General features: G+C 36.5%; 2 protein-coding genes across 6 annotated transcripts in view; both read right to left on the reverse strand.

Annotated features, from left to right (window-relative positions):
* Positions 1 to 40001: 40001 nt before the first annotated feature.
* EPGN (epithelial mitogen) lies at positions 40002 to 48769 on the reverse strand. 5 transcript variants are annotated; one of them, XM_044681351.1, is made up of 5 exons: positions 48733 to 48769; positions 47325 to 47387; positions 43280 to 43400; positions 41475 to 41501; positions 40002 to 40059 (listed from the first exon to the last, which is right to left on the reverse strand). In XM_044681351.1, the coding sequence occupies exons 1-5, from the start codon at positions 48767 to 48769 to the stop codon at positions 40002 to 40004; spliced, it is 306 nt and encodes a 101-aa protein (XP_044537286.1). The 5 variants fall into 5 exon arrangements, with proteins under 5 accessions (XP_044537286.1, XP_044537285.1, XP_044537284.1 ...); XM_044681350.1 differs by having other exon boundaries at positions 47298 to 47387; XM_044681349.1 differs by having other exon boundaries at positions 41349 to 41501; positions 47298 to 47387.
* A 17679-nt stretch (positions 48770 to 66448) lies between these two features.
* MTHFD2L (methylenetetrahydrofolate dehydrogenase (NADP+ dependent) 2 like) overlaps positions 66449 to 72089 on the reverse strand; it is a 119393-nt gene continuing 113752 nt past the window's right edge. The window contains exon 7 of the mRNA XM_044680601.1: positions 66449 to 66587. Within this exon, the coding sequence (XP_044536536.1) occupies positions 66475 to 66587 (113 nt within the window). The 3' untranslated portion in view covers positions 66449 to 66474. The remainder of the gene's footprint in view (positions 66588 to 72089) is intronic.

Below are 72089 nucleotides of genomic sequence, written 5' to 3' on the forward strand. Positions count from 1 at the left end.
TCATTTTCTTTTTCTTCTCCAATGGCTACTGCTTGTGTTTCTAGTACAATGTTAAATAATAAAGGTGATAATGGGCATCCTTGTTTCACTTCTGATCTTATTGGGAATGCTTCTAATTTATCCTCATTGAATATGATGCTTGTTGATGGTTTAAGATATATACTATTTATTATTTTTAGGAAAGGCCCTTCTATTTCTATAGTTTTTAGTGTTTTCAATAGGAATGGGTGTTGTATTTTGTCAAAGGCTTTTTCAGCATCTATTGAGATAATTGTGATGTTTGTTGGTTTGTTTGTTGATGTGGTCAATTATGTTAATGGTTTTTCTAATGTTCAACCACCCTTGCATTCCTGGTATAAATTCCACCTGATTATAATGAATAATCCTCATGATCACTTGCTGAAGTCTTTTTATCAGTATTCTATTTAAGATTTTTGTATCCAGGTTCATTAAGGAGAATGGTCTGTAGTTTTCTTTCTCTGTTTTTGATCTATCTGGCTTTGGGATCAGTACCATATTTGTGTCATTAAAGGAATTTGGTAGAACTCCTTCTTTGCTTGTTATGTCAAATAGTTTGTATAATATTGGAATTACTTGTTCTTTGAAGGTTTGATAGAATTCACTTGGGAATCCATCAGGCCCTGGTGATTTTTTCTTAGGGAGTTCTTTGATGGCTTGTTCAATTTCTTTTTCTGATATGGGATTATTCAAGTATTCTATTTCTTTTGCTGTTAAACTAGACAATTTACATTTTTGTAAATATTCATCCATATCACCTAGATTGCTATATTTACTGCCATATAATTGGGCAAAATATTTTTAAGGATTGCCTTAATTTTCTTTTCATTAGAGGTGAGGTCTCCCTTTTCATTCATTTTTGATAACTGCTAATTTGATTTTCTTCTTTCCTTTTTTTGTTAGATTAACCAGTACTTTCTCAATTTCTTTAAAAATTTGGATGATATACCATTTGGTACATACATGTTAAGTACTGATTGGTGTTCCTTGACATTTGAATTTTCTCTTTTTGGCTTGTTTTATTCTTCATTGCCTATTCTAATTCCTTTCATAACTTTTTCACCTCTTATTGCTATAATATTGACCATACTGGTGATAACAGGCATCCTTGCTTTACCCTTGTTCAGATTGGGAAGGCATCTAATTTATTTCCATTAGAGATAATGCTTGCTTATGGTTTTAGATAGATACTACTTATTATTTTAAGGAATGTTCCATTAATTCCCATGCTGTCTAGTGTTTTTAATAGAAATGGATGTTTTATTTTGTTAAAAGCTCTTTCTGCATCTATTGAAATAATCATATGATTTCTATTGGTTTTATTATTGTTAGTCAAATATTCTGATAGTTTTCTAAAATTGAGTGAGCCCTGCATTCCTGACATAAATCCCATCTTTTCAAAGTGTATGTATAATCCTTATGATATATTGCTATAATATTTATGCTAGCATTTTATTTTCAAATTTTGCATTAAAATGACCCAGGACAACTCTGATGGGACTTATGAGAAAGAAAGCTATCCACTTTCAGAGGAAGAACTACAGGAGTGGAATCACAGAATAAAAACAACTGCTTGAACACATGGGTTGACGCGAACATGATTTGGATGTAGACTCTTAATGACCACCCTAGAACAATTATCAATAATATAGAAATAGGTTTTGATCGATGACACATGAAGAAACCAGTGGAAATGCGCATCAGCTACTGGGGGTTGGGGGTTTGGGGGAGAGAGAGCAAGAACATGAATCATGGAACCATGGAAAATTTTTTTCTAAAAAAGAAAAAAAATTATTTCCAAAAAAAAAATTTCTTTGCATTAATATTCATTAGTGAAATTGGTCCATAGTTTTCTTTCTCTGTTTTTGTTTATCCTGAATTAGATAACAGTACCATATTTTTATTATAAAAGGAACTTGGCAGGATTAGTTCTTCAGCTATTTTTTTTCAAAAAAAGTTTATATAGTACTGGCAATAATTATTCTTTAAATTTTTGGTAGCATTCATTTGTGAATCCGTCTGACCCTGGGGATTTTTTCTTAGGGATTTCACTGATAGCTTGTTCAATTTCTTTTTCTGAGATGAGTTTGTTTAGGAATTCTATTTTCTCTCTTGTTAATCTTGTTATAAATAAGGCAATTTGTATTTTTGTAAATGTTCATTCATCTCACTTATGTTGTCAGATTTGTTGGCATATAGTTGGTATATAATTGGTATAAAAATTATTGAGCAGTTGAATAGTGTTGTAACAAAAATACAACTCCACAAAAAGCAAAAAAAAAGAAATAGGAATTAAAAATTAAAAATTGAAGATGGTAATAGGCCAAGATTCCCATTTATAACCTCCAGGTATCACAAAAACCATGAAAGTTACTCTTCATCTAGAGAAATGAATTATTTGGAATTCCATTTTAGTGTTCTGGTTTTGTCAGCTTACAATGTTATGAAGAAATATTGGATAAATGGCTCATGTTATATACCCCCAGGTAGAGAGAATTTATAACAGTGGTATTAGAATGCCAAGTCCAGAACCCTGAAGTCAAATTTCCTAATCAGTGTCTTTTTGTGTGACAAAAAGTATAAGTTCCATTGTGATTCATACTCAGATTGTAAACAGACACAGAAAATGCACATGTTTGGGTCCACTGATGTTTATTAGAAGGAAAATTGGTTAGTAAAAACCACAATTGATAGCAAGATAAACGAACTCAGAAATAGATGTTACTCCTCTCCAGTTTTAAACAGGGCAAGATCATCAGTTCCTCCACATACCTCACAATATATCTTCTACTACACTATTCATATATGCAAGTGGCCACAATGAAATGTGATTGTATACCTATCCACTTGCCTCATGCCTCTTCCATCAATGGCTTTTAAATTTATTTTTATTGACTTTTTGGTTACATTTTAGGTCCTCAGCTTTCTCCTTTCCTCCCTCCCCACTCCACACCAGAGAAGGGTGCCATTTAATAAAGATGTATATATGATTTTTATATGACTATATATAGTTTTGATTTCTTCATCCCCAAACTGCTTATTTGTATCATTTGACCATTTATCAATTGGGGAATGACTCGTTCTTATAAACTTGGTAAGATTCTCTCTATATATTTGAGATATGAGAACTTTATCCAAGAAATTATCTTTAATATTTTCCCCTAATGTTCTGCTTTCTTTCTAATTTGCCTAGATTAATTTTATTTGGACAGGTCCTTTTTAACATAATGTAATCAGAATTATCCATTTCATATCTCCTTATAGTCTCCATCTCCTTTTTTTATCATAAATTCTTCTACCAATAAATCTGATAGGTAATATATTCCATGGTTTTCTAATTTGCTTATGATATCTCTCTTTAGCTTTTAATTCCTCTCATGAAATTAGAAAGGGGAAATACATCTCTACTTCTAATCTTTACAGTGATTATATACCTTATTCTTCCTATGGCACATTCATGAAATTAGAAATTCAGCTAAGGTTGCAAGCTGCTGAAACCAAGAAAGTGAATCTCTCAAAAATTCAGCTCTTCAAATGGTTTTGTGTTTGTATATATATAAATACATACAGAATATATCCAAAATGAATATGTGATCATTTTAGGAGTAAGACACTAGGCACTGTGAGAAACTAGAAAGGCACAAATAAAGTCAGATCTAAACAGCTGGAGAAATATTGTTTAGGCTTATGGTTAGACAGAGCAAATATAATAAAAATGACAATTGTATTTAAATTATTTTACTTATTCAGTGCCATGCCAATCAAACTGAAAAGAATTATATTAAAGAGCTAGGAAATATAATAAAAAAATTAATCTAGAAAAATAATTGGTCAAAAATATCAAGTTATTCAATGAAAAAAATGTGAAGGAAGATGACTTAGTTGTACCAGATATCAACCTGTATTACAAGGTGGTAATCATCAGAGCAGTCTGGTACTAGCTAAGGGATAGAATGATGAATCCATGGGATAGATTAGATAGATAATATATAGTAGCAAATGGCCGTAGTCTTCTAGTATTTGATAAAACAAAATATCCAAGCTTTTGGGACAACAATTCACTGCTGGTAAAACTGGAAAGAAGTTTGACAGAAACTAATTATACATCAATATCTCACACCACATATCAAGATAAGGTCAAAATTGGCACATGATTTAGACATAGAGGGTAATATCATAAGTGAATTAGAGGGGCCATGGAATATTTTATCTGTCAGACCTATAGAGAAAGGAAAAATTTATGACCCAACAAGATATACTGTAGAGAGGACATAAAATGGGTAATTTTGATTACATTAAATTAAAAAAGATAGCACAAACAAAATTAATGTAGCCAAGATTAGAAGGAAAGCAGAACACTTAGATGATATTTTTACAGCAAGTTTCACTGGCAGAGACCTCATTTCTCAAATATATAGAGAATCAAGTCAAATGTATAAAAATGCAAGTCATGGGGGCAGCTGGGTAGCTCAGTGGAGTGAGAGTCAGGCCTAGAGACAGGAGGTCCTAGGTTCAAACCCGGCCTCAGCCACTTCCCAGCTGTGTGACCCTGGGCAAGTCACTTGACCCCCATTGCCCACCGTTACCAATCTTCCACCTATGAGACAATACACCGAAGTACAAGGGTTTAAAAAAAATACAAGTCATTCCCCAATTGATAGTCCAATGTGGTTTTCAGATGAAGAAATCAGCTAGAAGGGTGGAGCCAAGATGGCAGCTTAGTAACAGTGAAAGCCTAAACCTCTCTGACAGTCCTTCCAAACCAATTTTTAAAAACCACCTCAAAATAATAGGAGTAATAAACCAATAGCAAGAAGTTATGAGAGGGCTCTCCCATTGAACATAACTTGAAAGGTAAGCAAAGTGTTCATTTTCATGGGATAAGAGGGAATCAGAAGAAAAACTGCATATAGGAGGAGTGCTGACTGACCATCCCTGCCCATTTTTAGATTTAATCACCAGAAGTGTAAACACCCCACTTGTCCCCGAGTCAGAATCAACTGCCCCCTGAGCAGTCCTAAGCAAAGCTTTAGCTGTAATTGGTACACATAAAATGGAAAGAAGGCACAGGAAGTGATGAAAGGAATGGTCTTTAAAAGTGGCCACAAGTTCCTGGGACACTCTCTTTCACCTTGAACTGGACCCTGGAGGAGCTCTGGCTGAGGACCTTGAACTGCTTTCTTTTTGAACTACTACATAGGTGAGTGAAAAAAGACTGACTCCTTGGATTTTCTGAAGGCACTATCCTTAGGAGAGGCCTCACCTCTTGGGAGTGGCTTCATGCCTGAAGCCCTTGCTTTATTCATCACTGGGCCCTCTGCTCAAGGCTGAGGCCCCTCCAGCTCCAAATTAGCCAGGGGTTGGAGCAAAATACTTAGTGTATTAGTATTTTGCGCTATCCTCTCTCTTATTTTCTTACTTTCACTCTCTCTTCCTATTTGTAAATAGGCTACCATAAAATTCATTCTGACTTGAGTCTTTCATTTGGAATTAAGTACTTAATTCCCGGTTACACTACTCTCTGATAAATTTAGTCCAACCTTTTATTTTTACCCCTTACACATTTTTCTCGCTTACACTCCCACCCAACTCCCACCTACTGTGCCAGGTTCTGTGATTGGACATAAACTAACTTTGGGATCTAGAGAGAGAGGATACAACAGCTAAAGAGCACCTCAGCCCCCTACCCCATAAAGTACCAGGCCCTGGCACCAACCCACAATGAGACCCAAAAGTCCATAGTGCTGGCGGGGGTGGGGGGGAGGTGGGGAGGATGGAACTAGTCTTAAGTTCTGGAAGAACTTAAAAAGGAATTAAAAAAAATCAAATAAGACATGTTGAAGAAAAATGGGAAAAAGAAATGAAAGTAATACCAAAAGAAAATAATAGTTGATAGGGAGGAATTTGTGAAAAAGGTAAAGGACCAGAGTAGAGAAACAGAAGTTTGGTGGAATGCAAGAAAACAGGAAGTATAGGAGGAGATCTTGGAATCCTGGGGAAGGATTCTGAGGGGGTTAACGGTCAACTGGGAGAGAGTGGGGAACTGTGGAGAAGTAAACAGCCCCTGAACTAAGCTCTCTCTCCTGATCTTGTGGGAAACCTATTAAATCATCTACTTTGGTTCCAGTTATCCCTCTTTGATCCCAGGCATTAAAGTAACATCTAATGACCTCTCAAGAGGTCATCATTGACAGTGACCTGATCTTCTGAGTTACTTTGGTGGGCTTTACCAACACCTGGGTGACTAAGTCACTCCTGGCATCAGCTCTTGATTCAACGGCTATTTCTGGCTTTCACCAAAGACTATATTTATATGCTCTTAGCCTAGGGTAGCTAGATAGGACTGGGATTTAAGGCAGAGAGGGAGTCAGAGTAGCCCCAACTTTGTTGGGGACCAAAGCAACCTTTTGCAAGGTCAGTGGTCTGGGAAAGGTAGAACATTATTATTATTGATAGGGAATCTCCTACCCCTCAATCCTTACCTAATCCAAATTATCATCTAAAATAAACCTGTTACTGTTTAAAAACTAGAGTCAGATTGCATGTTCAGGATTCTCAGGACAGAGAGTAGACATCTTGCTCTCTGTTCCAGGGAGGATTTATTATCAACAGACTTGGGTTCAACCAACCTCATTCAAAAGTCCAATTACCATCTTACAATCCTACCTTACATAGCTTAAAAAGCAAAATTAGTCAATTGGAAAAAGAGGCACAAACATCCAATGAAGAAGAGTGTCATGAAAAGTAGAATGGATCAAATGGAAAAGAAGGATCAAAAGGCATGAAAAAAAATTCAGTCTTTAAAAATCAGATGAAGAAATCATAGCCATCTATAGTCATACACAAAAATACTCTATATTACTATTGGTTAGAAAAATGCAGATTAAAATGTCCCTGGGGTACCACCTCATACCTATCAGGCTAAAATGACAGAAAATAAAATAATAAATGTTGGGGTAATGTGGGAAAATTTGGAAACAAATAAACTATTGCTGGAGTTGTGGACTAATTTAACCATTCTGGAGAGCAATTTAGAACTATTACTCCAACGCTATAAAATCATGCATTTCCTTTCACCTAGCAATAGTACTACTAGATCTGTATCTGGAAAGGACTTGAAAAATAAAAATGAAGAAAAGGGCTTATGTTAAAAAAATATTTTTAACGGTTCTTTTTGTGGTGCCATAGAATTGAAATTGAAGGGATGCCCATCAATTGTGGAATGGCTAAACAAGTTGTGGTATATACTATTATACTTTAAAAATTGATGAACAAGATGGTTTCAAAAAATCTGGAAAGACTTATATGAATTGATGGAAAGTGAAGAGAGCAGAATCAAAAGAACATTGTACACAGTAATGGCAATATTATATAATGATCAAATATGAATGACTTAGTTATTCTCATCAATAAAACTGACAATTCCAAAAGACTCATGTTGAAAAATGTTTTCCTATTTCAGAGAAAGATCTGACTGAAAATCAAAGTATACTTTTCTAAACTTTATTTTTCTTGTTTTGTTTTTTATTTTTTTACAACATGACTAATATTGAAATGTTTTACATAACTGCACATGTATAACCTATATCAATTTTCTTTCTTTCACAATGAAGGGGGAAAAGAGGAGGGGGAAAAAAGAATTTGAAATGCAAAAATTGCTAAATTGATGTTAAAGAAAAAAAAATCCAAAAAAGTTTACATGTAAATGGGAGAAATATTTAGAATGCAAAAAAAGGGAAAAAGAAGAAAAGTTATACTATAAAATGTACATGAGATATTCAACATAAAGGAGGGTAAAACATTGTCTTTCATTAAAAAAGACAAATAGGGACACATACTCCTTAAATTAGAGATCATTTCCTTGATCTGGGAACTTTATGCTTACAATTATGTTAGGTGCCACCAGATGGCAGTGACATCTTGGGTAGCTATCACAGTAAGGTTGTTCCTTGGGGGGGGGGGGGGAATGTTATCGTGTTTTTCTTAATAAGGAATAGAGAAAGAGGAGAAAAAGTGTAAAAAATAAATTCATAGCAAATAAGCATAATCAAGCTTATATATTAAGTTAACAAATCTATACAGTGGCCATGTTAAAAACTATATTTCTTTTTCTATACATTGAATCCATTACCCTTTTATCATAGTTTCTTTGGAGAATTGATTGGTTTTTGTTTTGATCAAAATTCTTGTCTTTTTTCCCTTGAGTTGTTTTCTTTACAATGTTGTTGTCGTAGAATTCATTTTCTTAGTTCTGATTACTTCATTTTTGCATCACTTCATATTCCCAGGACTCTCTGAAATAGTTTCCGTATTTATTCATTAGAACAAAATAATATTCCATCACAATCATATACCACTATTTGTTTGGCTATGCTCTGTGTTATTTTTAACATTGTTGCCTTTTGTTTCTCTTCTACCAAATTTTCCTCTACTCAATCTCGACCCATATTTGATTAACAAGACACTTCTGTATTTTCTTCAGAAAAATTTTGTATTATGGATTCTGTTTTTCCTAAATTACTAATTATGTTTTAAATTCTGTGTTAAATGCATGAGTTTTTACACCAAGAGTTCTAATTTCTAATAGATTTTGATTGATAATATATTTATAACCCAGTAAAATTGCTTGTCAGCTCTGGGATGGAGGAGGGAAGGGGGAGGGAGACAACAAGAATCATGTAACCATGGAAAAAATTAAAAAAACTTAATTTAATTTAAAAATAAAGAACAAACAAAAAGAGTTCTTATTTCTAACTTCATTCCCAATTTCTCCTTTTATGAACTTCCTTCCTTCCTTCTTTCCTTTTTTCCTTCCTTTCTTTTGTTGAAGTCTTGAGTCCCCTATGATCTATGAAAGCCTCTATCTGATCTTCTTTTCAAATAGTACTTTATACTTTTCATTCATTTCACTTTTCTGTGTATTCTATTATTTGCTAATTAAGTACAATTGCTTCTCTTCTCAGTTTTACTTGCTTTCCTTTACAAGTTTTAGGATTCTCTCTGTTGGTTTATCTTTCTGTTCCCTAGTATTTTTTCCCTTGATATATCCCATGTTTCAGCCTTTTTATTTTATTTTCCCTTTAAAACCTTTACTTTCTGTCTTTGGTATCAGTTCTAAGACAGAAGAGCAGTAAGGGCTAGACAAATGGGTTTAAGTGACTTGCTCAGTCATACAGCTAGGGAGTATCTGAAGATAGATTTGAACTTGGGTTCTCCCAACTCCAGACCCGGTGCTCTATCCACTGTGCTACATAGCTGCCCATTGCCTCAGCCTTTTTCACTCACTCTCTGAACCTTTCCTCTTTACTGATGCCAACGACCTTAGGGATGGGGCAGAAAGAGATTTATCTCAGTCACCTGCAATGAGGTTTTCTGGCCTGGGTCCCTACCCTAAATAATTTCCAAGTATAAGATTGATTCTAATTGAGTTTCAGTTCCTTTTTCTTCCTCCCTTCCCAGTTCCTTCCTCTTTTTTCCTCTATTCCTTCATGTGACTGAGCAATGCCAACATTTCCCTCTTTTTGCACAATGGGGAAATGTTGCATATGTGAAGAGTTCCCGTAACTATGGGTGAATGCTTACCTTAGAGCTGGACCTCGTATGAGGTAGTAAGTTTATTGGTGCTCCTCATTGGGATAAGGCAAGCTGGGACTGGATAAGGGCTGAGTGTGAGCTTTCTAAATATTAAGAATTATAGTGTTCATTCTTAATGGATTCTTCCTTAGAGAGTCTCTGATCTTCTACAGTGGATTCAGTGGATCTCTTGAGAATGCATAATTCTTTTTAAGGGTTGAAGAGTTGTGAAGAAGTTTGGAGAAAATGATTTATCTGCCATCTTGTTGGTCATATTGACCCTGCCGTGTACTGTATTTATGCACCAATAATTCCACCATATTGGGATACTAACATCACAATGCTTAATGTGCTACATGTGGAAATGAACATGGCACCACAGGAGACAAAATTTGAAGAAAAGCAAGAGGAGAAAAAATATGAAGAAAGAGGTTCATTTTGGAGGTGACAGTTTTGAGGAAATGATTCTCAAAATATAGAAAACTTTAAAATGCTTATCATGGCAGGTAGGTGGTATAGTGGATAGCGCACTGGATTTTACTCATCAGGAAGATCTTAGTTCAAATCTCAAAACTCACTAGTTGTGTGACCCTAGACAAAACCTAAACTTCTGTGTGCCTCAATTTCCTCATCTATAAAATGAAGGTAATAATAGTACCTACTTCCCAAGCTTGTTGTAAAGATCAAATGGAATTACATTTGAAAATCACTTTGAAAACTTGAAAATACTATTTAAAATATAATTATCTTTAATATTATTACCCAAAAATGTAATTTGGAAAGATCTCAATAACAACTGTCCTTAAAGTCTACTTTCTCACTACCACAAAATCTTTATGAAAACAAATTTATATGCATATCAAGGATATATTTGTTGAAGTTATGAGATGAAAATTGCTGGCTTTCCCAAATGATATTCCACAGTAGAACACATCTTTACAAAAACACAATTTGTTGGCCAGTACAAATAAATACTAAAAATTCCCACTACACTAATGATTTGTTGACTATTTTTTAAAGTATTTGATTCAGTAAAGCAAAATTTAGTACAATTGAACAGTTATAAAATGCCTATCTCTGATTGGCATTAGAGAGTAAAAAGACAGAAATAAGAGTGACCATTCTCTGCTCTCAAAGAACTTACATATAATAGGTCAAATTGGGGAAGGCCTTACAGAAGAGGCAGCTCATGGGCTGAGCTTTGAAGAAAGCTAGCAATTCCATGACATGAGCAGTCACAAGAATATAGTCTATGTAAAGATAGAAGATGGAATGTCAAGTTCAGGCAAGTAGGGCCATTTTGGCTGGAATGTAGGCTGTGCAAAGGGTAGTTATGTGAAATGAGTCTGGAAGGATAGATTAGGACCACATTGTGTAAGGTCTTAAATGCTAGACTGTGGAATTTGTCTTGCATCTAAGAGGCCGTAGAGGACTTTGAAAAATATTTCAGAATTGTGGAGCAATGTATCTATGTATCTGTATTATTAATTTGGCAGCTATGTGAGAGATGGATTGAATTGTGGAGGGGAAACATAGGGAGATGATACAGGAGACTCTTAAGAAGGGAAAAGTGATGAGGTGAGAGAAGGGAACATATGTCATTAATATTCTGGAGCAAGTCTATAGATAGATTTCAGGGAAGTTGTGAACTTGGATGAGGAAAAAAATATCTTTATTTTCACTAACCTCTAATAGTGAAAGATAGCATTTCCTTTAGTTATAACTGTAGTATTTGATTCTATAGACTTCCTAAGACAGACTAGGGTCCATGACACAAAAAGGGTTCAGAAACCCTGTTCTTGAGAAATCCAATTGTCTTTGGGATGAGGGAGATAAAAGAGAATAAACAATCAAGGATGATGCTGAAGTCGAAACTTCGGTGACCTGAAAGACTGAGGTACCCTCAATAGAAATTAGGGGTAGGGCTGTAGGTTCAAATTCAAACTCAACTATTTACCACCAGCATGACCTTAGAAAACTATTTAAGCATACTGGATATTGGTTTCTTCATCTGTAAAATGACAAAGTTGGAATAGATGGAATGGCCTTCGAGTTCCCTTCTAAATATTAATTTATGGTCCTTTGAAATCCTGAATAAATATATTTATATACAAGAAGAATGGAATTATTCAGTTTAGTTCATCTCAGCTTTCCAAACCTAGAAAGGATCCTTAAGTGTCTGACTTATGTTCTAATAATTCTAAGCACTCCTGCCTTCCAGAGATGTAGCTATTCAAATTGCATGCATGGTGCCAGGGAAGGCATTAACTAGACTCTACAGGTCATGCCTTTCAAATCCAACCTGTTCAACTGATGACAAATATAAAGGGCTTTTGATTAAAATTCAAGCTACCTATAAATTATATAGTGTTCACTTACCTTAAGTAAGGAATAGAATGGGGTGTGGGGGTAGCATTTCCTACTTAGGAAATGGACCAATTAGTCTAAAAGAATGTAATGATGGAAAAAAACCCATTGGACTTAGAGCCTAGAGTTAAAATGTTTGATTCAGTCATTTATTACATCTATGACCTTGGAAAAGTTTCTCTTTATGAACCTTATTTTTCTCATCTAGATAATCAGAGATTTTGAAGAGATCATCTCTAGTCCCTTCAAATTCTAAATCTGTGATATTGTAATGATAGTAAATAATTTAATCTTCTCAGCCTCAGTTTCCTCCTTTATAAAATTAAAACTTGCCTGTCAATTCTAAATCTTATGATTGGATAAAGGCTACCTTTCCCACAAGAAATCATAATCACTAATATTTAAGTAAGTACTTAAGATTTAAAAAGAACTCTACATGTTATCACATATGATCCTGACCACAACAATTATTGCTATCATTATTACCATTTTACAGACAAGGTAACTGAGGCAAAAGGTTAAGTGATTTGTCCAGTGTCATCTGAGTAATAAGGGCCAGAGTAGAATTGAAATCCAAGTCTGACCATTTTCCTTTTCAGCACCATCTGGCTGAATCAAAGGGTGCAGATTACATTCCCAGATCTTGCATAAGCCTGTCTTGCAGGCTAGGGTGAGATCAGAACCCTGTGAAAGTATGGAGATGACAGATGAGGTCTGAGTCATATTTACATGCCAGCACCCATAGATTAGCTGTACCAGATTCTTTAGTCTACCCAGGATGTGAAAATGTTTCATGAGCATATTTGCTTATGACTCTGAAAGGGGAAAAAAAATGATTACTCCAAATTATTCTTGATTTTTACAGTATAATAGTGACTTCTATGGATGCTTTCTAATTAAAGTTAGAATTTTAGATCTGGAATAGAGACCTTGATTAGATTATAACACCATTTAGTGTAATTCCCCTAACTGAACAGAAGAGGAAATAGGGACCCAGAGAGTTCAGTGGTGTTGTTAAAAAGATAAAGTGGTTAGAGTGGGTAACTAGGAGTCAGAAGACCTGGGTTTGGATCTCAGCACTGATGTATTTACTAGGTTTCTGACCACAGTCAAGTCACTTAATCTTCTTTTCTTCATCTAGAAAATACTTCCTTAACATGAATATGGTGAGGGAAATGCTCCGTAAAACACCATAGCAATGTGAGTTCTTATTCTTGTTGTACCAGCAGTAGTTTAAGAGTTAGAATTCGATTGTAAGTCTTCTGTTCCCTGTCCCCTAGCTTGGTTCAATTTCCTGAGGACTACACTATCTCCCTACCATACCAATAATAACTAGATTAAATTCCTTTTGAATTCCACTGTTAATGAATTTTACATAGCTTAAACACAATAACCACTATTAAGAATTATAATTTCAAAGGAGTCACTAATGCTGCAGCCTTTCAGCTCTGGGAGCCACTATGCCACTGTAAACACAAAACATATAGAATATATCAAAATACATTTTTTCTCAGTTCCCATGAACTATCAATTCTTCCTCTCATTTTTATATTTTTGGGTATCAGTCAGTCAATATTAATTTATTAAGCACCTACTATGTTCCAGGCACTGTGCGATGATAGTGGGATACAAAGAAAAGGTAAAAGTTCCTGATCCTAAGGAGCTCACCAGTCCACCAGGAGAGACAACATGTAAATAACTATGTTCAACAAGCTATGTAATTAACATCTGAAACACTACTTAATTCTCCTGACTTTTAAGAAAAACACTGTTAAACTAGAATAACTGTTCTCGAGTGTTTTTGTCTCAATGTCTCTCTATATACTCTTAAAAATTATTAAGTCCCTTATCCCCAAGCTTTTTTTATATGGGTTATAGCTATTATGTGCATTAGACATTAAAATATCTTATTATGATGAAAATAGTTCTTACCTTGCAAATCTCCTGAAAGGATCCTGGGGACCACCAGGAGTTCCCAGATCTCATTTTGAAAACCTCAACTAGAAAACATACAAAGTATGGTGACCAGGCTGGTGAAAAGTCTCTTACTCAATGTATTAGGAGGTGATAAATGACTTCAAGTATTTATTTAAAGCATTGTTATATAAAGGAAATATTGGACCTACTCCGCCCCAATCAACCAGTCACCTACTGTGATGTGCTGAGGATGCAAAGACAAAAAAAAATGTCACCCTTCCTGCCTTCATTTTACCAAGGGAGATCAATAAGCACACTTAGAAGTGTAGTCTTCCCTTCTGAGCTCAGGTTTCCAAATCCTGCTCTCACTAGTAAAATGGGTCTACAGAGGGTAGTGGATCAGAACCGATAGTCCCTCACAGTTACCTTTCAAGATCCTAGAGCTAACTCTGAGGGATTGTCATTTCTGGTATGATCACTCATGAACTCACATCCAGGATGCTCCCCCTCAATTTCAATCAACAACTTGATATCAATTAGCTCTCACCAAAAAAAAAAAGTATTATGGGAAGTTATAAGAACAGTAATTTCCTACACAACATCTCTCAGAAGTAAGGATTCACTCTCTCTCCTGCTGACACACAAGGTCCCCTGAAAATGTATTAAACTTGAAATGTAAAGATATTGAGGTATACATGTAGGGAACATGAGGACCTGAGTGGTGTTATATGGCTTCTGGCTATCAGAATCCTTTTCTCCCTTCAAGGATCTCCCTGCCAACTTTGCTTCTGGGTGTGGCATCAGTGATGGATAAGTCACTATTTTACTCAGTTAGACTGGCTCTTCACTAAACTCATTTTCTGCTTCTACTGCCTCTGGTGGGTCCTTCTTTATGACTCCCAATGTGAAGCAGATTTCTGATTACTCTTCTCACAACTGAAAGCATACTTGCTTAATTCCATCTCTAGATATTTATTCACCTACCATTGTTGCTCAGTTGTTTCAGTCATGACCCCATTTTGGGTTTTTTTTTTTTGGCAAAGAGATACTGGAGTGGTTTGCCATTTCCTTCTCCAACTCATTTTAAAGATGAGGAAACTGAGACAAACAAGGTTAAGTAACTTGCCCAGGATCACACAGATAGTAAGTATCCAAGGTCAGATCTGAACTCATGAAGATGATTCCAAGTCCAGTGCTCTATCCTCTGTGCCACCTAGCCCCATCACCTAACATTAAGACAGAATAAACAGAAAGGAAGTCTCCAGGTACTCAAAAATGCAATGGAGGTGAGGGGGAAATCCCATCCCTAAGTGGCTTGAGTAGTCAGCCACCCTCTGAAAATCCAATCTACACTCTGTGTGTGTGTGTGTGTGTGTGTGTGTGTGTGTGTGTGTTGAGGGTAGGGTAGGAATATGATCACAGAATGTTGGTATATATGGGCGCTCACCTGAAGAAATTATTGGCCCTTCATATCTGTGGGAATTCCCATCAAGAATTCTCATTCTTGCATTCCCTCATTTGGGGAATCCACTGAAGGAAAAAGTGACTTTTTTTCTCTCTTGATTTTGATTGCATTTTTCTAGTCACTTTTTTCAGTGTGGTTATTTATAAATTGGACTTGTTTCTTTGTGATAACTTTTGTTTCTTTCAATGATGCCTTTTGTACTAATTTGTTCAAGTTCACCTCGGGTCTAGAATTTCACCAAGAGCACATAATGATAGCTCATAAACGTTCCTTTATTTCCTTCATTTTACTTTTAAGCAGAGATACATGGTTTGCTTTATTATCAGATTCTAATAGACTATAGACTTACAGAATAAGGTTCCCTATTGATTATCTTTCAGTCTATCCTGTACATACATTATTTGTATGTAGGTGTTTGCTTGTAGTTTCCCCTACTAGACTGTGAGTTCCTCAAGAGCAGAGACTATTTTTCACCTTTCTTTGTATTCCCAGGACTTTGCACAGTGCCTAGCACATAGTAGGCACTTAAATGCTTTTCAACTAACTATTGCCCCCAAGCCCTGAATAACTAGCCCTAAGTGTGTTCAAGATTTGCCTGTTTTCTTTCTTTTCAAACTAAGTAAACTAGTGTTATTGTTGAATGGGTTTGTAATGCTCGTAAAATCACCACAGGAGGGATCCTTTGGAGAGCTAGAAGTATAGTGCTATGGGAATGACTATAATATAAAAGAAACCCCACAAAAATGTTTAGTGTGCCCCATGTGAAAAGGAACAGGAAAGGGAAAAGGGAAAGAGTCTGTTTGGACCCCGGTTGGATGTCCCTAAGCATCAAAGGAATAATGGGAGAGCTTATATCCAGGACATTTCTCATCTGAGGATCAAGAATTCTTAATTCCCTATAAAACAAATGCCTTACATGTTCTGAGAAACTCTATATCTTCCTTTTTTCTTTACATTGGAGAAGGCCTTTGAAATCACAAGGACATGCTCTTATTAACTATGATTTTTAAGCCCTTGCCTTCCATCTTAGAATTAGTACAGTGTATTGGTTCCAAGGCAGAAGAGTAGTAATGAATAGGCAACAGGGGCTAAGTGACTTGCATGTTAAAATAGCTAAAAAGTGTCTGAGACCAGATTTGAACCCAAGACCTCCTGTCTCTAGGTCTGGTTCTCAAACCACTGAGTTGCCCCCCCCCCTAACTCTTGTTAACTATTAAGCAAGCAGTAACCTGTGATAAACTTTTTAAAACGTTCTCTGCTACATTTGGGGGCAATTGTGATTTCTGCCTACACATGTAGGACTATCTGTCTGTCTATGCCATGTTGACTCTTTTGATATTCATTCTTATATAGGGAAGAGAGTGAAAGGCAGAGCTTAAATCCCTGAGGATCCCATAAAACTGTTCAGGATTATGGACGTGGTCCATGAGTTCAGAATGCATCCCAGTCTATTTTCTGAGAACGGAAATGGGGGAGAGCGTAGTAAGGTGACCAGCCAATGATAATCTTGGAACATGCCCAAATTGGCCCTTACTAGTGGGTTATATGGAGTATGATTTACTTGCTGCCAATGAAAGCCTTTGGAAGTCATTTGTCTCCATTTTGACTGAAGGTTAAGTACTATGCCACAAGGAAAAGCCTTCTAATTGGCTTTTGTTATAGGATAGACCTGACTAAGGCCAGGCCTTTACTAGTCTAAGTTTGGTATTAGAATAAAATGAGATACTTATGGGTCATTCAACAGTTAATAAAAGGAAATTTATAGGGTCATACATAGCAGGTAAAACATATTCAACAAGGATGCTCACAGAAGATCCTATTGCTCCATCTGATTCAGCCAAACAAAGTTCCTCTGCCCCTAAATTGCCTATTGTGAATTTCTAGCCAAAACTCAGACTGAAGCCTTTTTGACTATTTTTGCTCAGACAACCTAGGAGCCAATCAATAAACAAATTAAATGCCTACTACATGCCAGGCATTTTTTTAAGTACTGGTGATTCAAAATAGAGAAAAAAGATAGTCCCTGTCCTCAAGAAGATCTAATGGAAATAAGCAAACATATATATATATATATACAAACAAGATATAAATACAGGATAAATAGGAACTTATTGAAAGGAGGGAAAGTGCTGGTATTAAGAAGGGTTAGAAAAAGGATTCCTGTAAAAGAAAGGTTTTAGTTGTGACTTAAAAAAAGATAATTTAAACTACCTGAGTCCTTCATTTCCTGAGATAATTCAGTCCCAAAGATAGGGGGTTAAATACCTTTTAGGAAAAAAAAGTAGCAAAATCTGCATGGGGAAAGGAGTTAAGATATTATTCACATCATTGCTTTGGAACTGGAAGAATTAATGACATAAGACATAGAATTAAAACTGAGTATGCTTACAAATTTTGAAGAGAAAATATTATTTTCTTCTCTGGAGGCTTTCAAGTGAAGAAGCATCCTAAAAACTATCAAGTTGGGGGAAAGAAGAAGCAGATGAGTTGTCTCCTCCAACTCTTTCCCAGCTACCGTCATGCAAGGGAGGCCAGTTATTCCTTGAAAGATGTTACAATTAAATAAAATTTTCCAAATTAAAAAAAAAAGAAAGATGTTGCAATCATTTTTGAGACTTGACTGACATAGAAGATCAAAGGCCCATGCTATCGATATAACTTCCTGGTCACTTAAGCACAAAATGACAACAACTTGTTCTAGAAAAACTGATATTTGGCTGGTAAAGGACAATGGACTGGTAGAGACAGTGGACTGGTAGAGGAGCAGTGGGAACTTCATTCAATTGAACCAACTTGGGATGTTCTCAAGATATATTCTTCCTTAATATCCTTGTATGACAAAATAAATATCTTCTTCTTAACTGTTAAATGTTATATGAGCATCTCATTTCATTAAGAGAGCAAACATAAACTAGAAGAGAATTGTTCTGAATCAAACACAAACGTCCCTGACCACATGATGCCTTTTCCTTTTGTGTTTATTCTTTCTTCATATGAAATGAGAGTATACAGAGTTAGAATTGACAAGATTATTAATTGCAGCCTTCAAAAGCTCAGAAGGAAGGGCCATCAGAATTCCCCTTGGTTACTAAGTTAAGAGCAAAGACCATCAAAGTCACCAGAAATAGAAACTGAGTCTGGTGAGGACTCAGCTCAACTAATCAAGGGAGTGACTAGTCATGTCACAACAAGAAGCAAAATTGATAGGGACTCCTTAAAGGGAGAAAAGTATTCCTAGGGGTCAGGGATTGGGAGGTAATTCTTGGCATCACATATTCCCCACATGAGTTCCTCATTTCCTTTGTACTTCAAGCCAATTATCCCCAGAGTCCTTGTGTGTACTCAGAAGAGAGTACACTTAAGATTTGAGAGAATGTTTTTCACTCACTACTTTAAACGTGATTTGACTCTCCTCAGGGACTTTGGGTAAGAAAGAGGACCGTGTTTTCCAATCTGTGGAGTGTGTTGTAACTTCTGTCCTTGTTTCATCTTCTTATTAAATATACATTCACTAATTGATGTCAAGTGGTTGATTGTTAGTGGGGAACCTAGTGAATGGGAGGTCACAAGTTAGAAACCACAATTCCTCTAGGTTGTTCCTATTATCATCAAGAGGAACCCTATTACCAGCAAGTTGAAATCAGAAGAGTAGACCCAAAGAGGATAATGTATAAGATCATATAAAAAAGATACAAAATAAGAAGCAGAAACAGAAAAAATGACTTCAAGTCATAGTTATTTTACATTAATGGAAGAATAATCTTCCTACTAATTAGAGCTATATATAAGTGAAATGGGTTAACTCTAGTAGAATTTTCTTCTCTAGAAGTTTTTAACAAAAACCTAAATGACATCGTGTTGGGTATGTTACACAGATGATTATTGAACAAAAATGAGTTAGATTAGAGGGTCACTGAGACCATCACTCTGCCATTCATCTTTAATTTTCTGGATTCCTTTTTGAAAACACTTTAAAAAGTATTTAATCAAATCTTAAGGGCAGGTGACATTTTCCCTCACTTTATGTTGATATAGAAGATGTAGACAGAACTAAAAAATCCAAATTTATTCTCTTCTCTCTCTCAGTCCTCAGAGATTAAGGGGTAAAACTTTGGGGAGAGATAAAATAGACCTCACAAGAAGAGTTCCCTAAAATTAGGGTGTGACAATTACACCCCAAAAGTCTTGCCCTTTAAGCTGTAATCACTTAAAACTGCACTTTGGGGACATCCTATATTTGATCTAAGAGGTAATTGGGAGGCACTGAGATTTATTAAATAGCAAGGGAGTTTGCTTTGTTGATTGTAAAGAGGATAGATTAGAATGGGGAGAGACTTGAGGCAAAAAAATGAATTAGGAAGCTAGATTAGGAATTTAGACTATACGTAATGAGGGTGGTGGCCAGGTAAGAAGAAAGAAGGGAATAGATGTGTGTTCTCTGACAACTGTTTAGACTTATAGATTGAGTAAGACTGAATAGTTAAGGATAACACAAAGATTTTGAACCTAGTTGATAAAGGATGGTGAAGTCCTTGAAAAGAAGAGAGATATTGGGGGGTGGGGGTAGGAGGGTATCCACTAACAAGGTACACAAATCTACCTGATTTCTAACAAATTACCCTCCAAACTATGATATTAGGCCTCAGAATGAATTCTGGAATAGCAAAACCCACAAAAAGATGGGGCAAAATAATTTTTTCAGTCCAAAACAAGTTAGAAGTCCAGCTTCAAAGATATTTTGCATTGAGGTAAAAATAGAAGTTAAATTAGCACTACATGACAGGTCCCCCCATGGCAATTGGTCTTGGGGGTGGGCAAATCTGCAGCAAAGGCTTCTTAAGCTCTCAGACATGGATGGTAAGGGGTGGGGTGGTCAGACAATGGCTCAGAAGAATATTTCAATTTTTGCAACATTGCCCAAAGGCAGATCCAGGTCACAGTCCTAGGGTACAATCTCAGGGTGAGGAAGAGCACTAAGCAAAGCTCAGGGCTTGTGACCACAGAGGCGCAGGGGATCCTGATCACACATCTATGGTAGAAAATAGTGCTTGTGTTTGCCCACAGACCAGAGCACAGGCTGGGAGAATATTAGACATACTTCTCCTTAGATTTTTAACACCTTGAAGAATTGAAAACTTGTAGCTCCCCAGGGAACTCCTAATGTAGCTGCACAAAGAAACTGATGCTTAGAACAGTGTACCCTTCATAACAGGAACAGAGCCCAACTTTAGCAGTTTTTTAAGTCAAAAGAAAAGAAGAAGATTAAGTTAAAGTTAAAAGAAGAAGGCTGGAAAATGAGCAAACAATAGAAAAAGAAACTCAACCTAGAAAATTATTTTGGTGATATGTGACAAAACACAAACTCAGAAGAAGACAACAAAGTCAATACTGCTGCAAATAAAGCAAAATATAAATTGGTCTCAAGTCCAAAAAGAAAGAATGGAAAGGCTAAAAAAGGACTTTAAAAATAAAATGATAGAACAGGAAAAATTGGAAAAATAAATGAGAGTAATACATAGGAAAATCAAGGAGGGAAAAAGAGTAAAGAGCTTGGCCTCTTGGAGGCTATGGTTTTTGTCAAGACTCAGCTCTAGCATTTCTTTCTTTGTGAGGCCTTTCCAAATGCCTCTGTTCCTCCCAAACCAGCATCCAATGCCTGCTACTCCCCAGAATTACCTTTTATTTACTTTGTATGTGATGCATATAGGCATGTGGGGGGTGGGTGGGCGGTTCAGGGCTAAAGCCAGTATAAATTGGCTCATTATTTTTAGTGTGAGTTTTTACACCTCAGAAATCAGCAAAAACTACAAATCAGAGCTGGATTTAATTTTTTGTTGATTATCACATAACAAAGTAATGGGAAAATGTTCATTTTAACATTTCCATGTTTAATTAACATGAAAAAAATAGAAACTAACATTATATGCACTTTTGAGTTCATTTATTTTTTTAAAACATTTATTAATATTCGTTTTTAACATGGTTACATGATTCATGATCCCACTTTCCCCTTCAGCCCCCGAACCCCCCCCCACCCATGGCTGATGCATATTTCCACTGGTTTTATCCTGTATCATTGATCAAGACCTATTTCCAAACTGTTGATAGTTGCACTGGTGTGGTAGTTTTGAGTCTACATCCCCAATCATGTCCACCCCAACCCATACGCTCAAGCAGTTGTTTTTCTTATATGTTTCCTCTCCTGCAGTTCTTCCTCTGAATGTGGGTAGCATCTTTACCATAAATCCCTCAGAGCTGTCCTGTGTCATTGCATTGCTGCTAGTACAGAAGTCCATTGCATTCGATTTTACCACAGTATATCAGTCTCTGTGGACAGTGTTCTTCTGGCTCTGCTCCTTTCGCTCTGCATCAATCCCTGGAGGTCTTTCCAGTTCACATGGAACTCCTCCAGTTTATTATTCCTTTGAGCACAATAGTATTCCATCACCAGCATATACCACAATTTGTTCAGCCATTCCTCAATTGAAGGACATACCCTCCTTTTCCAGTTTTTTGCCACCACAAAAAGCACAGCTATAAATATTTTCGTACAAGTCTGTTTATCTATGATCTCTTTGGGGTACAAACCCAACAATGGTATGGCTGGATCAAAGGGCATGCATTTTTTATAGCCCTTTGAGCATAGTTCCAAATTGCCAGCCAGAATGGTTGATCAGTTCACAACTCCACCAGCAATGCATTAATGTCCCAATTTTGCCACATCATCTCCAGCATTTATTACTCTCCCCTTCTTTCATTTTAGCCAATCTGCTAGGTGTGAGGTGATATCTCAGAGTAGTTTTGATTTGCATTTCTCTAATTATTAGAGATTTAGAACACTTTCTCATGTGCTTATTGATACTTTAGATTTCTTTACCTGAAAATTGCCTATTCATGTCTCTTGCCCATTTATCAATTGGGGAATGGCTTGATTTTTTTATGTAATTGATTTAACTCCTTGTATATTTGAGTAATTAGACCCCTGTCAGAGTTTTTTGTTATAAAGATTTTTTCCCAATTTGTTGTTTGCCTTCTGATTTTGACTACATTGTTTTTGTTTGTACAAAAGCTTTTTAGTTTAATATAATCAAAACCATTTAATTTACATTTTGTAATTTTCTCTAACTCTTGCTTGGTTTTAAAATCTTTCCTTTCCCAGACATCTGACAAGTATACTATTCTGTGTTGACTTAACTTATTTATAGTTTCCCTCTTTATATTCAAGTCATTCACCCATTCTGAATTTATCTTGGTGTAGGGTGTGAGATATTGATCTAAACCTAATCTCTCCCATATTGTTTTCCAAATTTCCCAGCAGTTTTTGTCAAATAGTGGATTCATTTCCCAAAGTTGGGCTCTTTGGGTTTATCATACACTGTCTTGCTGATGTCATTTACCCCAAGTCTATTCCACTGATCCTCCCTTCTGTCTCTTAGCCAGTACCATATTATTTTGATGACTGCTGCTTTATAGTATAGTTTAATATCTAGTACTCCTAGGGCCCCTTCCTTCACATTTTTTTCATTATTTCCCTTGATATTCTTGATCTTTTGTTATTCCAAATGAAATTTGTTATAGTTTTTTTCTAATTCAGTAAAGAAGTTTTTTGGTAATTTGATAGGTATGGAGCTAAATAGGTAAATTAATTTGGGTAGAATGGTCATTTTTATTATGTTAGCTCGACCTACCCATGAGCAATCAATAGCTTTCCAATTCTTTAGATCCAGTTTTATTTGTTTGGAAAGTGTTTTGTAGTTGTTTTCGTATAATTGCTGTGTTTGTTTTGGTAGATAGATTCCTAAGTATTTTATATTGTCTAGGGTGATTTTAAATGGTGTTTCTCTTTCTACCTCTTGCTGCTGTGATGTGTTGGAAATATATAGAAATGTTGATGATTTATGTGCATTTATTTTGTATCCTGCAACTTTGCTAAAGTTGTTGATTATTTCTACAAGCTTCTTAGTTGATTCTCTAGGATTTTTTAAGTAGACCATCATATCATCTGCAAAGAGTGAAAGCTTAGTCTCCTCACTGCCTATTTTGATACCTTCAATTTCTTTTTCTTCTCTAATTGCAACTGCTAGTGTTTCTAGTACTATGTTGAATAATAGAGGTGATAATGAGCATCCTTGTTTCACTCCTGATCTTATTGGGAAGGCTTCTAATTTATCCCCATTGCATATGACGTTTGTTGATGGTTTTAGGTACATACTGTTCATTATTTTTAGGAAAGGTCCTTCTATTCCTATACTTTTCAGTGTTTTCAATAGGAATGGATGCTGTATTTTGTCAAAGGCTTTTTCAGCATCTATTGAGATAATCATGTGATTTTTTGTTTTTTAGACTGTTAACATGGTCAATTATGTGGATGGTTTTCCTAATGTTGAACCATCCTTGCATTCTTGGTATAAATCCTGCCTGATCATGGTGGATGATCTTCTTAATTACTTGCTGGAGTCTCTTTGCTAGTATCTATTTAAGATTTTTGCATCTATGTTCATTAGGGAGATTGGTCTGTAGTTTTCTTTCTCTGTTTTTGATCTCCCTGGCTTTGGAATCAGTACCATATTTGTGTCATAAAAGGAATTTGGTAGGACTCCTTCTTTGCTTATCATATCAAATAATTTGTATAGTATTGGGATTAGTTGCTCTTTGAATGTCTGATAGAATTCACTTGTGAATCCATCAGGCCCTGGTGATTTTTTTCTTAGGGAGTTCTTTGATGGCTTGTTCAATTTCTTTTTCTGATATGGGATTATTTAGGTATTCTATTTCTTCTGCTGTTAATCTAGGCAGTTTATATTTTTGTAAATATTCATCCATATCTCCTAGATTGTTATATTTATTGCCATATAATTGGGCAAAATAGTTTTTAATGATTGCCTTAATTTCCCCTTCATTAGAGGTGAGGTCTCCCTTTTCATCTTTGATACTGTCAATTTGGTTTTCTTCTTTCCTTTTTTTCATTAGATTGACCAGTACTTTGTCTATTTTATCTGTTTTTTTTTCAAAATACCAGGTTCTAGACTTATTTATTAATTCAATAGTTCTTTTACTTTCGATTTTATTAATTTCCCCCTTGATTTTTAGTATTTCTAATTTAGTTTTCATCTGGGGATTTTTAATTTGCTCACTTTCTAATTTTTTGAGTTGCATGCCCAATTCATTAATCTCTGCCCTCCTTAATTTGTTAATATATGCACTCAAGGATATAAATTTCCCCCTGAGTACTGCCTTGGCTGCATCCCACAGAGTTTTGTAGGATGTCTCATCATTGTCATTCTCTTCAATGAAATTGTTGATTGTTTCTATGATTTCTTCTTTGACTAATTGGTTTTGGAGAATCATATTATTTAATTTCCAATTAGTTTTTGATTTGCCTGTCCAGGTGCCCTTACTAATTATTATTTTTATTGTATTATGATCTGAGAAGGTTACAATTGTTATTTCTGCTCTTTTGCATTTGTTTGCAATGTTTCTATGCCCTATTACATAGTCAGTCTTTATGAATGTACCATGTGCAGCTGAAAAGAAGATGTATTCCTTTTTGTCCCTATTTATTTTTCTCCACATATCAATTAAATCTAATTTTTCTAGGACTTCATTCACCTCTCTTATCTCTTTCTTATTTATTTATTTTTATTTATCTAGATCTGAAAGAGGACTATTTAGATCTCCCACTATTATGATTTTACTATCTATTTCCTTCTTGAGCTCTGCCAGTTTCTCTTTTATGAATTTGGATGCTATGCCACTTGGTGCATACATATTGAGCAGTATTATTTCCTCATTGTTTATACTGCCTTTAATCAGGATGTAATGACCTTCCCTGTCTTTTTTATTCATATCTATTTTTACTTTGGCTTTGTCAGAAATCATAATAGCCACTCCTGCCTTCTTTTTCTCATTTGATGCCCAAAAGATTTACTCAAGCCCTTAACCTTAAACTTGTGTATGTCCACCTGCCTCATATGTGTTTCTTGTAGACAGCATATGGTAGGATTTTGGGTTCTAATCCACTCTGCTATTTGCTTCCGTTTTATGAGTGAGTTCATCCCATTCACATTCAGAGTTATAATTATCAGTTGTGCATTCGCTGACATTTTTGTTTCCTCCCCTATTCCTACCCCTTCTACTTAAACTATTTCCTTTTAAACCAGTGGTTTGCTTTAAGCCAGTATCCCTTATCCCCTCCCTTGATTAACTTCCCTTTCTACCCCCTCCCTTATTATTCCTCCCTTTTTATTTTTAAAAGCCTAATGAATTCCCTCCCCCTTCTTCTCCCCTCCTTTTTTTGACCTCCCCACTCCCTTGCTCCCCTTGGTTTATCCCTTCTGACTTTCTCAGTAGGGTTAGATAGAGTTTTATATCCCAATGGATAATATAGCTAATCTTCCCTCTCCGGGTTGATAACACTGAGAGTAAGGTTTAAATATTACTTCTTTATGCTCTCTTCTTCTCCGTCTTATAATTGTATTTGTCCCCTCCTCTTCCCATGCCCTCTTTGTGTGTAATAGAATATTCTATTTTTCTTATTCTCTCAAGTTTCTCTTGGTGTCCCCTACTATTCACCCCACTCTTTCCACCCCCATATCCTCTTAGACCATTTAGTATTCCACCCTCTCCCTATGTGTTATTCTTCTGATTAATATAATAGTGAATACTATAATATTGAATAGAGTTCACTACAGAGAATTATACATAGCATTTCTCCACATAGGAATACAGATAATTAGATCTTACTGAGGCCCTTAAAAAGGCAAATTTAAAAATTATGAGTTTTCTTTCTTTCCCCTCTGTTTCTTATTTACCTTTTCATGTTTCTCTTGATTTTTGTGTTTGGATATCAAACTTTCCATTTAGTCCTGGTCTTTTCTGTGCAAATACTTGGAAATCTTCAATTTTGTTGAATGCCCATACTTTCCCCTGGAAGTATATAGTCAATTTTGATGGGTAGTTGATCCGTGGTTGAAGGCCCAGCTCTCTTGCCTTTCTGAATATCATATTCCAAGCATTGCAGTCTTTTAGTGTGGAGGCTGCCAGATCCTGTGTGATCCTGATTGGTGCTCCTTGATATTTGAATTGCCTCCTTCTGGCTTCTTGTAAGATTTTTTTTCTTTTACTTGGAAGCTCTTGAATTTGGCTATTATATTCCTGGGTGTTGTCCTTTCTGGGTCTAGTGTAGAGGGTGATCTATGGATCCTTTCAATGTTCTTGTTGTAGAACTTCAGGGCCATTTTGCTGAATAATTTCTTTTAGTATGGAATCCAAATTTCTATTAATTTCTGCTTTTTCAGGAAGACCAATGATTCTCAAATTGTCTCTTCTAGACCGGTTTTCTTGGTCTGTCACTTTCTCATTGAGATATTTCATGTTTCCTTCTATTTTTTCAGTCTTTTGACTTTGTTTTATTTGTTCTTGCTGTCTTGAGAGATCATTAGCTTCTAATTGCTCAATTCTAGCCTTTAAGGAGTGATTTTCCTTTTCAATCTGGTCATTTCTGGTATTCAATTTTCTTATCAGTTCATTTGATTTCTGAGCCTCACTTTCCAATTGCAAAATTTTGCCTTTTAAACTTTTCTTTCCTGATTTCCTTTTGAGCTATTTCCCCTTTCTCTAGCCAAATCTTTTCCAACTTTCTCACCATCTCAGATTTGAACTCTTCAAGAGCTTGTGACAAGTTTTCATTATTTTGGGAGGGTTTGGTGATTGTTTGTTTGTTCTCCTCTTCTGGTTGCTCGGTTGTCTGGATTTTCTCTGTGTAAAAGTTGTCGACTGTTAAAGATTTCTTCTTATTGTTAATCTTTCTCTTCTGGTCTTCCTGATTCTGGGTGGCCATTGCTGTTAGCCCAGCCCTTTCTCAGCTTTATCCTCATGCTCAAGGTCTGTCTGCGCTCTTTCAGGTCCTGAGGTCTCAGGTCTGGTTGTTCTCAAGGTCAAGCCCCCTGGTGGACCCCCTTGCTTGATCCTCTGCTGGAGGTTCCTTTACAGGTATCAGGGCGCTGCTTCCACAGTCGTATACCCGTCTGCACTGGTTCCCCACTCTGGGTTTCAGAGCCTTCGCTCGAGCCTGTGTCCGCCTCCACCCGCCCCTGCGCTCCGTGTCCGCGCTCAAAGTACGTGTGTGTTCTTTAGCCTATTGGGGTCCTAAGTCTTGCTTCTCTCAGGAACAGGCCCTGGAGCTGCCCATGACTCAATGGGTGCCCCAAACTTGCTCTATTTCTTTTGAGCTAGCTTTGGTGTTGTAGGTGGTGTGTGTGGGCGGGGGGGAGGGTGTTGCTCAGGCCGCGATTTAGTGAGAGCTGTTTCACCCCTTAATAGCATGAAAATGCCCAGATTCTACGTACCTTCCATTCTGCGCTCTGTTGTGGGGTCCCTCCATTCGTCTGGATTTGTTTTTATGTCCCTTTGAGGAGTCCTGTATGTTTTGGTTAGGAGAAGTTAAGCACTGCTTTTTACTCTGCCGCCATATTAACCCGGAAAAAGAGTTCATTTATTTTTTTGAAGAGCAAATTGTTAAAGTATTTTTACCAGCACATCCCTGCCTCTGTGTGTGTGTGTGTGTGTGTGTGTGTGTGTGTGTTCGCTGTCTTCTACAATTGAATATATGCCCCTTGTGTTGGTAGATTTTGTCTTGTATTAATTAGAACTTTGTACCCTGTACTTCATCCCCCAGAAGTCCTTCAGTATTTCCTAGAATTCCTTTTAATCTCTCCACCACATTGTGTGGTCATGTATTGTTTATAAGCTCTGTAAGTCCTCCCTCTCTCTCTCTTTTCTTATGACTGGGGGCTGGTTTAGATAGTTTTTTTACTTTGGTTGTTATTAATAAAACTTTATAAAATGTAATACTTAGTTATTGTATATTAATTTTAATCTTTACAGTCTTGATGTCCTTGGAGACTAGTACAATGATAGGAACTTAGAAGGCAATTTAAAAAATTGATAGTTGTTGATTAGTTTTATTGTGACATGTTTTGGTTTCTTCTGTTTATTCTCTATATTTTGGTACATTTTCATTCCATATAATTTGGAAATTATTTGCATTTAGTATAAGGGAATTTATTAAAACATCCTTAAATGATTATTCTTAATTATTATAATCATCTCATTCTCATCTTTTCAATAGAGTGAAGATATAAATAGCCTAAGAGTAAGTCATTTTCCTGTTATTCTTTTGAAATTAATGCTCTCAGATATAAAATGATTGCTTTTTATAACTAACTGAATGCTGGGTTGCAAGCTTATCTCCTTTAGACTCCCTGAAAAACCTCTTAGGGGCAATTCTAGTAGCAGGCAGAATAAGAGAAATCTTATATACCTTGTCATGTTTCCACATGATATTAATTTCTTCTGTTAGATTTCTGTATTTTGAAAACTCTTTGCTTCATCTTGTTTGGAGATGACGAATATTTTGCATGGTAACTTTTGTTGCTTTTTTTTTCCTAATTACCTTCTTAATGGTTTTGTGAGACCATGCTAGGTACAGGCAGTTCTATATATAATAAAGCTCTGGTTCCAGTATCAATTTATTTGTTGATTTCTCAAGGATATTTAAGGGTCTGTATTTGTAGTATGAGATTTGTCATCTATTACTTTCTAAAAGATAGTTAGAGCAATAATGCAAAGATCCCGTACAATCCTGACAGACTTATGAGAAAGAATGCTATCCACATCCAGAGAAAGAACTGTGGGAACAGAAATGCAGAAGAAAAATACATGATCAATCATGTGGTTTGATTGGTATATGATTGGGGCTTTGGCTTTAAAAGATTACTTTTTTGCAAATATGAATAATATGTAAATAGGTTTTGAATAATGCTACAAGTATAACCCAGTAGAATTGTTTGTCATCTCTGGGAGCAGGGAAGGAAGAAGGGTTGGAAAGATTATGAATCGTGTAATCATGGAAAAATATTCCAAATAAATAAACTTTTTTAAAAAATAAAAGATAGTGAGTTTTTGCTGTGTGATTCTAGTTACTTGATTGTGTCCTTCTGAGCAGTCACTTCCCATCATTTCAATCAATGAGCCAGTATCTTTGGGAGTCTTGAGGTTACAAGATGGCATCAGTATTCAGCAGTTGCCTATATTCCATCAAATAGCACAAAGGAGAAGAAGCAGTCAGAGACCTAGGCTCAAGCTCATTTAATTGGGTTTCTCAGGTCTAATCACCATGAGGGACAAGTTATCATGATGCTGAGGTGGAAAGGAAGGGCATCAGCCCCACTCCCACCCCTCTAGCAAGAAGATCTCTTACTCACTTGTTCTGCTTGGCAGAGAGGGGGGCTGAGGGTGGTTGGGTCACTCCCTTTTTAAAGGTCCATTGAATCATCAGCTCTTCCTGTTCAGTCTCCAATAAGGGGATTGCTTCATCACCCCCAAAGTGCCTGAGTCTTTAAACTCTGAATCACCTCAAACTATCAGGGACTTCATTATTTCTCAAACACTGAGTTAGCACCCGAGGTCAGTGGGAAGCAGGCATGACAGCTCTGTGCATGCTGTCACATTTACAATGGTACAATGGTTGATCAGTCATTTCAGTTATGTTTGACTTTTTGTGACCCCATTTGGGATTATCTTAGCAAAGATACTGGAGTGGTTTTCCATTTCCTTCTCCAGCTTATTTTGTAAAAGTGGAAACTGAAGCAATGGGGTTATATAGCAAGTAGGTGTTTGAGGCCAGATTTAAACTGAAGTCTTCCCGACTCCAGGATTGTCACTCAATCCCAGTTGTTTGGGTGTGCATTATTTTGGGATGTAGAGCTGTGAGAACTTTTGATTAAAAGCAGTATGTATGTAAAATAAATAATTTTGATTATATTAAAATAAAAAGGTTTTGTACAAACAAAAACAATGCAACCAAAATCAGAAGGGAAACAACAAACTGGGAAGAAATCTTTATAACAAAAAACTCTGACAAAGGTCTAATTTCTCAAATATACAAGGAACTATATCAATTATATTAAAAATCAAGCCATTCCCCAATTGATAAATGGGCAAGGGACATGAATAGACAATTTTCAGATAAAGAAATCAAAACTATCAATAAGCACATGAGAAAGTGTTCTAAATCTCTAATAATTAGAGAAATGCAAATCAAAACAACTCTGAGGTACCACCTCACACCTAGCAGATTGGTTAAAATGAGAGAAGGGGAGAATAATGAATGTTGAAGGAGATGTGGCAAAATTAGGACATTAATGTATTGCTGGTAGAGTTGTGAACTGATCCAACCATTCTGGATGGCAATCTGGAGCTATGCTCAAAGGAGCTCTAAAGGACCGCCTGCCCTTCAATCCAGCTATAGCATTGCTGGGTTTGTACCCCAAAGAGATCATAGATAAAAAGACTTGCACAAAAATATTTATAGCTGTGCTTTTTGTGGTGGCAAAAAACTGGAAAATGAGGGTATGCCCTTCAATTGGGGAATGGCTGAACAAATTGTGGTATATGCTGGTGATGGAATACTATCATGCTCAAAAGGAATAATAAACTGGAGGAATTCCATGTGAACTGGAAAGACCTCCAGGAATTAACTCAGAGTGAAAGGAGCAGAGCCAGAAGAACATTGTACACAGAGACTGATACACTGTGATAAAATCGAATGTAATGGACTTCTGTACTGGCAGCAAAGCAATGACCCAGGACAATTCTGAGGGACTTATGGTAAAGAACGCTACCCACATTCAGAGGAAGAACTGCAGGAATGGAAACACAGAAGAAAAGCAACTGCTTGAACACATAGGTTGATGCAGACATGGTTGGGGATGTAGACCTGAAACAACCACAACAAAGCAACTATCAATAATACATAAATAAGTAAAACCAGTAAATGGTAAAACCAGTGGAAATGTGCGTTGGATATGGGGGTGAGGGTGAAGGAGAAAGTAAAAACAAGAATCATGTAAACATGGGAAATTTTTCTAAAAAAATAAAATATTTAAATTTTTTTAAGAAAAGGAGTATGCAGCCCTTGCCAGCAAACATAAGATATATTTTGATTTTGTTATGATGTAGTACTGGTACATAAAAAAACATGAATTTAGTCCAGAGATAGCCAGAAACTCAGTGGATAGAGCATCAAACCTGGAATCAGGATGACTAGAGTTCAAATATGGCCTCAGACACTTAACTAGCTATGACTCTTGGGAAGTCTCTCAACTTTGGTCTGCCTCAGTTTCCTCAAATATAAAATATAGATAATAATACACCTACCTCCTAGGGTTGTTGTGAGGATCAAATGAAATGCCATCTCTAAAGGCACTTTTGTTGAACCTTCCAAGCTCTTGTCCCAAGCTACACAGAGTCCCTGCTCTGTGTCACACTGACTGGAATCCCCCTCTTTGCCTCCTGCCCTCCTCTCAATATGAGCAATACTTTGGGCTTCAAGGGGTTCATAATTATTATTAATAATATCAACATCATCAGTATTGTTAAATGAAATGTCAAAAGTAATAGCTAGTTAGTGACAACCCTAAAACTAAAACTAAGATTATCTGACATTAATTATTGGATTGAGAGCTATCCTGAAGCCAAGAAGACCCAGATTCAAATCCTACCTCAGGAACACAGACACTCAGCACTCCATGACTATACTTGCAGAAAAGGTGATAGTATCTGTGTTAGTAAAGAGAATTCCTTACATCAATTAAACCATAGGTCTAATCCATATCCTATAAGTAATTTCTCAGTGCTGTCTCCCCACTTTTCCCAGGTCCCCCTCCCTAGGATGCCTTGCTTCCAGAAGGACAAATCCTCAATCTCTCACTTTGATCCAAATCAATTCGATGTGCCTCCTTGAAGCAACTAATCAGTGCCAGCAATGTGCCGTGAATACAAAAGCAAAAACTGATAGTCTCTTCTTCAAAGAGTTTACTGTCTAATAAAATTGAGGAGAAAACGGAAGTTTGATGTTGAGAATTTTAGCTTTTTAGCCTATTTTCCATGAATATGAATATGCCCCTTTTCAATATATTGAGAACTACTCATATTTTCTATTTCTTTTAGTGCATCTGAAAGAGTCTTAATGAAAAACTAATATCCTAATTTTGCACTGAAGCCTGTGCATCTAAACTCTATGGTATCAGGAATTGGAGCTCATAAGAAACAAATGGAATAGATCCTAGAAGGAATTTTTTATTAAAGCATTTTATTAAGCAATACGCCAGGCACTGGGCTAATCTCTAGAAATATCTCACTTCCTCACAACAATCCTAGTAAATAGGCACTATTCGAATCCTCATTTTACAGAGGAGGAAACTGAGGCAGACAGACTTGCCCAGGGTCACCTAATTAATAAATATCCAAGGTCAAATTTGAATTCAGATCTTCCTTCCTCCTCTATCCTCTATCACTAGCTGCCACCTACTTGGGGCAAAATACAAAGTGGGATACGTGGATCAACTTTATTAGTAAGGTTGAGGAACATTTCCTGTCTCACTCCCATCAACTGTCCATCCCCATCCCTCATCCTCAGATGTAGCTACTCTCTTTTGGCTGTGCTATTCTTTGTGTCTGCCCAACCCATTCTCTTCCAGTCTTCCCTTGGGTCCTGGGTAGGGCTCCACCTTGAAACTGGAAGGTATCCCTATATACCTTAAAGACTAAAAGCCTTTATTTGCCTTTCCATTTCTAGGTTTATATTAAAAGAGAAAAGGAGAGAATCAAATGTCTTTGGGAGAGCTGCAAGGCACCATTTTGGTAAGATCCAATTGATCACATTTCTTTCACAGTTCCTCCACAAATCTGCCCTTGCCCAAGACTTCTCTTTATAGTTTCAAATTACTTTATTGTTCCCAATTTTTGGAGGCATTTTCCTTGTGGTTTAAAAGTTTAAACATTCCATGTGGTTTTAAGGAACCTAATATAACTGAAGGCACCTCTGATTACCTGAGATTTAAGACCTAGATTCTCATAAAGATATCCTACATCACTAGTCCAAAGTCTACCTTTACACTGGTCTTTACTGAATTCAGTCTGGCTGGTTTTGTTCCAAGGTAAATGGAAAAATCCAGTAACTTAGAGGTATGTAGAGAAGGCATGCTTAACCAGCTTCATTCTCTCTCCATACAACTACATTCCTCAGGTTTATGAGATGCACCTTTGGAAGGCAGTGGGTGTTGCCAAGAACAAGAAATATCCCATGTTTCTTGCAGAGGGAGTGAGGCTTTGGGTTGGACGTGTTGGGCTCATGGCAACTTAGCTTTTTGTTCCTTACGAAATCGGGGCAGGACTTAGGGATTCTGAGCTATATGTGGCTGGATCAGTTGATTAATTAGGTTTGGAATGAAATTGAGATGGTGTGGTCTGGAATGTACTATATAGGGCTACAGAAAAAAGGTATGGGGAGATATGTAGATTAGCCATGCTGGTTTGACCAACCAAATCCAAATTAAACCTCTTCCTGCCTGCCTTGGCATATTTATATTCTACTATCATGTATTCAGAGTTATTGTGTTGCAATGAATAGAATTCTGAAAGTCCACCCTATGAGTGCAGGACAATAAGGTAGCCATGAGACAGCTAGGTGGCACCACAATAGATACAGGGCTGGGCCTGAAGTCAGGAAGATCTGAATTCAAATTCACACCAGACACTTACCAGCTACCTTGAGCAAGACATTTAACCTATGTTTATCTCAATTTCCTCAACTGTGAAATGGGGATAATAATAGCACCTACCTTGCAGAGTTATTGTGAGAATCAAATGACTGATATTTGTAAAGTGCTTAGCATAATACTTGGCACTTAATAGGTGCTATATAAATGTTAACTGTTATTATTTTGTCATCATTATACATATATAAGTTTAGGTAATTTCTTCAAGGTCACTCTTCAGGAGAAAAAAATTAGTTTTTATGTTTAATGATTGAACCCAATTTGCTATCTCTGCACTATAGTTTCTCTGAATCAGTAATGATGAACCTTTTAAGAGACCAAGTCCCCAAACTCCAACCCTCATGCTGCACATGAGCCCCCTGCCTTATAAAGCAGGGGGTGGGGAGAGAAATGCTTCCATTTGGCTGCTGGGCAGAGAATTGGATGATGGGAGAAATGTCCTAATGTACCATGGAGAGGGGGAAAGGAGAAGCCCTCTCCAGCACGTTCGAGCACAATTGCCATAGGTCCACCAACACTGATCTAGATCATCCTTAAATAGGGATTTTGGATGGATTTCCTTCTAAGGTCACTTGAATGGGTACCTTCGGAGTTCTACTCTCAGTACAACAGAATAACAGTAATAGCTTTAGAACTTGAAGAGACAATAATACTTTCTTGTATAATCACAATTTTTATAAAAATAAATGATCTTTTTCTTTCTCTAAAAATGCTGGCCTGAGGATGACAGAGACTAGGTTTGCTCCAAGCACCCTGTAAGCAACTAAGGGATAAGGAGAGAAATACCACTGGATGCCAGACTAATTTAGCATGTGTAATCCTGACTAGGAATTAAAAGAACAGAAAGATGAAGGGAATTCAAAGAGTCAGTGGCCTCTCCATCAATTCCATTTTTAATCAATATGATTAAAATCTCATAGGCCTTCTTTTCCCTCCTTCCCAGAGTAAATCTAGATTTGTGGTGCTGGCAGTGTTTCAATCATGACAGATACACAAATATAGATAGTATCAATTGATGAATAAACAGTTAACAAATAAACCTAATCATCACTCAGCACTATTTTCTTTGTAAAGTAAATAAAAGAAAGATGATTAGAGAACATCAACTTAAGAATCATTGTCATGCTTGTTTGATTGAAAGTCTTTGTTGTTGTTATTAAAGATTTGCTTCTGAACCTCCGTAAAAAGTTGACATTTTGACTAACGTCGCCATTGCACACATTCTCTCAATTTGGATGTTTGTTTCGCCCAGGCAACCCTGGGGTCATTTACATGATGTCAGATTCTTGAGACAAGGAACTGCTTCTATCATCTAGCACATATGAAGTTCTGAATAAAGTGATTATAGATTAATTGACTGAGTACAAGAATATTATTACTCTAATACAGCACATTGAAATAAAAGATTCTTACCTGAAAATCAATTAACAGAACTTAATATGAATAAGGAATTAGCAGAGGGATACAGTCTGTCTGAGGTATAACTTCTCATAAACTACTGTCTAGAATTTGATACAATTTCAATGGGTGATCTGCATGGTATAATGCATCTACTTTCAAAGTTTAGTCCTGAGGATCCCTGAGACCTTTTCAGCAATCAATGGAGTTAAAACTTTGCATAATAATGCCAAGATTATTTAATTTGTAATTTGAAAAAATATCAAAAGATAAATAAATCAATGAATAAATAAATAAATAAATAAACAAACAAACAAATAAATAAATAAATAAATAAATGAATGAATGAATGAATGAATGAATGAATGAATGAATGAATAAATAAATAAATAAAAGCTTTTGCGGGGAGTGGGTAAAGGAGCCCCTTCAAAAAATTTTTGAGACTGTAAAGAGATCCAGAGACCAAAAAGTTTGATACCTAATGGTATAATGGAAAGAATATTTGAGGTAGAGTCAGTAGAACCTGTGTTTAAATCCTCCCTTTAACATTTGTGTGACCATGGGCAAGTCTTAACCTCTCTGAACCTCAGTTTACTCATTTGAAAATGAGCATCATAATTCTTAATGTACCTATCTCGTGAGTTTTTTGTAAAGATTAAAAGAGGAAATGTATATAAAGCATTTTTGTGATAATGACTGTAACTACAATAATCCCTGGAAAACTATTCCATGATCTAAAGTAATTTAAATTTCAAGTAGCAGTCATTAAGTGTGCTAGGTTTCATATTGGTTCTATTCTACTGCTTCCCCAGAAAATACACTTATACACACACCCCTAATTCTTTTTCTTAGTTTGAACCAATTTTAAATGTGTATTGTACCATGCCAAGCAAATTCATTTCTTACTAGTGCTTACATTTTGCAGATATTTAGAAGTCCTCCATCTCAGGACATCACTTCTTCACTTTTTGTTGTTCAGTTATGTCCAACTCTTCATGACCTCATAGACAAAACTGTCCATCAGGTTTTCTTGGCAAAGATGCTAGAATAATTTGCCATTTCCATTTCTAGTGGGCTAAGGCAAACAGATAAGTGGCTTACCCAGAGTCGCAAAACTATGTGAGAGGCAGGTTTTGAATTCAAGTCTTTCTGACCCCAGAGCTGGCTCTCTATTTACTGAGCTACCTAGTTCTTCACACTAGACTATTAATTCCTTTTCTCTTTCATCCTAAGTCTGGCCTTGTATTTCCTTGATCATGTTTTGTTATTCTTCCTGGATTCCCTCCAATTCATTTGGAGCTTTCAGAAATGGCTAGGAAGAGCACACATAGCATTCTAGGTGTGGCCTCCTAGAGTCACTGGAGAGGGAGGGACTGACCTTCATCTCCCCATTCCTTGTTGTGATGCAAGCACAGTATCCTGGACGAAGACACAAAAAGTGCCAGGGTACTATGAGTTGGCTTTACCCACAGAGTCTTCAAAAAAAGATCAACAATGGAAGTCAAGTATTTTCTATTCAAGGGAAAGCTGAATTGTGAGAAAGTCTGATTCGAATGTGAATAATGAGGAATTGCTTTATGGAAGTGAAGGCATAATTGCCAGTCCTAGGCAAGAATAGTAAGTTGTAATAAGCTTTTGATTAATCTTATGCACAGAATAGTTTTTAATAATTTAATAAATAAACATTTCCACTTTTGTCATATGGAGGAAATAAATTAGAGCAAAATCTGTTTGGTTTCAAGAATATAATCTATTTGAGCTATGCACATGATTTCTTGTTAGTGACCTAGCTCCCAAAGGTCAAAATGGAGGTTCAGCAGCTTAGCCTCTTACTTGAAACTCTCCGGTGAAACCTAGTGCAATGTCCACATATAACTGAATTCTCCTAAAATCTCTTCCATATGTTAAACTGAAATAACTCTCTTCCATCTTTTAAAAGTAATTAAGCTCTTAGATTTTTTTGCTGTGAAAACACACACACACACACATATGTGCATGCATACCACACACACACATGATGTTCCAAAGAGGAAAATAATTGTTCTGGAAAGAGAATTGTATAAAAATTTCTCTTCTCTCATTGGAGGCAGTGAGGTCCTTTCTTAGTGTCACTTCACCTATCTACAGTGTCAGATTTTATCATCCATCTACACCAAGTGGCATTGCTATGCCTTATTTCTAGCACAGATAGCCCTTTAATTGTATTTAAGATTTTAGAGGTGGAGAGGTGGTGTTTGGACTGGAATCAAAAAGACTTGAATTAAAATCCATCTTCAGACATTTATTGGCTGTGATTTTTAGCAAATCACTGAACCTCTACAGTAATAACACTTATCTCAAAGTGTTGTTGTGAGAATAAAATGAAATAATATTTTAGGTGCTTTTCAAACCTTAAGGTGCTATGCAAATGCTAATTCTTATTATAATTTAATGAAAACTTAGTATATTTGCTACACTGAACCTTGCTGACATTATTCTTTCTGAGTTTAGAAACTCATCTGTATTCATCCTTTGTATCCACTTCTTACTTCCATCTGCACATGCTCCTTTAGCATCTGAATAAGTTGATGAGGTAATTGTGCAATTGCACTAGGCTGGAAGAAATTACAGTCAGAAAAACCTGAGTTCAAATTCCATCAAAGCAAATTACTAGCTGGGCAAGTTCCTTAATCTTTCTCAGCCTCAGTTTCCTCATCTATAAAAAAAGAATCATAAGAGTATCTATATTACAGGGTTGTTTTTATAAGGATCAAATGTGATATTGAATGTACACTGCTTTGCCAACCTTAAAGTATTTATAATGTTATTATTGTTGATACAATTCTTATTATTTTTTGCTATTGTTGCTGTTCAGTCATTTCATTTTCTTTTCTTTTCTTTTTTTTTTTTTTTTACCCTTGTACTTCGGTGTATTGTCTCATAGGTGGAAGAGTGGTAAGGGTAGGCAATGGGGGTCAAGTGACTTGCCCAGGGTCACACAGCTGGGAAGTGGCTGAGGCCGGATTTGAACCTAAGACCTCCTGTCTCTAGGCCTGGCTCTCACTCCACTGAGCTACCCAGCTGCCCCTGTTCAGTCATTTCAATTGTGTCTGACTCTTTATCATCCCATTTGGGGTTTCCTTGGCAGAAACATTGGAGTGATTTTGCCATTTCATTTTCTAGCTCATTTTACAGATGAGGAAACTGAGGTAAACAGGGTCAAATGATTTGCCTGGGGTGACCTAGCAGTAAGTGTCTGAACCCTAATTTGAACTCAGGTCTTCCTGACTCCAGGCCAGACATTCTACCTACTGTGCCATTTAGCTGCCCCTATTCTTATTATTAGAGATCATCCTTCTAGTCCATATCATATAGTCTGTAGAGAAAACCATGGCTCAAAAATATAAAGTTATTTGCTTAATATTGCCCAGTTAGTTAATGGTTGTATCAAAACCAAAGCCCTGTTCTCTTAACTCCCAACTTAATGCTTTTTTCATTATACTTTCTCCAACCTTAACATCTTTCATGTTTCAATATAGTCAAGGAATGGGGAAGAAAAATGCCATATGTCATGAATTGGTGAAGAAATTACTTTGCTCATTTCGGACCAACTCTGGACCAAAGTTCACTTTGGACGAATTTCTTATTGCTGCTCGATGGCCATTCACTAGGTCAAACATGTGCTAACAGGAAAAGACTATGAATCAAGGGGACTAGGATGGTTGGGGCATGATATTTTATGATCCATTCAGAAGAAGAAAGCTTCTCTTAAGACACTGGTCACTGCCTTGACACTCTCTAGCTTCTTCTGTAGAGGATCCACCTCGCTTCATAAACACTGCAGAGATTGGCTAACTTGACCATCATGTGTCCTACAGGCCTTTTATTTCTAGAAAATATTTGCACCTTGAATTCATGCCTGGACCTCCACCGGAGCCTCCATAACACTGATTTTGTATGAATAATAGTTATCACATTCATTTCGGATGTCATAGAAGTAGCTTATTTAACGGGAGTAGGTCCACATTGTAGACAGACAAGAAGCCAACAGGGTCCATTCCTATTTGCCCATAGATAACATGCACCAGGAGAAAGTATAGTTCTTTTCAAACTGTGATCTAGCATAGGTCTTTTTCCACATGAGAGAATTCTGTGAAAATGTCTCTCTTCCTCTATCCATATGCCATGGGACTTTTGAATGACAAATTCATAGAGATAGAAGGGATTTCAGAGACCTTGTAGTCCAACCTATATTTTAAATAGGCATCTCCTCTAGAGCAAACAAGAGTTTCTCATATGGGATTGAGATTGGCTCTTGCAGGAATGACTGCAGTAATCTGCGTCTGGCATACCAGAGTGCAAACGCCAAATACTCTTGTACTGAGAACAAAACCATTAAAAAAGACCCAAGGTGGGTCAGTGTCTCTTGCATCCAAAACTCCCATTATAGACTTTGTTGACATTGTCAAGTCTTGCCAAAATGAAGTGTCCATTTTTTCATTCCATGGGAACTCAGAGTCTAGGTTAAGATGTCCAGCGTTTGATCTGTTCCTCTTCTTTTTTTATTATTCACCCAGACCATGATATTTTTCTGTATTCCTTTGGAAAATTTCAGGTCTGTTCTGGTCCTCATCTCTTTTGACCAATGGATTTTTGCTTACTTCTCACAGTGGCCTCCTCTCTCCAGAGCAGACTTCATAAGGAGGTTTCAATTTCATGCATCTAAAACAAAGCATTGAACTTAATATCAATCAACAATGTACATAACTGTAGAATAATCTAAGACTGATATGGTACTATTACAGTCTCACGGTCTCCTATTGGGTGTGCATTACATGGAACAGAGGAGATCTTTTATATAATTCTAAACTCATGCATATATGACATAAATATCAAACTTTATCCTTCTTTTCTTGTTCTCTCCCTGATAACTAACTTCACATTCACATTCATTCAAAAAGGTAAAATAAAACCAGTTCTGTCCTCTCTTCTTCTACTTCTAAATTTTCTGATGTTGTCATAGGACAGGACCTGTGAAGAGATGGAAGGAACTCTCTGGATGAAGAAACTCCCTCTAGCCATGAATGTCTGTGCCTCTTTCACAACTTACAGTCTTAGGATGTTGGTTAGAGCATTGAAAATTTAAGTGACTTTCCCAGGCTTACAGAACAATTATGTGTGAGAGGAAGGATTTTTACCCAAGTCTTCCTGGTTCTAAGCCCAGCACTCTACCTATTATACCAGTATTAAAAAGAAAAGAATAAAAGGAGTGTTAGAAATGTGTTTTTTTTAATGACAAATGGGCAATGTGGCTGTGTAATCTTAGTCAAGTCACTTAATTGCCTTGGGCCTCAGTTTCCTCATTCTCAAAATGAAGTTTATGTGGCCTTTGAAGTCCTTTCATCCTATGATCCCATGGACTGGGTGTAGAGGTCAGGAAGAGCTCTACCAATCATCTCACTCCACTCATCCAAAAATAGGCCCCAAAACACTAAAACAGGAACTTTTCCCAAGAGCTCCAGGGTAGGATTGAAAACTCTAGAGTTTGTGTGGATGAGGATGGGAAAAGGGTGTTATATGATCTTAGGTAGTGGCAAATAACTTAACACCGTCCAGGTGACAACATCCAACTCTTTGTGAGCTCTGACTTTTTGGAAAGTTGTTTCCAGAGTTTCGAAGCAGGTGTCCCACTGGCCTTTGTTATAGGTCTGTTCATTTCTACTTTTGATGGGGCTGAGAAAGCATGGTAAAAGAGGCTGGAATCTGGAGCTATAGACTGTCAATGAAAATTCAATTCAAGAAATATTCACTAAGTGTGAACTTTGTACGAGGCACTAAGGTAAATGTTGGTACACTTTTCCATCTTCTTATCTTAGGATTCATGTAGGGGAATAGGAGGTGGGAGAAATAAAAAGATACCAGAACTGCTGCTGTCCTGAATGATCCTGCCAGATTTGTGATCGGTATTTCAGTGTAATGTTGTCCATGCCACATTCCTTCTTGGTCCATACCTCTTTCTGACATAGCAGTAGATAATAGCAAGGAAGAGACTTAACAGCAATCCGACACCAATTCCAACTGCAATATATTTTTCATAAGAGTCCACAGCATAGGAATTTAATGTTAAGTGCTCACACCTTTCTCCAGTATAACCTGTAGTACATCTAAAAATATATTTTTTAAAAGTTTAATGTTAGTCCAAAGGAATTCAAAGTTTCATTGAATCAATAAATGCTTGAAACGCAGAGAAAATTACTTTAGAAAAGGAGAGATAATGCAAATTAGGAAGGCAGGAGCTCTAGAAAGGAAATAATAATCTGTTGACAGCATTGAGTTACTAAACAAGGTCATTGTTATTTTTCTCAGGCTCATTTTGTCAAGGTCTCAAGTGTATTTCTTTTTGTCAGAATGAAAACTCAGTGTCTAAATAAAAATTTAGTATCTGGGTCTGTAATCTTGCTATCACAGGGTACTCTCAGTTGAGAAAACTGTTTACATCAGAACAGATAGATCTGTAAGTCTTAGGGGGTACATTTTATAGGTCAAAGAATCATAAATTTGGAGCTGGGAAAGACCTCTGGAGTCATTGAGCCCAGCCTCCTTATTTGACAGATGAGAAAATTGAGGCCCAAAGAAGGGAGATGACTTGCCAAAAGCCACCCATGTAATAAGTGAAAGGAGCAGCTAGGTGGCCACAGTAGGTAGAGTGTTGGGCCTGGACTCTGGCAGATTCATTTTCTTGAGTTCAGCTGTCACTAGTCACTTAGGCAAGTCACTTCACCCTATTTCTCTCAGTTTTCTCATCTGTAAAATGAACTGGAAAAGGAAATGGCAAGTCACTCCAGGATCTCTGCCAAGAAAATCCCCAAAATGGGGCCATGGAGGGTCAGATACAACTGAAACAACTGAGCAACAACAACAACAACAACAACAACAACAAAGGGATGGATGCTCTCTTCTTGATGTCAGACTATTTTGGGGGCAGCTAAATAAGGCAGTGGATAAAGAATGGGGCTTGAAGTAAAAAAGACCTGAGTTCAAATGTAACTTCAAACACTTCCTAGCTGTGTGATCCTAAACAAGTCACTTAATCCCTGATTTTCTGACAAAAATATCCATTAGATCCAGTAGAAAAGTAAATGGCAAACCACTCCAGTATCCTAGTTAAGAAAATTACACGAATAAATCTGATCCATGGGATTATGAAGAGTCTAATACAGCCTAATGACTGAAGAGCAACAAGGATAGCCAGTTAGCTCTTTTAATTTCCACTTGTTGCTTGTTTTACTAATATCAAAGGAAGTTTAGGTCATGATATTTTCACTTGCACATTAATAATTACTCCCTGATTATCTTTTGAGAGCTATCATTGATGGTGTAGTGCCTAGAGAGTTGGTTTTAGCAGCCTGGAGATCTGGGTCCAGACCTACCTCTCATAGGCATTAACTTTGTGACTACTGTTGTATCCCCCTCTCTTTTGTCCCTATACTCTCCAAAGATAGCACAATGCCTGGCACATAGCAGGCATTTAATAAATGTTTATTGAATTGTTAAATTCATCCTTGGAGAATTGCTTAAGCTCTCACTGATCAATGCCAGGCTACTTTCTAAGACTGAAATTAGAGATGACTTGTTGATATTTCCACAGGAGGAAATCACAGATCTGGGCTCCCTCCTGCCCATCTCTGTTTCACAGAAGTAGTTGGAAAAAAAGCAGACTAGTAAATGTTCTTAGCCATTGGGAAAAGGTTCTGCAGAAATTCAATATGAATCAAATTCTTGATTTCTACAAGAAAAGGCCCTGCAACTTCCCTAAAGACTGTGTTTCCTTCAGTTGGTTTAAGTAGATTTGTTTGCTGCTGACATAAAAAACCACCAGCTAGGCAAGACGCTGTTGGTGGTGAGGGACAGTAGGGTTGAGGGTTGTATTCATTGCCTTTACCTGCAGATGGCTTTCTTGAGCTCATGGTGGAATGCACAGATCCCATTGATGCAGTAGCTATGATGATCTGCAAGGCAAGGGTGAGAGAACTTCAGGGCTATGGGGCCCTCTGTATATTCAACTAAGAGAAAGAAACATGAGAAATAAATTGGGATCAATTCTAGCCAAGAAAGCTTTTTTTATTTTAAAGATTTCTTTGGCTGCCTAGACATTTGAACAACTGATCTTGTGGTGGTAAGGGAGACCTGATTCTGTCCAGCCAAATCTTTTCTTTAATCCTTCCCTTCTCTCTTAGAGTTGATACTAAATAGCAATTCCAATTGAGATTAAGTGAGTTGCTCAGGGTCACACAGTTAGGAAGTGTCTGAGACCAGATTGTCTAGGGTCAAATTTGAGCCCAGGATCTGACTCCCTATCTACTAAGCAACTAGCTGTTGCCCCTTCCAAATAAATCGTGAAATAATTAAAGGTAAGAGGTGGATTGGGTTTGTTTTTTTACCCCCAAGTTCAGAATGAGGAACATTTGAAGTGTGTATGCACTAACTCACCAAAAGATGGCAGCATTGATACTATCCTCCTAGCATTGTACCAATGACCACTTTCCTAACATTTTCTATAGTGAAGGAATGAAAATAATCGTGACTATTGTTCTTTTTTCATTTCCATATAGCAAAATCCACCACTCAATATGACGTGAGATATTAAGTTGAATCCTCTATCTTTCTGAGAAAAGGACAAAGTGTTCTAAATCAGCACTGGGAATTTCTCTAGAAGTTGCCCCAGGTGGGGGATGAATATGCCTTCCTCCTCCTCTCTTTCCCTTTGTTTTTCTTTAATGTCCATCTCTCTCTCTCTTTCTCTCTCTCTCTCTCTCTCTCTCTCTCTCTCTCTCACACACACACACACACACACACACACACACACACACACACACACACAAACACTCCAAATGTGACAATAGTAAGTGGACAAATGTCTTCATTTTTGTCACTGGAACCATTATTATGACCTAAAGAACTAAAATTGTTGATTTATATGACTATGAAAGGAAGGCAAAAAGTTGTCTTCTACACAGAATAAATGAGCATATTGCAGGATATCATACACCAAGACTAATAATAATGGAATACCATTTTACTTTTGTGCCTGTAAGACTTTTCATTTTGCATCCCCTGAGAAGGAAAAGAAACAGAGAAGGAACTATTTAATTTCCTTTTGCACTATTTTCTAACTCCTTGGACGTGAGGGTAAGAGGCTTTTTTCTACTTCTGCATAACACTCCCAAGAGCAGCATTTTGTCACATCATTCAAGGTAAAACAGAGAGATATAAGAGGAGGATTTATCATTGACTTGGTGAGCCTACCCAGAAGAATTACTGTAGGAAAGAGTTCACCTATTAGTGATTCTGGAGTCTAAAAATCAGAGTTCAAATCCCACTCTCATCACTTTCAAGCTGTATGACTTTTTGGCACATCACTAAATTTCTCTGGGCCTCAGTTTCCCTCGTAGGAAAAATGATGGAGTTGGACTAGCTGTCCTCTCACATTCCTTCTAGCTCTGACTCTGTAATCCTATTTTGTGGACCACCAGAAACCATTGAGTTATTAGTAGTTCTTTGCTTTGATCAATGCCCCTTTGAGGGCACAACTCTTATTTAAGGAGGGGAATCTGAGAGTGTTTCCTCTAAGAAACTCCAGGATTTAAAGGCCCTGCAAGTCCTAAAAACTCACTCAATGAATATAACCTAAGGGTCCATTCTATGGGAATAGATGACACTATCTTATAAACAAAGTCTTTTTAGCAAACCAATAACTAAACTATCTTGGCACATAATTATGAAAGATCAATTCTTGCTATGTGACCCTGAGCAAGTCACTTTAATCCCAGTTGCCCAGCCCCTACCACTCTTCTGCCTTGGTATCAATACTTAAGATGGAAGGCAAGGGGTTTTTTTTAATGTACATCTCTTGGTTACTATATTTTAAAAAGTGCCAAACCAAGTTTTGTTTGTTTTTTTTTTTCCCTTGAAGTATTTGACATGTTCAATGTATTAGCAAAGTCTCAGTTATGGTCTCCTAGGGTGGGTGTTGGGATTAGAAAAACTGGGTCTCTAAAACACAGCATTCCCTGAAAAAGATGCTGACAGGGGTGTGCACTGAAAATTACTTTTAAAATACTCATCATTAACTTTATTCAATGAGCATTATCTGTGCTTCTAATCTAATCTTTTGATTTGATTCTGAAAGTTGAGGAAATGAGAACTTTTCTTATAGGAGACACAGTACTGAAAAGAACATTAGGTTTAGAGTTCTAATCCTGACTCACATTCTTGATAACTGTATAAAGAGTTCACTTCAGCACTGAACTGACTAGATGATTCTCCAGGGCCTTCCATTTCCATAATTTTTGTAGCAAAACAGACCAATGAGGATCAGCAGCTCAAAATTATACCTTGTTCTTGTCTAAGTGATTTGAAAATGGAAAGGAGAAAATTAAAGGAAGTGAGGCAATCACTCCTCTGGAGCAATGGGACCTCAATGCCATTTCAGGGGGTCTGTAATGCCAAAATTATTTTTTGTAATATTAGTAAGAAATTTTCATTTTGAAAATAGTAAATATTGATCAATATAATCCACATAAAGCTCTTTAGGAGGGTTCTCAATATTAAAGTTGCTGATCTAGAGAATGAGCATATACTAGGAAGATTTTTGAAGAGCAAGAAAACATAACCGCCACAAAGCTAGGCAAAATATTGCCAACTTTTTCTTCACAGATAGATACAAAGCACCAGTCTTAAAGAATAATCTTAGATAGAACTGCTATAAAAAAATAGGGCTGGCTATAACAAACTTGAACTGAAGCATATTGCTAGCAATTTGAGAATTTTAGGTGAAAACCAGCATCTGTTTGGACAGAATGGTTTTCATGGAAAAAGACAAAATGATAATGTCTACAAATATGTATTTCCTACAAAATTAGTTATTGAATATTGTTGTCAGGTTTGGATGTAGGGGGAAAACCCAACATGAAGAGTTAGATTAAAAATAAGATTTTATGGTCTAAAACTATTAGTGGAGTTAATAGGTGTGCATATTGGGTCATATATGGGTATATATTCATGTTTAACACACTTAAACACATACATGTATATATATGAACTCATCTTTGTTATGTGTCTTTATGAGCATGTATATATGTGTCCTGACATGAAGACATAATTTCGTAGGTAGAGGGAGCTCCCAGGAAGGAAGCTCCTACACATCAGGCTGGTAATTTTTTTGCTTCAATATTCTGAACACATATATTCTGAAACCGAATATTTGGAATGACCCTCCTCTTTTCCTCGGCTGCCAAGGGATGAGGTCAGGATATGGAGCTTCCTTTCTGCTTGATAACATCACTAACCTTCAAAGCAACATGGGGAATGTGGCTTGCATGAGAACCATAAAAACTTGTGCTCAGGTCTCGGCAGGTAACCAGCGTTCCAAGTTCACCTCCAAGAGTTCAAACAGGTTTGAAAAAATGCTGATGCTCAGAAGCTGCCAGTAGTTATTGCAATCATAATTAAAAGAAACGCGGGAGGTTGGGTACTTAGGGTGCTCAGCAGACGCTAAGGAAACTTTCTGAACAGGAGGAGAAAGTGGCTTCAGTTGCTGACTTTCTTCCATGGAGCCGAGCTCCCCTGACTGAAGCAAATGTCATTCCATACCAAGCTGTGATGTCAGTACCCAGAATGACAAAATGGTTAAATGTCTGAGAGGAGACTTGGATAGATCCAGATTTTAAGGGAACTCCGGGGCTCAGGTTCTCAGGAGGCAGCTGGGCAGCCTTTTACCTCCAGGTCAGTGATTTAAGGGAAAATGTTTCTTTCACAGGCTTTGCAAGCAAATTAGAACATTCCCACAAGACAATAAGTTATCGACTGAGAGTAATCACCCCGAATTGACTCAGGTGTCATCAGAATCCAGCTTTAACAGTAAACTATTACTTGAAATACAAATATATGGAAGAAAATACCTTCTGTTTTGTTAACTGTCCAGTTACTTTGCTGGCTCGTAATTGGTGTGGATACAGTAACTGCTGCCTCTTTACTCAGGGATGCCATGGCTGTATTTGGAAGGGGGAAAAGAAAACAATGAGACAGCGAGTTCATTTCACAGAACAACTTGTTTCATTCTTATTCTGAGTGCTTTGGGCCTACCAGGAATTCATTGCAATTGAAACATAAAGAATCAACAAAAGGAAATGACTATGCATTTCCCTTTTTTAAATTACGATTTTTAAAAATGTAAAACTCATTCTAGCAACTTTTTTATCATGGCTAAGGAAAAGAGAAAAGCAAATATAAATTATTAAGAATAAACAGAGAAAGAGGCCAGCTGGGTAGCTCAGTGGATTGAGAGCCAGGCCTATAGAACGGAGGTCCTGGGTTCAAATCCGGACTCAGACACTTCCCAGCTGTGTGACCCTGGGCAAGTCACTTGACCCCCATTGCCTACCCTTACCACTCTTCCACCTAGGAGTTAATGCACAGAAGTTAAGGGTTTAAAATAATTTAAAAAAAAAAGAATAAACAGAGAAAGTGGGGGACTCTACAGGGAAAGTGGAAATACTGCTTCATTTGGAGCTGGGTTCAATTGTGATTCTTGCATTTGTATATTACTTGTGTCTTTAAGCAAATTATTAAACCTCTTTTTCTTCAGTTTCCTCATATTTAAAATGAAAGTTTCAGAATTAATGAGTTCTATCTCAGGACCTTTCTTGTTGTCAATATAGGATAAAAATGTATGTAAGTACATATATATATACATATATATATATATATACATATATTAAACACACATAATACAAATGTGCAAGATGTATAATATACTTATTTCCATACACATGTGCAAAAACATACAAATATGTATATAATACATATATGTTAGTATAAATACATGTAGCTATTTGCAAGCATATCTAGTATATGTATATATATCGGTTTATAAAGATGTATGGGTATATCAAAATATCTCTATATAACTATATAAGTAGATATCTATATATAGGCATACATAGATATAGGCATAAATATATTATATATATTATATACACATACACACACAGAGAGAGAGAAAGACAGAGACAGAGAGAAAGACAGAGAGACAGAGGGACAGAAAGAGAGAACAATTCAGTTACCTGATTACTGCCATATTGAAATGAATCAAAAACATTAAATGTACTGCAATTGTTTAAAAATAAAATCTATTAGGTTCCAAGAGAAAGGGAGTCAAAACACCAGAAAGCAAAATTTATCCAATTAAAACTGAGTGCCAGTTGATTCCTAGAGTCCCTGCCCTAGCCTCTGTCACAAGCAAAAGTTATTGGAAGCTAATTTCTTTTCAACAAAGAGAAACTTAACACAGCGCCCATTTCAGACAGACACAATGACTAAAGGAAAAATGCCTACCACTGAGCAGAATGTACCATGGGATTCCAAGTGCCATCTCTTGCTGTTGATTAATAATATCTTTCCCTTTTCTCTCCCGACTGACAGGGCGCTCTGTTTATTGGGCTCCCTCTGTCTTTCTTGTTTATATATTTCATGAAACGTCACCTGGTAATTCTTACCAATCAAAAAAATGTATGTCTGGCAACAACATAAAGCCTTCAGGCACTCACGCATTATTGAGGAAACCAAGCATTATCTAGCTGTGGGATCAAGTTTTCTTTCGAAACATTAGTTTCCTGTTGCCTGTGGGCATAATTGTAAATGTAAAGCACTTTTTTAAAAATTCTTCATTTTCAGGTCAAACTGAGCATCATTGAACAAAATGATGTTCACTTGGAAGAAGACAAAATGATGTGGTGGCCTGAAAACATGGCTTTCCTGCAAAGATAAGCTAGTGAAGACCATTGCCAACTTCAGAAACTCTGTAAGTAGAACTAGAGTAGACTCTAAATGAAAAAATGCTAAATTACATTGGGACTCATCAACAACTAGGAACCCCATAGCTCTGGTTGAATTAAATTGTCAAATCAAAAATTGCCTGTTAGGACAGAACAAATCAAAATGACTTATTTTAATGACATTATAGCTAATTTATTTTGACAAGGGAATATTTTAAATTTTCTAATCTGGTACAAATATATTTCTGTACCAGCTAAGTACTTTAACACATAAAAGTTTCAGAAATACAAGTAATATCTGTCTTTATGCTATAACTTTTTCTCTTTTGTAATTATAATAATAACATATTTTATGATACATAAAACTCCTTTCTCATTAGATAATTACTTTTTTAAAAAAGTAGAACAGGATGCTAGATTCAGAAGACATAGTGACTAAGTATGCATCACAAATATTAGCATTGAGAGAAGCAATGAATCATTTTTTTTAAAAAAATCCCATTAAGACTTAATTAATAGTAACTTCCAGAAACTAATTTAGCTACTATAGGAGTTCTAAACTTGAGTCCATGACTTTAGAAAATTGATAACTGTAGTTCAATATAATTAGTTTCCTTTATAATCTCCTTATTTTTTAACTTAAAAAAAAACATTATTCTCAGAAGCTGCCCATAGATTTCCCAGATTTTTTATTTGTTTATAGAACTCTTAAAATTAACTATAACATTCAGGAATTCTTATCATGAGTGTCAATTCAGCCAGAATAACTAAAAACATCATTTTTAGCATCTGTAGTGTTGCCTGAAAACCAAATCTGCTATGAACTCTTACTGTTTTTAGAGCATTACATCAATTTCCTTTTAATTTGATCCAATGTCACAAATATTTATTTGTTAATATGTGCATATGTCTGAATAAACTACAGAAAATCCATCCTAAACCCAAAAAACAGATCAGCAGTTATACAGCTAAGATAATTGAAATAGTTTTATTTACCTTCTAAGGATACAGTTGCTAAACACAAGGCTTTGATAGGAACTGATAGATCTGGTTGTGGTGAGAGCCTGCCATCTCCCATTTCCACTACTCCGGGTGGTGGCTTTTGTTCCCTGTGTAGGGTGGTGTTCTTGCCAGGTCTGAGGAGGAGGGGAGAGCCCCCTCGCCACCCCACCCCAATATACTGGGTGCTTTTATATGAGTGTGATGGCTACTGCCAGGTGCTGTCACCAGCGAAAAGTCTTCCATTATTCCTGAAACAAAGAAACCTTTGTGCTCTGTATGTGCCTGAGTGTCAGGGCCGGTGGTGTAGTGGTATCCATTGGTTCCCAGGTGTCTTGAGTAGCTTACTGTTCCACATGTCTGTTCAAACCCAAGTAATGTATATGGGATTGACCATAGTCTACCTCAGTGATTCCCAAATGTTTTTAGCCTACCACCCCCTTTCCAGAAAAAATATTACTTAGCCCCCTGGAAATTAATTTTTAAAAATTTTAATAGCAATTAATAGGAAAAATAAATGCACCTGTCGCTATCACTACTTTCCTGGATTGCCGCAGCACCCACCAGGGGACAGTAGCTCCCACTTTGGGAATCACTGGTCTACCTCATTTCCACATTTTTATTGAAGTCATGGCATCTGATTATCTTTGGTAATGCAAGACCCAGACCTCCAATCTATGTTGAAAAACAGTGTAGAAAAATACACAAGTTCAAATTCAATCTCAGACACTTAGCTGGGTGACCCTGGGCAAGTCATTTAACCTCTCTCTTCCTTAGTTTCCTCAGCTCTAACTGGGGTAATAATAGTATCTAACTCTTAAGGTTGTTTCAATGAGATCAAATGAAATAATATTTGGAAAACACTTAGCACAATATCTGGCACATACTAGGGGCCTGATTAATGCTTATTTTCTCTCTTCCCACCTTTCTATCTCTTTCCTCTCCTCCCTCCTTTTCTCTCTCCTTCTCTCCCTTCCTTCCTTCCTTCCTCCCTCCTTCCCTCCATCTGTCCATTCTTCCTTCTTCCCTCCTTTTCTTCCTCCCTCCCTTCCAACCTCTCTCCCTTCCACTCTCCTTTCTCTCCTTCCCTTCCTCTCTTCCTTTCTTCTTCTCTTCCTTCCTTCTTTCCTCCCTCCTTTCCTTTTACTTTCCCTCCCTCCTTCCCTTCCTTCATTCCTTTCTTCCTTACTTACTTCTTTCCTTCCTCTCTCCCTTCCATCCTCCTTTCCCTTTCTTCCTCCCTCCCTCTTTTCCTCCCTCTCTCTCTTCCTCTTTCCTTCCTTCCTTCCTTCCTTCCTTCCTTCCTCTTTCCTGACAGAGATAGCATTCTAAAGAATATCTTAATAACTATGCTACAAAGCTTATTATAAAAGCTACTACCACTGCTACCTGCTATAATTAAATCCTGGACCAAAACCTATATAGTTCAATGAATTTTGGCCAACCAATCAATCCCAAGATTCCCATATGAAAATTCCCTCCCACCCCTTGCCACTGGTTATACAACAACACATTTATCTTTCTAGTGTAGTCAGGATTGAGGATGCCCCCTACCACAACCACTCCTTCCTGATCTGAACTTGATCTAGTTTTGGTATGACCAAATCATCCAACTGGCAAAGACATTTTGAAATTGGATGGTACCACCTGGATTACTGGGGGGATAAAGGAGTACAAGATATCACTTTTGCCTGAGGCACTGCCAGGTCCACTCCAGTGACTGTCAATGTGGCAAGTACTAGAATTTTTTTTAACTGGAAGGAAGAAAGAAATAGGCAAGGTGATTTGTTGGAATTCTTTCCCTGTGTATTCCTTCCTCTGGGCTCTCTTCATTTCAGGTGCCACCATTCAGTAACATTTGGGTTAGTTTTCCTCCTTCTCAAGATAGTTGTCAATGGTGTAGGACCAACTTCTTTACTATCCTTTCAACCCCAGAACTCTATCCAGTTGTAGTTGCTGTTCTGGGCCAGTCCTAGTTCAGGCTATCTATGACTCAGGCTCAGGACTGGAATACAAAGAAGTATTTGTGAAACATAAAATCCAAATAAAAATAAGTTTACTTCACAATAAAAGCTTTAAAAAGGATACTATCACAAATTCAAATGTAATTTCCTTACCCAGATACCCTAATTGACACTTCAAGAACCCACTGTGTATCCCAGGAGATTCCCTAGTGTTAACTCTCTTAACTGTCAGCTATACCCATCCTGTCTACCCCAGAGTTTTTTTTATTACTTCAATACCCAGGGAGACCATTTATTTACTTCAGTTAATATACCTATTCCAATATACCTATTTTACTAGTAAACTTGGAAGAGATTCTAGGCTTGAGAATTGCAATCTTAACATTTACATGAATATCTTACAGAAACTGAAAATCCTATCTCCAAAGATCTGCACATAGTTTGCCAATTCCTTATTCCCGCTATTTCTCAACAACACATGACTAGCACATGGAGCAAGTACACTTTGGATATGGAGTTTGGAATATACCATTTAGTTTCCAAATTGCCCTCTTAAGCGTTAACAGATTTTCTAATCATCAGTAATGTATGTAAGGGATAATAATGCTTGTGAACTGAATTGCTTTCAAGCCATACTTACAATGAACTGCTAAAGAATCATCATCTTCATTTCAGGGAGGTAGTAGGGACTAGTTTTCTATGGAGAGCAATTGTTCAGACAGGCTACTATCCAAATATGTAAATTTATGAAATCCATGTAACTCTTCAGGATACATGACAATCAGAAGCATCTTAAACATTCAAAAATCAGTATCTTACATACTATAGACTACTTTTCTTACATTACAAATCAATAAAGCCTTTGTTGTTTCATTACACATTCTTGTAGCTAATGCTAATTTTTTCTCTCCCAGAGAGTGTAAAGTTGTAAGTTTTCATAGATCTTTCCATAACAAGGTCTTTTGTGTTTTTCAAAAAAGTCAATTAAAACTTAAAACAATGGTACAGATTACAGTATCTGCAGACCCTGAAAGGCTCTCCAAATATTTTCCAGTGGTCTGGGGCTAGGGAGCTGTCCTGCCATACTAAAACAATAAATATTCTTTACTTTGAGGGGCAAGGGTGTATCTAGGTAAATTTGGCTGCTATTTCCATAATATTTCTATGTACATATTCTAGGAAACTCTTGAAGATGTTAAGCATATAAAGTAGTAAAGATCATCCCTTTAAAATTTGGAAATCCACAAAAAGATCATGTCTGATTTCTTAGAATCATGAATTCAGTCCCTTTTTCATGCCCAGTGCAATAAATATTTATAGAGGGAGAGGGGGTAAGAAGAAAGTGAACTTCTCCCTTATTTCCTCTCTTTTTGCTACAGACATGGCTACGTTAGAATGCAGAGGAAAGATTCTTATCCTGTTCATGTCTAGAAGCTTCCTACTCAGAATCCTTACTTCTTTTTCCCCCTGCTTCCCAGAAAAGAAATTGCTTTTCTTTTTTTTAAAACTCATGACTGATTAGACCAAGAGATAAAAAAGAATTCTGCCTAGATGAAGTGTTCTTAACCTCTTTTTGTGTTGTTGACCCCTTTGACAATTTGATGAAGTCTATGGACCCCTTCTTGGTATAATAGAGAGGGAGGAAGTTAACTGGGCATTCTTATGTAACAACCAAAAAATTTCAAATTAAAATTAAATAAAAAATTAAAAATGCATAAAATGAAACATGTCATATTACAGGGGAAAATTATATTAAGATACAATTATCAAATTTTTTAACGTCCTCTTAGACCCCAGCTTAAGAACCTCTAACTAGAAAATCAAATTCAGAATGCAAAAACAAACGTTTCTGATGGCACTCTTATTCTTTACAAAGCCAGGCAAAGCCAGTCATTGTGCTAAGCACTGGGAATACAAATTCTTAAAAAGAGAAGGTAGCAAGCATTTATTAAATTAAATTATTAAATTTTATTAATTAATATAATATATTTATATATTACATATAAATGTATATAGTTATTAATATAATATTGTGCATTGGGCTAAATGATTTATAAATATTATTTCATATGCATAACTGAGTGGAAATGCTTGTCAACTTTGGGAGGAGGGAGGAAAGGGGAGGGGAGAGATAACATAAATCATGTAACCTTGGAAGATGTGGGTAAATTTGTTAGTGGAATAAAATAAAGAAAAAAATGTTAAATAAATATTATCTCATTTGATCCTTTCAATAACCTTGTGAGGTAGGTGCTATTATTAAATCCATTTTACAATTGAGGAAACTGAGGCATATAGCAGTTTAGTGACTTGACAAGAATCACACAGATAGTAAGGTTCCAACTTCAGATTCAAACTTAGGGCTGTGTTACTGAGTTTTAAAGTTTTTTTTTCTCTTCTACAAAGTCTTTTAGCCTAAAGTCTCCCAATCCTGTTCCCACCCACATTCCCACCCCCACCCTTTTTCTTCTCTACCTATCATGCCACCTGCTCAGGTTTATTGGGCCACACAATCTTATCACACCAGTGGGACTTGTCTTACTCTGTTTACAGCTCTTGTGCTTACCAGATGCCATGGGGTAGTACTAGGCTACCCTTGATAAGGTAGGTAGGTGGGTATGTGGCACAGAGGTATATTCTGTCTTCCCTCATTTTTTAAACCAGAAATCATTTTTGCCACCCTACTTGATGCATCAAATGTGTTAGTGGGCTCAGTTAGCTGTCCTCAACCAAGGGCAGAAGTAACTTACCTTATAGAAGTAAGGGTACTTTTTCTTTTTTAACAAGTAAAAAATGTAGTTTAATTTCTCTTGCAAAAACAGAATTGACAGTTCTGGTAAGCATCCAACCTCTCCTGATTCCTCTTTTCATCCATGAAGACACTCTGGTTGGTGACTTTTCTTAACAGAGGGAGGAACCTAGCAGACTTGAGAGACATAGATATTCTCAAACAATTTCAGGATACTGGGGAATCCAAAATAAGACCCAAACTGGGCCCATCCTTGAATATACACACAAATAAGTAAAATGGAGTAGAATCAAAGTAAAGCAGGGAAGTTTCAAAGATGGGAGCAAGAGGAATTAGGAAAGACTTCTTGGAAGAGGTGGTAGTCTTGAAGAAAAGTGGGGATTGATTCTGCAGGTGAAAGTGAGAAGGGTGGATGTTCCAGAAATGATCACTTGAGAAAGTATGTGACAGGATGTCACAAAGGAGGAACAGTTAGCAGGCCAGTTTGATCAGAATAAAGAGTAGGTGAGTAATATGAAATAAGACTGAAAAGTTAGATAGTGACCAAATTGTGGTTCCCATTAGTCTCTCTCCTTTTTTTTGGTGATTTGTCCCATGAGTTTTAATGAAATGCAGTACCTTTCATCATAGGAATTTCAATTGCTCATATCTCCTTTCTTCCTCCAGAACCTGTTCAAGTACAGATAGGTTATCACTTGGCATCATGAATGAACTTGCTAAACCCACTTTCACTTGGGCAAGAACATGCTACAGGAAGTCAAAATGAATATAAAATGCTTGCTAATGTTAAACGTATATTTTTTTTCTGTTAACATTTCCATATTTGGTCTTTATGCCTTGTCAGTACATGAGGGTCATTTCTAGGATAGTTATTCCTGGCAAATACCATTTCAGACTATTAGGAAATTACTTTAATTCCTGGCATGTCCAGGAAGTAAATGGTAGGGCTAACATAAGTATCTTCATTTTAACCTGAGGGGTCTGAGGTAAAGAGAATCAATGAAAAATCTTGAAACAGAACCCATATATCCCAAAATTCTAAACAGAAAAAAATACTATTGGATGAAATTTCTTCTTCTTTTCTTAGAGATTATATCATCAGGGTAGGAATTTGTAGCAACAACACAAGTGAAAACCCCTTTCACACATTAATAGACAAATTTGCTGAGATGTCATGGTAAATGATGATGATGATAACAAAGAACTTCTTTGAATTTAGTGAAACTGGTCCTGGAATGATAGAACCAGAGTATACTCCTGGGTTAGCACTCAGAATCTTTCCTAGCTGACATCTAGGTAATGCAGTGGATAGACCACCAAACTTTTTTGTTCTTTAAAAAAGTAAAAATTAAAAAAATTAATAAAAAAAACCCTTTACAATCTGTCTTACTATCAATTCTAAGACAGAAGAGTGTCAAGGGCTAGGCAATAGGGTTTAAGTAACTTGCTCAGGGTCACATAGCTAAGAAGTATATGAGGTGAGATTTGAACCCAAGTCCTCCCAACTCCAAGTCTGGCACACTGTGCTACTTAGCTACCCCAAGAACATAGAACTTGAAGTTAGGAAGGCCTGAGTTAAAATTTTATCTAAGTTGATCTTTGTTGTTCAGTCATTTTTCAATCATGTCCAACTCTTCCTGACTCTGGTTGCATTTTCTTGGCCAAAATACTGGAGTGGTCTGCCAATTTCTTTCTCTAGCTCATTTGACAAATGAGGAAACTAAGGCAAATAGGGTTACATGACTTGCCCAGAGTCACACAGGTAGTTAAGTGTCTGAGGCCAGATTTTAATTCAGGAAGATGAGTCTTTGTAGGCTCCAGACCCAGCACTCTATCCACTATGCCATCTAGCTGCCCTACCTAACATGATTACTTGGCTACATGACTTTGGGCAAATAATTTAATTTCTCCCAACCTTACCCAGAAAATAAGGATAGTAATAGCAGCCACCTCACAGGGTTGTTGTGAGGATCAGGTGAGATCAAATATTAAAGAGTTTTGCTAACTTTAAAGTACTTTGTGAAATGCTAGTTATTTTTTGTCTATTATTGTTATTTTGTTATTTCTAGTTTGGCAGAGTCTAGCACAGTTGTTGAAAACCCAATCCATATCATATTCAGGAAGCATAAAAACTCAGGTACTCCAAAACTCTGGAATGTGTCCTGAACCAGATTAAAATTTAACTGGGAAAATGTTGAACAAAATAAATAAAAATACAATGTAACATAGATAATGTTAATTCATAGTTTTCTAAGTTAATATGCTACAGGCCAGGATCTGTTTCTTTTTTAATTTGACACCACTAAATGATGACTGGTTGAGGGAAAGAGGCATATTTATCCTGGAGAAGAAAAATGATAGCTGCCTTCATATATATTGGATTTGGTCTCTAAGAACATGCCCTAGAGCAACTCATAGAAATAGCAAAGAGGAAAATATAAGCCTGATATTGAGAAAAAAAATCCTAACAATTGGAGCTTTCCAAAGGAGAAAGGAGCTTAGAATCCTCAGCATTTCCTTCTGGGAATTAGGATGACACTTTTTTTTAACCCTTACCTTCCATCTGAGAATCAATACTAGGTATTGGTTCCAAAGTAGAAGAGTGGTAAGGGCTAGGCAAGGAGGTTAAGTGACTTGCCCAGGGTCACCACAGCTAGGAAATATCTGAGGCTAGATTTGAACTCAGGAACTCCCATCCCTAGACCTGGTTCTCAATTTACTGAGCCACCTAGTTGCCCCATAGGATGATACTTTTAATGAGATGAAAACACTCAAAAAAAAAAAAAAGAATTCAAACTCCTTCAAAATGTGGCCTTCCTGGATACACATTCTTGCACAGAGGCTAGATGATTGAATACAACAGAATTATGGGAGGAATTCCTTTCTGTATGAATTGGCCCTGCCAACTATAAAATTCTGTGATTTTATGAAAGTTGAAAGATTGTGAAGTCATAGTCAGAGAGAAGAGCAAACCTGGAATAAAGAGGGTGAGAGTTAAGATGGATGGAAAAGAGGGCATGAAAAGTGGTAATAGGAGAAAAGAGTTTTTATTTAAGGATCTGTGACTGAATCACAGGAATAAGAGGATATTTAGAAACCACAGAGTCAGAAAAACCTGAGTTCAAATCTAGCCTCAGACACTAATAGTTGTATATCTTTGAGCAAGTCACTTCACCTGTTTTTCTCAGTTGTCTTATTTATAAAATGGGGATAATAAAGGCACCTACCTCAAAAGGTTATTGTGAGGATTAAATGGGATATCTGTAAAGCACTTAGCACAGCGCCTGGCACTATAAAAATGCTAACTATTAAGTATCATATAATTGGGTCTATTAGCCACAAAAGTTCTGAAAAATGATGGAGGGTGTCATCCATGGATCCTCTCTTTTTAACATCAGGGGAAGAGGGAACTTGGTATGGCATCACCTTTTGTCACTTTTTCAACGGGTCTCCTGTCTTACATGGTGATGTGAGCCAACATAAAGCATAGCTTAAATAGAGAGGACTTGACTGAGACTCTCTCTTTGGTACTAGGCAGCCAGGTGGGAGAAGGTATGGCAGGCGATTTGAATTAGTTCTTAACATGCACGTGGTCTCTTCTTTATTTTACCAATATGGATAAAAATAAAATATTAACACTTCTATCTATATCCATCTATATCAATTTTAATCATTACAGTTTGTGAGAGGTCCTGGTGGGAAGAGTCTTCTATGATAGTTATAGAATGCTGACTAAAAAAGTGGATGATTTTGATATTTTTATCATAGAACAGGAAAAGTTGTGTGAATAGCCATGTATGATGAGTCTTTCTTTACTCCATCTTCTACATAGTTTTTCCAGTAGAACATTTCTTCCTTTAAAAACATATTTTAGCTGATAGAATTAGAGCTGGAAGAGACCTTAGAGGCCTTCTAGTCCAATATCTTCATTTCGTGGATGAGATTGAGTTCTAGAGAATTATATGACTTACCAAAAATTATACATCAGATTTGAAAGGATCTGAACCCTAGTTTTCTGACTCCAGCGTCACACTAACTACATAGGAGATTCCTTAAATAATCCTATCTTGAATGTAGGAGAATAAAAACAGATGCCATTCACTCATTCACTCTCAAACTCAATAAATATTTATTGGATTTCTCCAATGTACTCTTTGTTGCTCAAGGTGGTATGGAGGAAGCAAAAGAAACCTGAGACATGATACCCTACTCTCAAGTATCTTCAATAGATATTATTAAGTAGCCACTATACAAGAAGCATGATTAGGTGCTAGACAAGATACAAAGAGTAAATAAAGACAATCCCCAACCTCATGAAGCTTATCCTCTAGAAGAGTACATATATATGGTGGGTTTGGAGGCATTATTGGCACCCATCATTGGTTTTCTTATCCTGTGAAAGTTTGTACTCATTTGCTAATATTTTATATTGATAAGTAAGACATCACCAGATTAACCGACCAGCACAGGAAAAGCCAGATAAGAAAGATTAAATTCTAGTCCCAAATAATTGCCTCTTTGGACACTAGTAACAAATATGTCAGTTGTGAACATCCTGAACAGCCTCTTATTCTCTCCCATTAGATAAACTTGAGTCAAACTCATGTTCATTCCTTTTTTGATAGACTCCAAGTTCTTTACCCAATGCTTGTCCATGCTTTCATATGGAAAAAAAAATGGAAGCTCAAACTGCATTTGGTAAAGAAGACACATGGATTACTGGGCTTTTGACATTATAATTGAATTTCTCCCTCTGTATTTGATTATTGATCTAAATCTGTAGTTGTCTTGCTCATCAGAAAACAGCAGTAATATAAAGCAGAGGATAGTAGTTTTGCTTCTACTTTCACAACATCACATATAATATATATATATACATATATGTACATGAATATGTCTGGATATATATTGTGTATATGTGTGTATGAATACATGTAATAGGATAAAGCAGTGGACAATAATATTGTTTCTAGTTTCACAATGTATAAATGAATATATGTGTATATATATATACACACACATATATGTTATATGGGTGTCATATACATATACATGTACATGTGTGTATGTATCAGTGCTGAAAAACAAGCCTGAGAATACCATGGGGCTCTTTGAGGCTGCCTGGTAACCCCTGTGTTATCTCAGGGCCTGGCTGGCCTCTCCTGCTCTGATCTCGGTTTTTCTTAGAACCTTGACTCTTGTGAATGGCAGTCAGTTAGGTGTTGGATAGAGTGCTGAGCCCAAAGTCAGGAAGTTTCATCTTCCTTAGCTCAATCTGACCTCAGATACTTACTAGTTGTGTGACCCTATACAAGTCACTTAACCTCAGTATTACACAGAGGGAATTTTCTGATGAGCAAGGCAACTATAGATGTGGAATAATTAATCAAGCACAGAGTGAAGAATGAAATTATAATGTCAAAAAACATGTCTTCTTCAACATATGCAGCTTGATCTTCCATTTTTTAAAATATAAAAACATGGAAAAACATTAGGTAGAGAACATTGGGTCTTTTGGAAAGGTTTGCCTCAGTTTCCTCTACTGTAAAATGATCTGGAGAAAAAATAGCAAAAACATTCTAGTATCTTTGCCAAGAAAACCCTAAACCAGATCAAAGAGACTCAGGCATGCATGCTAAAAAAAAGATTGAAAAACTATTTTATTTGTATATACGTGTGTGTATATATATGTATGTATCCCCTCTTTCCTTTTCTGTTGCAATAGTTTGCTGGTTGATCTCTCTGCCTCAAGTCTCTTAATATCCTAGTCCATCTTCCACTCACCTGTTATATTGATCTTAAAGATCTGATGATATAACCCTTCTGCTTGACAAATGCCAGTGACTGTTACTTCTAGGATGAAATACAAAATCCTCTGGAACGCCTAAACCTTCTCTCAGTCTGGCTCCTTCTAACCTTTCGCATCTTCTACTTATTTCACTCCATATACTCTATGATCCAGCAATTCTGGCCTTCTTATTCTTTCTCTATACAATCTCCTGATCTTTTCATTCACTCACTGTCCCTTATGCCTAGGATGCTCTTCCTTCTCACCTTTATCCCCTTGCTTCCTTGAAGACTCAGCTCAAATCCCACCTTCTACAAGAGACCTATTCTACCCCACTCCAAATTGCTAATGGAATTCCTCTGAGATCACCTCTCTTTCAATATCTATTAATCCATCTCTCTAAGTCTATCATCTATCTGTCCATCTCTATATCTGTCCATAAATAAATATCTTTGTACTAGGTTTTTTTTATTCTTTCTATCATGATAACATTGAACTATATATAAGCTCCTTGAGGGCAAAAAACTGTCTTCCAGTTTTCTTTGAATTCCCGGAGCCTGGCAAAAAAACCCTGGCATACTAAGTGCTTAATAAATACTTTTCAACACTGAAGAGGACCAAGACTTTGGTTCACTAATAATCCATCATTTATTTATGCCCAGAGTCTCCTAGGAGACTTGGGTTCAAATCCCAACTCTTGATACTTTCAAATTGTTAGACTTCAGTTAAGTCAAGTTTTTGTCACCCAGTTTCCTCATCCATAAAATGCACCTGATACTATTTTATCTTATGTGAATGAAATGCTTTGTATATTTTAGAAATGTGATTTTTTAGTATGATCACTGTCTAACAGGACTCAAGTGATACAAAACAGAAAGATAACTAAGGCAGTTAGCCAGATAAGTCTCTGAGACCAAAGTTCCTTTCTATCTTAGCACAATGCTTAAGACATAGTAAATAGTTAATAAGTGTTGATTGATTGATTTTGTTAACCCATCCACCATGACCCTGGATCTGATAATTTCCTATGGTAGCTAATGGCCATAACTAGCAATTTTGACATTCCAGTGCAAACTTAATGCCTGGAGCAACCAACCCAAGAATTGCCCTGAAATCAACAAGGAGTGGTGTTGTCATGGTGTAGACCCCAGGACATCTCTGGTCCTTGCTGAGGGGAATGATCTCTGGAGAGGAGCCAGGCAAGGAGCAGAACTATACAGTATCAATTCTGGTGCTTTCTAAATTTGATGGTTAGTGCCCTGGGATATTTTGATACTTTAGTTGCCTCACCCTAGTTGAATCAACATCTCTTGCTTCCCAAATTATTCATCTCTTTCCTTGCTAATGTTTTCAATGGCCCCTCCTTACAAAAATTTTTTCCTTCTATTCTCCTGCATGGCTCTGAATTCTTTATATATATATATTTAATTATTCCCTAAAATATTTTTCCCCTCTCCCTCAACTAGACTGTAATCTCTTGGATGATAGGATCCTGTCATCTGTCACATGCATGTGTGGGAGGCATAGTGATGAGTGATTGGATCTGAAGGCCATTGTAGCTGTGGAGAGCGGGAGTTAGCCTACTAGGGAGACTAGCGGAGAGAGAAAATAAGATGAGGATAAAGGACAGGAAAGATTGTATCCAGCATGCCTGAGAAGGACCAAGCGGAAAAATCATGGCACCATGACTGGGGGCTACGATCTTCATTCATTATGACAAAGAGAAAAAGGGTCAAATATTAAACATTACAACATTCTTGGGGGGGGTGTTACTTTCCTACAGGATGATGTTTATTAAAATGATTTCACACATGAATGTTACTAGGGTTGCTATTACAGAGGTAAACATGTTGAGAAACAGTGATTGCTAATCTGTTCTTGGGGAATGGCAGGTTTGGTACTTTCAGTCATGGTGTTACAAGGACTTCTTTACTCTTTAGCGTGAGAGGGGCTGAGAGCAGCAGTGCCTTTGTGTGAGAGATTGGGATCTTTCCAGCAATCTCAGGCAAGCATGGCTGCTTTCCTCAGTGGGCCTCTCAGTCATCCTTTGTATCTCCTACTGTGAATGATATCTTTGTATCTCCTACAATGAAGGGCAAGGATTTGTTGATTTATTTATCTAAATGTGTGCATGGTTTCTTTAAATGTTTATTGATTTAATAAATCAGCTTCTTTAAAAGTTTCTTTAAAGGGATTAGCTTTTAAAGGAAATTTTAAATCGGTTCCTTTAAAATCTTTGGTAAATTTCTTTAAAAGAGTTCCTTTTGTTTGACTATGGTGCTTTTTACAGGTAATGATGAGTTTCCTTCTAGCTTTTGCTACCAAACTCTTTGAACATCAAAAGTCTCAATTTCTTCATTAACTCTGCAGCATGATTCTTTCCCTCTCCTTTCTCCTCCCCACATTTTTGGCAAAACTATTCTCTCAAAGGTCAGTGTGATCTCTTTCTAGTAATTTTCAGCCTTTCATCAATCTTGATTTTTCTATAACACTTCACTGAATTGATCAGAAAGCTATAACTAGCCACTCCATGCTCATAGTAAATACTGAAAATTACATCAGAAACAGGCATATATAATACATAATATTAATATATTATTATAAATATTATATATTAATATATAAAAATAAGACAGCTGCTAAAGAATTCACCAGAGTAGGAATTATGGTGTGTTGACCAAGGGAGATCAGCTGTAGTACATGAAGGTCTTGGGATACTTCCCTGGACCACATGGGCCAACATTCACTTTTATTGTATCACAAGTGGCTTTTGTGCTGGCTTCCAGTGATCTCCTGTAATGAATTCACCACTAAACCATGGAAGAGTGATATGTTTGTGGTGGGATGCTTGTGGATGACAGCTTAGGGCCAAATGAAGGAGCAGAGATGTTCTTACTGTGGATGTGGAGGGTCACATAATGGAAAACCACAAGATGGAAGATTGACAGGCCTGACAATCCTTCTTCTAAACATTGATACTCTGGAGCAAAATCCCCAATCATCCCACTCTAGATAAAGCTCTAATTGATCATCCCTTGGATCTGTAAATTCTTCCTTTGGCTTCCGTTGTTGATTATATTCCCTTCATTTTTATCCTCTTTCTTTTTTTAACCCCTAAATGTAAGAATTATTCGAGTCAATCAAGCTTCTGCTACACTAAAACCTTCTGCAAAACCATACAGTTTCACAAATGGGAGCAATAACCCTGTGGACATAAAACATTCATAGGCAGAAGAAGAGATCCACTTAATATTCTTAAATCTACCATTTCTACACTTGACCATTCATTCACTTCTCCTCCACTCTATGTCTGTAGATAGGACTGATAACGTGATAGGACTATGTCCATAGATAGCACTGATATTTTGCCATTCCCTCAAATACCACATTCCAAAACTGATCTCATTACAGAATCTTAGTGATTGAAGAGTTAATAAAGCTAAAATAATCTAATTCCCTATTTTTTCATATGTAGAAATGGAGTCCCAGAGGACTTAAGGTAGTATTAATTCATTCTTTTTCATGTTTGAGGAAGCTAACTGGTGCAGTTGATAGAGCAGTGGCCCTAGAGTCAGGAAGACTTGAGTTCAAATCTGGCCCCAGACACTTATCAACTGTGTAACGTTGGGCAAGTCTCAACCTCTGTTTTCCTCAGGTTCTCCACAAGTGAAATGAAGATAATAATAGTATCTACCTCCCAGGGTTGTATCAAATGAGACAATTGTAAAGGAATTAACATGGTGCCTAGTACATAGGAATGCTATAAGATGATGATGATGATGATGTAGAAATGTGTATGCCTTATTGTATTTACATGAGCACTACCATAGCCCAAGTCTAGATTTTGATAACCTCCTAGCTGGCCTCTCTGCCTCTAATCCATCTTGTAAAATATTACCTTTTTAGTTTTCTTGGAACATCATTTTAATCATATCATTTTATGGCTCAAGACATACAGTGAGTGGCTCCTTGAGTTGTCAGTGGATTAAAGTTGAAACTGTCTGGCTTCCAGGGCCCTCTTGAAATCCAACCCCACCCTATCCATCCAATGTCATTTCCCAATAATGCCCATACATCCTCCAATCCAGTCAGGCAGGCTGGTTTTCTCATTGTCTTACAGACACATCAAGTTCATTCTTGTCTCCACCTCCCCACACCCCCTCCAATGCTCTTCTGCTCTTCCTCTGAGATAATCTAAATCTTATCCATCCTTTAAAGCTCAGTTCAAATCAGTTTATAAAGTTGTGAGAATCTGTCTATCTCTCCTCTGCAAAGAAGAGAGGTTCCCTACAGGGCTACATTCTGTACATCCCCAGCCAGGTCAAAACTCAAAATGGACTTGTTCTAAGTACTTTCTCAGTTATTGTCAGAAGCTGTGTAGGATGCTACCACAAGATCAGTGGCCAGAAATATGGATTTGAGAAACAGATTTAAATACAACCAGAATGACCCAAGAATTGGCGAGTGACTTTCCTGCAGAGTTCCAAAATTTCATTTGAAAGGAACCAAGGTAATTGGTTCAACCCTCATCAAAACAAATTCTCTTCTACATGTTGCATGAAGGAGAGGAAAAAACTCAGAATATGGCATTAAGGAGATCTTAATTCAATCCATTCCCAGAAACTTCCTAACCATGTGACTTTAGACAAGTAAGTTAACCTGCCTGCCTCAGCTTCCCTAACAGTAAAATGGGGATAATAATAGCATTTACCTCCAAGGGTTGGAATGAGGAGTAAATGAGACATTTGCCAAGCATTTACCACAGTGCCTTGAAGAAAACGTTGAATAAATGTCTATTCTTTTCCCTCATTCCCTCCCTGTTTAGGCACTTTGGCTTCCTCTTCCAAAAAAGCAAGAGGCTGGACTGAATGAATTCTAAAGTCATGGTTAACAGTGATCAACATTACCAATCTTTCATTTAAAGACTTCCAGGGAGGATGAACACTGAGACAATTTATTTCATGTTTAGATTTTTGGAGAGGAGGGGTGAAGAGTTAGGGTATGATAAAGGTAGCTGAAGCTACCAGAGTTACAATTTTGAAAGTGTGGAAGGACCAATTCTCACAATATTTGAAATGCAAAATGGTATGAAATACTAGGTAGGAAATGACAGTCATTATTATTGTTTACCTTCCAAAAAAAGTAGTGATCAAGAAAATATTGATAATAACTGACTCATATTCCCTTTTTTTCTATTTCTACAAAATCTTTAATTCACTACACACATTTTGACAGCATCTCTGATGAAAGCATGAGAAGGGAACAGTCAGGCTTTCATGAATGATATTCCAAAGGAGACCACATCTTGATAGTTACACAACAGACAGAAAACAAGATCCTATTGTGTTGATTATTGGGTACAAAAGAAAGCATCTGATTCAATAGAGTAAAATTCTCCCTTAAATGATGTCTTCTGGGTGTCTCCCATCAACATGGTGAAATCCTCCAAGATTCCTTTAAGGACACAGTTGTGATATATTCTCAGAAACCTGTCATCTGACTGTTAGTCCTTTATTATTTCAGCATCCTGTAACTTAATCTTTTTAATCAACCAGTGTTATCTACAAGGCAAGAGCAATTGCTGCTTTTGTTTGTTTATTAAACAAAAATGAAAACAATAATCCTTAGTAGAGAATGCACAAGAGTTTGTGAGCTGCCTGTTTGAGAATCATTCCAGACATGAAAAATAAATATAATGTAGAAATAAATAGCTTTGTAGTAAAATATAGAAGTTTTGACTCTTGAAGGATAAATAAGCCACAGGATATTAGTCTTATTTTAGTTCCATGTATCAAGAGTTATCTAGTAAATTATCTTCTTGGCTGCCAGAAGGGTATTCCTCAGAAGCATTGCCACAGTCATAGGCCCCACACCGCCTGGCACTGGAGTGATAAACTTAGCTTTCTTCTTAACTTCTGATAAAAGAAACAGAACATTTGTTATTGTGACACATTATTCAGATCATACTCCATGTTAATATTAAAAACATCCATCAAAAGGGCAGTTTGGTGGCTCAGTGGAGAGAGAGCCAGTACTAGAGATGGGAGGTCTTAGGTTAAAATCTGGCCTCAGGCTTCCTAGTTGTGTGACTCTGAGCAAGTCATTTTACTTCAGTTGCCTAGCCCTTACTGTTCTTCTGTCTTGGAATCCATGCTTAGTACTGATTCTAAGATGAAAGAGTAAAAAAATTTTTAATCCATCAAAGAAGGGAACTTCAATACATTATACACATATGTCTTTTGCAAGAAGGCCCTTTTTGTGTTGAGAAGGGGTGGGGAAGAGCAGAGTGGGAGAGAGTGGGAGAGGGGGAGAGGGAGAAAGAGAGAGAGAGACAGACAGACAGACAGACAAGAGAGACAGACAGAGACAGAATGTTTTAATATAAGGCCATAGTTAGTTCCTCCATAATAATCCAATAATTTAGAGTAAACACATGCTCATTATACAATGAAAATTGAATTCCAATGTAAGTGATTCCAATTTTCCAGGCAGAGATAAGGGAAAGAGGGAGTAGAAATGGAGACAGGATAAATGTGCTAGTATTTCCGTATTTTGTACAAGCTGATCACTTCTGAAATGGGTCTGTTAGCTATACAAGACTAACTGCTCATAATTATATTCAATTAGGTATAGTTGTACCTTTTCCTTGCAACTGGCTAGTTGATGATGCTAGAGCTCTTCCACACAACCCCAGGGCTCCAGAATTCCCTGGCTTCTTCTACACAGCACCACCATCTTTCTATTTATTCAAGTTCTATTCTCTTCATTCTATTCGCTTCACACATTCACCCCACACATCCAATCAGTTTCCAAATCTGATTGTTTCTACCCCTACAGTATCTCCATATGTGTCTACTTCCAATTTAAATAGTCATTCTAAATTCAGTATCTCCTCAGCTCTCAGTTCTTGTTCCTTCCTAGAAAATTATTAAAATAAGATGATTATATCAATAGATATTGAGACCACATTTGACAAAACATAGCGTTCATTTATGTTTTAAAAATACCCCAAAGTTTATGTATTTAATATATCTTTCACTAATACAATAAATTATATTTATTTTAAACCAATAGCAAGCATTATTTGTTACTGAAAACCATTAGAAGATGTCTCAGTAGGATTAGAGCTAAAGTAATAATGCCCACACTTTTACTTGGCACAGCCAGAAATGTTATCAACAGCAATGCACTCAGAATTTAGACTTGGAAGGGTACTTAGAGATTAATTAACTGCCTCATTCTATAGAAGAAGAAAGTAAACATTAGAGAAGTTCAAGAAGGAACTTACTCAAGGGAGGAAGGAAACATGTTTATTAAGCATCTATTGTGTGCCAGGCACTATGCTAAATATTTTACAAGCATTATCTCATTTAATCCTCACAATAACCATAGCAGAAAAATGCTATTGCTACCATCACTTTACACATGAGGAAACTGAGGCAGATAGTGGTTAAATGACTTGCCCAGAGTCACATCTAGTGTCTGAAGCCAAATTCGAACTTAGATCATTTTGACTTTTGTAGAGGTGAGGTAGAATTTGAAACCAAGTAATCTGACTCCAAGTACTTTTTCTCGTACACCAAAATGCAGGGACAAGGACTAGTCAAAATTATCTCTATTTGCACAGAGTACAAATGGAGAATCCAATAAACAAATAAGAAAATGGACAAAATTATCAGCTTTTTTTTCCTTGCTAAAAGTATAATAAGGGAAATGATGTTAAGAAAACAACCAGTGTTGTTAAATATCTGAAAATTAACTAGATCCACACAGGATTTTAAAATATAATCATATAATGACTTTTATAAAAAGAAAAAAAAGACTTAAACAATAGGAAAGAGTATTAATGCCATAGCTTAGGCTGTACCACCATAACAAAAAATGCAAATAATATACAATTGCTCTAAAAAAATTGTGCTATATCAAATTACCAAACACCTATTTTATAAAATTAGACTATCAATAGGGAAAAACAGGTAGGAAGAAGGGCATTTGATACTACCAGATCTCAAACTATACTGCCAAGCATCAAATATTAAAACTATCAAGTACTGGATAAAAAACAGAAAAATCAGCCTGTAGAATGTATAAAGCAAAACCCATACATAAATGAGAACAGCATTATAATGAAAGATAATCCCAAGAATTCAAACAATTGGAGAAGGAATCCTTTTTTGATTGTTTTGATTGATGATTTTGAACTATAACTAATCAAGAAAGAAAATTGATTTCACTTCAGACTGGTACTAAGAAAAACAACAGCCTCTTTCTCTTCTGTAATACAATAAGTTAACAAATATTCTATTATCAAAATTCATTTTCATTGGCAGATCTTTCCCCAAGGGCAGAATGGGCTTCCACTCAATTTTCTAAGGATCAACTTAAATCCAAAGAGGTGAAGATTTTTTTTTTTTTGGTGGGGAGAGGGACGGTAGCCCATATAGCATGATTTAACTAGCCTCCCTAACCCAATAAATAAATGAAGCTCAAAATACCTGAGGTACTTTGTTGGAAAGAGTAACAAAAACAGCCCAAAAGCTCTTTCTTAGAATCAGGAAATTTGAATATCAACTATATACCAATCCTTGCTTTATGACCCAGTTCAAATTGATATCAGTCCCTAGGTCCAGGTTTCTCTGTCCATCCCTCCAGTGATTGGCTATGCTTGCTTCAGATCAGAACTCTATAAAAAACCTACCTGACTTTAGTGACTTTGGTGCCCAATCCATCCAGGGTTCCCATGAGGTACTCAATTTCCCCAAAGGTTTCAGGAGTTCTCATCTGTTTCTACCATCCTGGACTGCTTTCTTATACATAAATCTTCTCAATATAGTATCCTTGCTATACTTCTTTCTGTATTTCATGCTTTTTTGTACTGAACTATGGATAAACCAAATCTTACTTTACATGAGTTGAGATTCCATGAAACAAAGAAAAAATATAAAATGTCCTTCAGCATAGAGTAGCCTTCTTTCACTTTAGAAAGTAACAGGAAAGTAGAGGAAAATTGAAAGAGAATGCTAAGAATCACACAATTATTTAGTGCCAATAAACTTTAATTGGGCTATTTGTAATCTAAACATGAGTTCCTTTTTTAAAGACTAGTTAGTAAACATATTGATGGAGGAAGTGAATCATATCAATCTTGATATTTTTTTTCTATAAGCTAAACCAGAAGAAAGAAGGAAATTTCACTCAAATGGAAGGATAACTCATGAATTCTCCTTGGAGAGGCAAAGAAAGGAATAGGAAGCATGGGTTTCATGAGAACTCTCAAAAGCAGCTGGGTAGCAGCTGGGTGGCTTAGTGGATTGAGAGCCAGACCTAGAGAAGGGAGGTCCTAGGTACAAATCTGACCTCAGCTACTTCCCAGCTGTGTGACCATGGGTAAGTCACTTAACCCCCATTGCCCAGCCCTTACCAATCTTCGGCCTTGGAGCCAATACAGAGTATTGATTCCAAAAAGGAAGGTAAGAGTTTAAAAAAAAGAGCTCTCAAAAGCAACAGGAAAGATTATTTTATGGGATCTTTGGTAATTACAGTACTAATAATTAGTATCTGCAGAAAGGTTATAATGAAAATAATTGTGGTTTACATATTAATGTCTGAAGCTGAAGTTGAGAAATTCAATGAAGAATTTGTAAGATGCAAAATATACTTTCACTGCCAAAGGTGGGGAAAATTGGGAATTTTGAGAAATATACAGGAAATAATGATTCAGGGAGAAATAATGAAAGAGAACAAAGACTTTAAATTACACAGAAGCTTCACACCTTTATATTTTCTGAGAAAAGAATTTGTAGGTGTTGGATATGATTAGCACCAAATAACACTACATTAAAATAGATTATATATTTTTTGGTTTTGAAATTACCAGGCATATTTATTTTAGCCTGTGGAAAAGATTTATAGGGGACATTTGAAATGCTGTCATGGAACTATTATGTTCTGTCTTGCAAGGAGTTCTCATCTACCCAGAATGCTTCCCTTCTCCCAAAATTTTATTTTTACTTTTTTCACTTTTATTCAACATGTAAAAATAATTTTTGGCAATATTTTTCTGACATTTTGTGACTAAGATGAATGAATAGATTATCTTTTAATAGATAAAAAACGATTTCCTATCAGTGTGGGACTTAATTTGATTTCTTTATAACACAATTGGTTCATCAGAGCTAAGATGAGAATTAGTTTTTAGAAAGTCACATAATGATGATAATAAAAGGATTTGTTCACAATTAAAACACTTAAATTTAGAATTATTTAAATAAGTAACCAAAAATGAAAAATATCTGACCTAATTGCCAAACTCAGGCAGATGGCTTCCAAGTACAATAGTAAATTAGAAAATAAGCTCATTTGTTAAAATTTTGCAAAGAAAGATAATAGGCAATTGTGGAAAGTATTATCTCATAATGCAAGACTAAAGCAGTGGAGGGTAAAACTACTTCAAAGCCAATTTAGCAGACATTCCACTAAATAGTTATTGAATGACATTTAAGGATGAAAATCAACAGGCTTAAGCCAACCTTATGGTAGTTTAGGTGTCTAAGGTTTAGGTAGTTTAGGGAGCAAAATAAGACATCGTTGACAATGAATGGAGGACATTTTTACCGTTTCAGATTTCTCTGAAAATATGTAGAGAATATAGATTCCACTGTTCTTATCATTGATTGATGATGAAAAATAATGCAATTCAGTTGAGAAAAATATTGCCTTATAATGATCTTTTTCAGTAAAGTATCTCTAATCCATACAACAAAATCATTCAAGTTTACTTAAAAGATAGAACAACAGAAATAAGTATTCAGGGATCATAAGCATCAGATGAGGAATAAAACAGGTAAATGGATCCTCACTGAAGATATTATCCACTGTGATGAAGGAAACCTAATAGAGAATTCAAGTTGAAGAGTGATTCCTTGGGGATGATAATGCTGTCTTCCAGATGCTTATGATTATGGATGATACTGATCTGATCGGTGGATGATAAGTTGACATCAGAAATGTCCCACTAGTGTTTATGAAGAGTTAGGAGAAAGTATGTTAAGACGCTAACACATTGAATGGATCCTGCTTGGCAAACTTGGGGTTAGGGTGGGGAATGGATAAATAGACATAATTCTTAAAAAATGGGCAGGCATGCAATGAAATGGATTGGAAAAGCATTTAAATGTTTACTATGTGGTGAGCCCTTTGCTAAGCACAGGGATACAAATAAAAAAGGGGAAATTTCTGCTTTCAAGGAGCTCATATTTTAATAAGGGTTGCACACATCTCCATGGAAGATACAAAAGCCCGTAGTTCTATGAAAAGACCCAAGTCTTTACAACAGAAGGCCATATGGCAATACACATAGTAAATATAGGTTGCTATCAGATTTGAACTTCCAAATCAGTGAAATCACAGATTCATTA

This window comes from Gracilinanus agilis, chromosome 6 (assembly GCF_016433145.1).
Source record: "Gracilinanus agilis isolate LMUSP501 chromosome 6, AgileGrace, whole genome shotgun sequence".
NCBI lineage: Eukaryota > Metazoa > Chordata > Mammalia > Didelphimorphia > Didelphidae > Gracilinanus > Gracilinanus agilis.

Excerpts from the sequence above, each read along its gene's own strand:
- EPGN (XM_044681349.1), bottom strand. The coding sequence starts at position 48,769 with ATGGCACTTGGAATCCCATGGTACATTCTGCTCAGTG. Across the intron at positions 47,388-48,732 it reads ATGGTACATTCTGCTCAGTG|CCATGGCATCCCTGAGTAAA; the intron begins GTAGGCATTTTT and ends TTCCAAATACAG. Across the intron at positions 40,060-41,348 it reads TACTGCTATGTCAGAAAGAG|ATGCATGAAATTGAAACCTC; the intron begins GTATGGACCAAG and ends GCTTTGTTTTAG.